We start from the raw sequence: 72,089 nt of genomic DNA, 5'->3' as shown, positions 1-72,089 counted from the left end.
TGTTACATAACTCCACACAACTGAACGATTCCAAAATCACAGCCTGTGCTCAGCAAAGACACTGTTATGTTGTGTTTATTGAGCGACTATATTGTGCTGAGTACTTTTCTATGTTGTTTTAACCCTGCCAACAACCTGGAGGTAGCTTATATTGTCTCCCCACTCCAGTATGTTAGTGTTTTATAGATAAGAAAATTGGGGTTCAGTGTTGTTGAGTATGGTCACAGATGCTACCTGTATTTGAGTTCTTATCTATCTAAATCCAAAGCCTACACTTTCCTTGCCACTGCTCTTCTCTTATTCAACTCCATTTTGCTAAGTCAAGGCATCATAGGATCTGAAGATGTAAATAGATTAGATATGGTCACTGTTATCAAAGATTTCACCATTTAGCAGAAGAAAGAACCAGTTTAAATACCTGTAATGAGGACATTGTTAGAGGCATGGGTAAAATGTCCTGGGACCTCAGAAAAGGGAAGATTAATTCTCCCTGGGTTTGGGTCATGAAGGAAGGCTTGCTGAAGGAGGTGCCTTCTAGACTGGAATTTAAAGATAAATAGGAATCTACTGGGCTGAAGCTCCCTTCACCCTGCTCAGCCTCTGACACCCTACGCTGTGCAGCTGTAGACTTCTATCACCAGCATGAAGTGTAGATGGGCACCTTGCTTGTGTCACCCAATCACTTTTAGACTGAATTGTCCAAAAGGAAATGGAAGGAAGTGATCTGGTAGGAAGGGAGCAGTGGGGAGGGGAAAACAATAGAAGGGCAGCGGTAAAAGATGAAGACAAAGGGAGAGAAGGGGAGAGAAGGGAAGAAGAAGAAGAAAAGAATGAGAAGGGGAAAATTGTGTTTGAGCTTTTTAGTTCTTTCATTTCTAGCTAATGCCTATTTTTCCATTGCATGAAAAGTCCACACTTTATTCATTCTTCTACTGAGGGAGAGTTACGTTGTTTCTACTTTTTGTTCTTAAATATTTGGATCAAATCTTTAATATACATGCAGTTAGGAGAAAACCAGAAAATAAGTGGCATTAGACTTCATTTTGGAACCAGTGGTCTCTTCTGCATATCTTCCATTTGGGAATCTATGCCATTTTTGTCTTCCTTGAGAACAGCCTTGAGTTTTAGAACAAATTCATTGTTATTTAATCTTATAAATCTATATATTAACATTCCTGGGCTATGTCCGTATATTAGACTGGACAGCTTAGATCAGCCTTAAAGTTTTAAAAATAATTTTGGGTGTATAACTTAGCAACTAAAATAAAAAACTTCTAAATTCTAAGTTTCAATTTGCTTGCAGCTCTAATTCTCATTTGAACTTGTGTACTTCATTTAAAACTACACAAGACTCTTGGGGGAACTATTTTTAAGGAATGGCTCAGAGGATTGAATGAGGACTGAGAGTGGAATAGCTAAAATTAAAAATTCCTGGCGGGGGGGGGGGGGGTTGTTCGTATGTCATCTAGAAGTCTCTTTTCTTTTTTGGTGAGGAAGATTTGCCCTGAGCTAATGTCTGTGCCGATCTTTCTCTACTTTTGCTTGAGGAAGATTATCCCTGAGCTAATATCTGTACCAATCTTCCTCCATCTTGTATGTGGGATGCTGCCACAGCATGGCTTGATGAGCAGTGCATAGGTCCATGCCTGGGATCTGAAGCCAATTACCCTGGGATGCTGAAGCGAGCGTGTCAAATGTAACCACTACATCATGGGGTGGCCTGAAGTTTCTTCACTTCTAATGAATACTTTTTTTTTTCAAAATAGGATATTTTGATAGACGCTAAACTTTTAAATAAAAGTACATCATATTACTCTGGAATTAAGCTGTGTCTTCCTCAGTTTCAGCAAAGCTTTTAGAGCTCCCTATGTATCTTTGTTAACTCTTTCCTTTTCTCATCTCACTCTCTCTCAATCACTCAACAAATATTTGTTGATCACCTGCTATGTGCTAAGCATTGTTTTAATTGCTGGAGATAGAGCAGTCAACAAAAGGGATAAAAATCATTGCCCTTGTGGAGATTATGGGCTACTGGGGGAGATAGAGTAAGCAAGAAAACTAGGCAGGAGATACATACATTAAATTGTGATAAGTGCAATGTAGTAAACTGAAGCAGGGAGGGGAGATAGGAAACGCTGGGGTGTGGTGGGCAATTTTAGGTGAGGTGGTGACAGGGGAAGGGCATTCTGGGCCAAGGTAGCGAGTGCAAAGGAACATGAGATGTGAATGTCCCTGGCAAGTTTAAGGAAGAGCAAGGAGGTGAGGGTAGTTCATAGAGTGATGGAAGGAAGAGTAGTAGGAGAAGAGGTGAGAGCAGGAAGTGGGGGGATGCACAACAGTCAGGGCCCTGTAGACCACCACAAGGACTTTGCATTTTGCACTGAGATGGAAAGCCATCATCCTGGCCTCTTAGTACCTTATCTTCTTCACTTCTAATGATCTTTTTCTCTACTTCTTTACTGTTATCTTCAAAATCTCTGTTTTAAGTATCCCACTCTCTGACAATCTCCCTCCTATCTTTCCTCTTTAATTCTAATATCCCAACTCTAATTACTTGTGACCACATCAGGGCCTTTTATCCACTGACTGCAGAAGTTTTCACTACCTGTTTCCTTCCCCTTGTCCTCTCTCCTCTCTCCCCAGCTTAGATTCCAGCGTATGTCACAGCACTCGCTCCTTGCGGGTACCCTCAACTCCTGGGCCTCTCTTTCTCTATTGTACTCACCTAGAAAAGGCCCAGTCCTGTTTGAGCCCAACTCCACCCATTCCGTGTCTGCCCCCTGGGCCGAATACACCTGAAATGAAACACTTAACTACGGTGACTGGCCCTACTTTGAATTTATGACCATAAATCCCGAGTGGGTCCTGAATAGGGCCTAGCAATCCTAATTATTTCCCTCTTCCCTTCAGCACTCTTCTATGATCACAAAAGGCAATTTTTCATCTTAACTCCCCCCCGCCCCCAGCAAACCTTTAACACCTTTACCATTTCTCGCTCCCACTGTTGACTTTGATTCTTGCTTCCACGAGAAAATAATGAACAAAGAACTCGCTCCTCTTTGCAACATCAATTCTTCCAATCTATCTGCATCTGTGCCTTTATGCTCCACCTTTGCTCCTTCTTACAAAGGAAGAGTTGTCTTTGCTCTTTCCTAAGGCCAGCTATACTGTTGCTACTCGTGGATTTTGCTCCTGGAACTGTTCCCTCTCCCTGGCAACAGGAGTTTTTTCTCCTTTCTATGGAATCAGCATAAATGTTAGACTATATTTCATCTTAAGCAAGCAAACAAACCAACCCTTACTTGATCACATACCTTGTTTTATCAATGACCTCGTTTTTCTCTTTCTCTTTGTGATAAAATTCTTCGAAAGATTGTCCATGCTTGCTGTCTCAACTTTTTCCTCTTTTATTCCTGCTTGAACACTTCAATAACAATGTTATCCTTGCTGTGAGAAGAAAACAGGTTTATCAGGATCACCAATGAGTTGCACACCATCAACTCCAATGATCCTTTTTCAATTTTTATTTTACGTGAATCTTAGCGATGGTAAACAGAGTGGATCACTTCCTTCCCGAAATAGCTTCTTCACTTGGATTCTGGAACATCTTCCTTTCCTGATTTTCCTCCAGCTTTATTAGTTTGAAAATTATATATCTCTTGCTGGCTTATTATTCGTTAATATTTAGAATGAATTATTCATCTTATAAAATGTCTTTCAGTACCTAACAAGATTTTATGATTTATCTCCTTTAAACTTACTATGATGAGTATATGAATACGTTTTGATTATTTCGTCATTCTTGGAATGAACTCTTATTTGGTTGTGGCGGATTATTCTTTCATTGTATTATCTAGCTCTATTTGTTTATATTTTAATTGGGATTTTTGTTTAAATATTCATAAGTGAAATTTGCATGCTATTCCATTTTGGTGTGTTTTTCGTCACGTTTTGCTATGTGTTATGCTGGCTTTTAAAAATTAAATGTCATTTCATCCTTTCTGTATGTTCTATGATAATTTATTGTTTTTATAAAAATGATCCCCATTCTTTATAAGTAATTCAAGTTGAAAGGAAAAACAAAACAAAATTGAGGCTTACTCCAAATTCTGTCATTTGAAAAGAACTACCATTAATACTAGATGGATGTGACATCAGATATATCTTGATGTGTGTGTGAACAAAGAACAGTGTGCCTGGAGCACTGTAGGTGCTCAATTAATGATATCTGTTTAACAAATAAATAGAACATTAGATGTAATTAATTTTGCAAACATGGGATCATAGTAAATTCTATTTTTATTTATTAAATTTTATTAATATTTGTCCTAAATAAAAATTAACAAAATTAATTTTACTTGATTTTAACAGAATAAAAACAAATAATTGAAATAATTGAAACTGGAGACATTTCAGAACTCTACATTATTATTATTATTTTTTAAAAGATTGGCACCTGAGCTGACATCTGTTGCCAATCTTCCTTTTGTTTTCCCTTCTTCTCCCCAAATCCCCCCAATACACAGTTGCATATTCCAGTTGTAGGTCCTTCTGGTTGTGCTATGTGGGACACCACCTCAGCATGGCTTGATCAGCGGTGACTTGTCTGTACCCAGGATCAAAACCAGTGAAACCCCAGGCCCCGAAGTGGAGCATGCGAGCCCAACCACTCGGACTCTGGGCTGGCCCCCATAATTTATTTTATCATGAAATATTAATTTCTAAAAGATGCCTCTATGGTTTAAGAAAAACAATTCCATAAAAAAGGATAGTTTATTATATTTACTTTTACTTATTTTTTACTAGTTTTGTATTATTTTAGGTTGTCATATTTATTTCACTTGTCTTGTGTTTCTTCTGCTTTTTTTTTTCGGTGAGGAAGATTGGCCCTGAACTAACATCTGTTACCAATCTTCCTATTTTGCTTGAGGAAGATTGTCGCTCAGCTAACATCTGAGCCAATCTTCCTCTGTTTTGTATGTGGGATGCCACCATAGCATGGCCTGATGAGTGATGTGCAGGTCCATGCCTGGAATCCAGGCCCACGAACCCCAGGCTGCCCAAGTGGGGTTCACGAACGTGAGCACTATGCCATCGGCAGGTCCCCACTCACCCATCTTTTCCCCAAAGCTCTTCCCACTCTATCTGGTGGCAAAAAGGAAACAATAAAGCAGCTCTCTGGTTCTGGTCCTGTTTGAGTAGACAGATATAATCCATGACTCTGAGTTAAATTTGAATTTCTGATAAACACTGAACACTTTTATAAGTGTTTCTAAGTGTAACTGGGCATCCTGTTATTTTATTTGCTAAATCTGGCAGCCTTTGGTATTGAATATAGGTTGGTTTTCTCACCTTTGATGGAGCATGAGTGTGGGTGGGTGATGAAAACTTGACTCGGGCCTCTCAATGTTCCTTATGTCCTCTGGCTTACTGTTTCTCAGAGGACTTCTCGTCATTAATTTTCTCCTTTGTTTTCAAGCCTGCTAAGTCCTTGTTCCTTTGGGGATAATTAGATCTGAGCAGAACTGCTAGATATACCTCCTCGCTGGGCTTTTCTCCTGGTCTGTGAAGACAGACCTCAATGGGAGCCTGTACAAAGTTGGCCAGGGCCTCTGCCCCTTCAGAATTGGTTTGTCTGTCTTTCCAGGGAGCATCTTCTCGGTCACTCAGTCTGCTTCTCTGTGATTTGGGGCTGTGAATGAGAATTCTCAGTGTATTTTACCTCAGCTTTCTCTTGCATCTCTGGTGATATGGGTCAAAAGTCGTGTTACGCTATGGCACACAGTACCAGAATCCTCGCCTGTTTTCTTCTAGGCATTTATGGCAGAAATTTGGACCTCTAGTTCATTTGACTGGTTTGTATGTGCTTATGTTGCATGTTTATTAGTCTTCGCTACTTTTTTCCTTCACTTTTGAGGGGGCTGTGATCTTGCTCCAAGCTACCATTTTTGCTCAGAAGCAGGATAAATAATACAATAATTATCCTAACCTTAAAATTTGAAATATTTTACTCATGAACTTGATCATGAAATAAACGATTTTGTGGGGATTAGTGATTTGAAAACTTTGGAATTTCTTCCGTGTTTTTGTTTTGTTTCAGTTGTCTGTTTTTTGAGGGTTTCAACATTTTTAGAAATAAAATGTGCAAACTATTCCTTTAAAATTATTTTAGCTTATATTAATTCTCACTTCCCTTTTCTCATTCTTAAATTTGTGTTTTTGAGTTTTCTCTTTTCAAAAATCTTTAGTAGCGTGGTGGTTTACCGGGTTTATTTATTTACCCTCCCCTCCACAAGACTGGCTTTTATATTGATCTATCAGTTTTACTTTTCTGTTTTCTAATTCATTAATTACTATTTTTTAATTAAAAATTTTTTCTTAAGTTGTGACATTATTTACCAATGTAACATGCACACATCTGAAATCTAATGAATTTTTACCTTTGTGTACACCCAAATAACCACCCCCTAGGCCAAGTTATAGAACTTTTCATCACCCCTAGAAAGTTCTTTTGGGCCTCTTCCCTATGAACACCACCCAGCCGCCCTCCAAGAGGTAATTATTCTGCTGATTTCTATTGCTGTAAATTAGAATGGACTATTCTTGAACTTTTATTAAGTGGATATTACAGTGGGAGGCTGGCCTCTTTCGCTCAACTTAAATGTTTTCAAAATTCATTCATGTTATTGAATATATCTATTCATTTTACATTTATTTTTCTGCTGTCCTTATGTATATTTTACTATTTTCCCATTCCAGCGTGACAGTTCAGTTTTGTTTATTTTTGTTTGATAACGTGGTTCAGGCCGTAGAGTTTCTTTGTGGTGCAGTGTTCATTCCCCTTGAATTTGGTAAGTGTTGCCTTCACACTTGTTTTAATCTCTCTGCTGCTCCACTTTGATTCACTCTTTGACCCAAGAGTCGTACAGAATAATTTATCCTAAAAGTGTTAAGTATCTGGGTTTTTGATTTTTGCCTCTGCTATGGATTTCTAACTTTATTGCATTGTGGTCAGAAATGTTGCTTTATGCCCTGTGTATTAAAAGCTGTATTGAGGTTTGCTGTAGTACACAACTATATCCTCATTAGAAAACATTCCTTGGGTCCTCTGAGAGGGTACTTTTCATTTTTTAAGAACTCATAGGGAGCCTGCCCCATGGCGTCGTAGTTAAGTTCCCTGTGCCTCTTTGGCGGCCTGGAGTTCACAAGTTCAGATCCCAGGCATGCACCTAGCACTGCTCGTCAAAAACTCATGGGATATTTGTGAAGATAGACCAGAAAAGCTGATAATACAAATAACAAAGATAATAACATAATTTTTCCTTCATTTTGTACATAATAGTCTATTGTCTTCTGGCATTTAATGTTGCTGAAAAGTATGACCTCAGCCTTTTTTTTTTTCTTTTGCAGATTTTCTGTTTCTTCTGCCTAATTACTTATAGACTTTTTTCTTTGAAGTTCAGTAATTTCACTATGTTTTGTTTCAATGACTTGCTAATAATTTTTACTTGTGTGTGTAACTTCTTTCAATCTACAGATTCTTATCTTCTTTTATTTCAGAAGATGGTTTTCTATTATCACTTGGTATTTTCCCATTCTGCTTACTCCGCTTTTTTCTTCAGGACCACAACTCTGATGCTGATGTCCATTATCTTTATTTCATACCTGTCATTTTGTCTCTAATCACTTTCACGTGTTTTGCATTCTGTATTCTTCCTCAAGCCAGACCTCCACATCACTGACTTTGTTTTTACTAATACTCATCTTACTTTCTACTGCTACTAACATGGTTTTCATTATGTGATGTTTTTATTAATCTCAGTTTGCCTTTTCATTTTCTTTATTGCATATCTGTTCATCAATCTTGTGACTCTCTTCTTGGATGTCCATTTTTGTAAAGTCCATGTCCTCCTTGATTTTTCAAAACTTTGAGAAAATCTTATCTAGAAAAATTTTCTTTTCTATAAAGAAGTGTTATTTGAAATAACTGTTCTTTCAACGTCTATTCTTCATCTTCCTTTTGCTTATTGCAGTCCTTTTTTCTTTGTCCTCCTCTTCCTTTTTTTTCTCCTGTTTTTGCTTTTGTTTTGGTGTGAACTCTGCACAGAGTGCCATGTTTGAAACATCACCTTATTCATCCTTCCGAATGGGGCGGCCCTCTTTGGTGTGTTATTTACACAAGAATAGGAGAGTGAGATTGTCTTTCCCTCTAATTCATCCTTCTCCTGCCTTATTTGGGAACTCAAAAACTGTGCCACCAGACTCTGGTGGAGAGTTCAACCCTGTTTGGTCTTTCATCTGCTTCAGGGACAGAGGAACAAATAAGGAGTCTTAATTCAAGTGTATTGTCTTCACATTCTTTGCTATCACATATGATGAATCCTCTGTCCTGGGGCCCATCTCCTCTCAGTTTCTGTCCATTCTACACTTTAGGTCAGCAATTCACTCTCCGAGAGGCTGGGTGAGTGAGGAGCCCAGAGACCCATTGTCAAGACTTCTTGTTTGCTGGTTTAGAGTTTATTTAATTCAGCCAAGCAGATTTATTTGGCCTCTTTTTATTGTCCCTCTTGGTCTCCAGCTATTTTTCATAGGTAGATAGTTGGGTCAGAAAAAAATAAGTATAAAATAGCCCCACCTCTGTGGCATATAGAAATTACTCAGTAAGCGGTCAGCCCGATGGTATAGTGGTTAAGTTTGTGCATTCGGCTTTGGTGGTCTGGGGTTTGTAGGTTTGGATCCCAGGTTAGAACCTACACATCGCTTGTCAAGCTAAGCTGTGGTGGCATCCAATATACAAAATAGAGGAAGATTGGCAACAGATGTTTGCTCAGGGCCAATCTTCCTCACCAAAATAATAAAAATAAATAAATAAGTAAAGCTCATTACAAAAAAAATTAGTAAATATTTGTTGAATTAATGTTTGAAGTTTCTCCTATTGACTACTCACAACTCTTGTCTCCATTTTTACAAGCACAGGATTTGGGGTAGGACACTTTAGGACTCTTACTTATTGAAGGGAAATTTGTATCCTTCTTAAGAGCTGTGGCTGGAGTGTTGGTTTCTATGCATCCTTCTTTGACTTGGTGTGAGTTTCCCTACATGGACATTCATCATGGTGTCTGTTATGATGTTTTCACCATTCCCTGGTTTCACCATAGGTGACGTTTTTCTGGCTCTATTTTTGGTTGTTCTTATTATTCATTTCAGTGAGTTTCTGGTAAGGGAACTAAGTAAGTAGTATGCATTTATTCTGTCACTCTTTAGCAAAAATTCTCAAGTTGTTATTTTAAACAAAATGTAAATAATGAAACAAGTGTTCCTGTGGGACGTGTTTAAGAAACCGTTTGAGACAGATGTCGTCTACATTTCTAAGTCTCCTTGTTGCTGGTACTAGGTCTGCTGTTCTGATGTCCGCCCCTCCAGAATTCATGAGGTCCTCAATTCATGACTAATCATCAGGGTTTTGACTCATTGTCTTATTTTGACTTTTGGGACCTGTGTTTCTGTAGACACGTGACTGTTTTCAGCATTTTTACCCAAGCCTCTTAACACCTTGGGTTTAGCTAGTTTCTGAGTCATTACTTTTCTTGCTTTTAATTTCTCACTCCCAACTTCCTGCATTGTATCCCCAAGTCCACCCTCCCTCATGGTCTCAGTATAGAGCTTACTTGTAAGGACGGCCCATCACCTCTGCATTTGCTTCTTATTTTTTTTTTCACTTTATGTTGTTTATTAAAATCACTGTTTTTCCCGAACAGATGACATATGGTTTCCTCACATAGTTTGATACAACCAGATTCACATAATAATATTTGTTATGAATTGATTAATGTTTTCAGTGTCTGAAATTGTCCATCTAATTTTTTTGTATACATATAATTCCACGTCATCGAGAACAAGATAATGAAGCCTTGAGGGCAAAGTGGCAGGGTCAGAACCTTGGTCCCAAGGATATACTTCGGGACCTGAGGGTGGTGGAGGCTCCCAGAGCCATCTCTGTGGGGCTCTGGCCTTTGTGAGTCGGGGTCTCCAGCTCCAGCCTTGGCTCTCCCTCCCCTGCGGTTTACATCATTCTTGGCCAGATTTTCCTGCTCTGTGCAGTCGCCTTGCCTTTCCTCACCACCTTCATCATGGTGTCCTTTCATCTCAGCTCTTTCTGAGGGCCTGGAAGGGCAATATTCTGTCAGCCTTCATCAGCTTCCTTACAGGCGGGGACCAGGCAGACGGGCCTTGTCCTCAGGCAGTCTCCATCCTCTAGTGGGAGCCTGGGGAGGCATCCAAAAGAAGGGGGTGTCTGTCTGTGATGTCAGGAGAAAGATCATTTTTAAGGCCCCTCTCCTGTTTCCTTCTCTATGAAGTCACCCGCTCTCTCAGAATTTATTATCCCTCTTCTTTGGGGCTTCTTAGCATTCTGCATTTCCAGCGAGAACAGCATTTACCACATTGGCTTGGGTCATTTTACCATGATCTCTATTCCAATGACTGTTATAGAACCTGGTATAGAATTATAATATAATTGAAATACACATTACACATGAAATGTAAAGATCGCTGAATGGAGGAGACCGTCTCTGCCCTTTGGAACCTTTTGACGTTAAGAGGCTGACTAAGGCCCTGCCCTGGGGGCCTTGTATCAGATAGAGGAGGTAGAAAACTTGCAGTGGGAATATCAGATAGGTTTTCATCCAAAGTGTCACACCAGAGAGCCCAGCCAGAAGTCTTCCAAGGACACAGACCAGAGGATACCGAGGAAAGGGATTTCTGATTCCTGGGTCCCTGGAAAGCACATGGGCTTTGAAATAAGATGGGAAGGAGGGTGAGACGGGCATGTGGGTTGGGGGTTATTGGCTCTGGGAGGGCAAGCGGGTGCTGGCTGGAGAAAGGAGCCTCTAAGCAGGAGCCACACAGGCTGTAGGCCATGTGGCTCTGTCTGATTAAGTCTGAGAAAGGCTGGAGAGAAGGCTGTGACCCTGCAGGGGCCTGTGCTTTCTGGGTCTTGCTGCTGCATGCCCTGGACATCCGGAATCTGAAGATGAAGCCCCCTCCCCTACAGTTCTCAGTGTCACGGCCTCACTGTGTCCTGGGCTTCGGATCTTTCTGTTCATAGTGGCAGGTGAGTGTCCTGGGGCTGGTGCCCCTCCCCCACCCTCTGTCTGGATTTAGGATTGAGGCCTTCTCTGTGGACTCGCTGGAGCTGTGCTCTTCAAAATTAGAGTCCTTAGCTACATGTGGCTATTTCACTTTAATTAATTAAAATGAAATAAAGTTAAAAATTCAGTTCCTCAGTACACTGGCCACATTTCAAATGCTCGATAGCCACATTATTGTGTGTTCTAGGGGCTACTGTATTGGGCAGTGCAATCAGAAATTTCTCTCATCATTGCAAAAAGTTCTTCTGGACAGCACTGCTCTGGAGCCTCAACCCTATTCCTTATCCTTGTCCTTCCTATTTTTTCCCCCATCTTTATTGAGATATAATTGACATACAACATTGTAAGTTTAAGGTATACAATGTGATGTTTGGATACACTTATATATTGTGAAATGATTAGCGTTATAAGGTCAATTAATGCTTCCATCACCTCACACAGTTACCATTTCCTTTTTTGTCGTGAGAACATTTAAGGTCTACTCTCTTAGCAACTTTCAAGTATGTAATGCAGAGCTGTTAACTATAATCACCATGCTGTACATTAGATTCCCAGAACTTATTCATCTTCTAACTGGAAGTTGTGCCCTTTGACCAACATCTCCCCATTTCCTTCGCCCCCTTCCTGGTAACCACCACTCTATTCTCTCTTTCTATGAGTTTGGCGTTTTTAGATTTCACACGTAAGTGATATCATAGAGTATTTCTTTTTCTGTCTGACTTATTTCACTTAGCATGAGGCCCACCTGGTCCATCCATGTTGTTGCAAATGGATTTCCCTCTTTCTCATGGCTGCATAATATTCCATTATAGGGGCCAGCCTGGTGGCGCAGCGGTTAAGTGCGCACATTCTGCTTCGGCAGCCCAGTGCTTGCCGGTTCACATCCTGGGTGCGGACAAGGCACCACTTGTCAAGCCATGCTGTGGCAGGCGTCCCACATATAAAGTAGAGGAAGATGGGCACAGATGTTAGCTCAGGGCCAGTCTTCCTCAGCAAAAAGAGAAGAATTGGCAGCAGTTAGCACAGAGCTAATCTTCCTCAAAAAAAAAAATTCCATTATAAATATACAGTCATGTGTTGCTTAACGACAGGGACACATTCTGAGAAATGCGTTGTTAGGCAATTTTATCATTGTGTGAACATCATAGAGTGTGCTTTCACAAACCTAGATGGCATAGCCTACTATAGACATGGGCTATATGGCATTAATCTTATAGGACCTCTGTTGTTTATGTGATCTGTCGATGACTGAAATGTCATTATGCGGGGCATGATTATGTATATATATTACATATGTTATATTCATATATGTCTCTCACATTTTCTTTATACATTCATCTGTAGATCTGAGGTTGTTTCCATATCTTGGCTATTGTAAATAATGCTGCAATGAACATGAAGTGTAGCTATCTTTTCACGTTAGTGTTTTTGTTTGCTTTGCGTATATACCCAGAAGTGGGATGCTGAATCATATGGTAGTTCTATTTTTAATTTTTTGAGAAACATTCATACTGTTTTCTATAGTGGCTGCATCAATTTACATACCCACCAACAGTGCACAAGAGTTCCCTGTTCTCCACATCCTCACCAAAATTTATCATCTCTTGCCTTTTTTTTTTTTTTTTTGGTGAGGAAGATTGGCCTGAGCTAACATCTGTGCCAATCTTCCTCTAGTTTTGCATCTGGGATGCCACCATAGCATGGCTTGATGAGCAGTGTATAGATCTGCGCTTGGGATCTGAAGCCATGAACCTCAGGCCACCAAAGCAGAGTGCATGAACTTAACCACTAAGCCACAGGGCCAGCCCTGTGTCTTTTTTTTTTCAGGAACATTAGCCCTCAGCTAACATCTGCAGCCAATCCTCCTCTTTTTGCTGAGGATGATTGGCTCTGAGCTAACATCTGTGCTCATCTTCCTCTATTTTATATGTGGGACGCCTGCCACAGCATGGCTAGATAAGCGGTGCATAGGTCCACGCCCGGGATCTAAACCAGTGAACCCCGGGCCACCAAAGCAGAATGTATGAACTTAACCACTACACCACTGCACCAGCCCTTCATCACTTGTCTTTTTGATGACAACCATTTTAACAGGTATGAGAGGATACTTCATTGTGGTTTTGATTTGCATTTCTCTGATGATTAGTGATGTTGACCACCTTTTCATGTACCTGTTGGCCATCTGTATGTCTTCTTTGGAAAAAACATCTATTCAGATCCTCTGCTCGTTTTTTGACCAGATTTTTTTTTGATGTTGAGTTGTATGTGTTTTTATATATTAATACATATATATAACCCCTTATCAGATACAAGATTTGCAAAAATTTTCTCCCATTCTGTAGGTTACTTTTTTCTTTGAAGGTCTTTGCTGTGCAGAAGCTCTTTAATTTGACATAGTCCCACTTAATTTAATTTTGCTTTTGTTGCCTCTGCTGTTGGTGTCAAATCCAAAAAATCTTTGCCAAGACAGATGTCAAGGAGCTTACACTCTATGTGTTCTTTTGGGAGTTTATGGTTTCAGGTCCTATATTCAAGTCTTTAATCCAATTTAATTTGATTTTTGTGAATGTTATAAGATAGGGGTCTAGTTTCATTCTTTTGCATATAGCTATCCAACTTTGGATTTATTGAAGAGACTATCCTTTTCCCATTGTATATTCTTGGCTCCTTTGTCGTAAATTAATTGACTATATAAGTCTGTGTTTATTTCTGGGCTCTCTATTCTGTTTCATTGATCTATGCATCTGTTTTTATGTTAATACCATACTGTTTTGATTACTATAGCTTTGTAATATAGTTTGAAATCCATGACTCTAGCTTTGTTCTTTCTCAATATTGCTTTGGCTATTTGGGATTTTTTTGTGGTTCCTATGCATTTTAAGGTTGTTTTTTCTATATCTTTGAAAAATGCCATTGGAGTTTTGATTGGGATTGCACTGAATCTATAGATGGCTTTGGTTAATATGGGCATTTTAACCACATGATCCACGAAACTGGAGTATCTTTCCATTTATTTGTGTCTTCTTCAATTCTTTCATCAATGTCTTAGAGTTTTCATGGTACAGGTCTTTCATTTCCTTGGTTAAATATATTCCTAAATATTTTATTCCTTTTGATGCTATTGTAAATGGGATCTTTTCCTTAATTTCTCTTTCTGATAGTTCATTGTTAGTATATACAAGTGCCGCATATGCTGGCTTCCCTGGTCTCCAGAGAGGATGGCAATCAGCCTTCAGATGTGTGCTAAATTAAAAGTCTGACCCACAGGCAGCAGCTTTTAGTGTATGCAAGTAGAACTCTTTCAGGGAAACACTGAGAGCTGGGCATGTTTTGTTTGTTCCCTCTGTGCTGGCCTGAGGGATAGCCACAGAGAATCCTTGGACCCCGTTAAGAACTGTGTCTTTGTTGGCTATAATCTCGTGGGTCTTGTGAACGCAACCACATTGGATTTCAGAGCTAGGTGTTTTAGAGCCCCATCCCTTAGTTGGGAGTTTTAAAAGTTGGCCCAATAGATGTTGGGTCCCACCTCTTCACTCCTCAGGGAGAAGTTGAGAGTTTGGAGTTCCCCCAGAGTTGTATGGCACTGTGCTGGGAATGGGGTTAATGATGAGAAGTTGTCTCAGCCTTTCCTACATGCATTGTTCTGTATTCTTTTGGCAATTCACATATTCAAGTGATAAATTCATGCTTACTATCTGCTGGGCACTGGGGATATAAAGATGAGAAATGCTGGGCCAGCCTGGTTGCTGAATGGTTAAGTTCATGCACTCAGCTTTGGTAGCCCAGGGTTTGCAGATTTGGATCCCAAGCCTGGACCTACACACCACTCATCAAGCCATGCCGTGGTGGCATCTCACATATAAAATGGAGGATGATTTGCACAGATGTTAGCTCAGTGACAATCTTCCTTACCAGAAAAAAATTAGATAAATTAGTTAAAAAAAAAGAAAAATGCTGAGAAATGCAGTTTTTACCCTTGAGGCTTTGAGGAGCTCACATATTATTGGGGAAGATAGACTTATAAACACATAATTCAATGAGTTAAAAAAGTGTCATCAGACATATATATTATTTCTTGAAAAATGCTTGGGAATTTTCCAGGAAGGTAAGACTAGGAAGAATGTTCTCAAGCATGTGCCCAGTGGCCGTTTAGGCCCCAGGTTCTACCCAACTCCAAATCATTCCCCATACTGATGCCTACCCTGTACAAGTACTTCTGAATAATGAGGATGCTGCTTAGCAGTGCCTGGCATATGGTTCACACTTAAAAAATATTCAGTGAATAAATGAATAACTTTGCCCTTTGGGTAACAAAGATCCACCAAAAGTTTCCTAGTGGGGTATATGTGAGTAGTGTTTTTTTTGAAAGAAGCTCACACTGACATCAGGGTGGAAAGACCTAAAGTTGGGGAGAGCCTGGTGGCTGTGGAGCCTACTGGGGTCATCCAGGAAAGAGTCAATAAGTCTAGCTCTCCCTGGAGCATCTGAGCAAGTGCCTTGGCAGCCCATATGCAAAGCAGGGGTGGGGTGTTGGATTCAGGAATAAAACCATGGAGATGTTTAGAGGAAGGGCAAGGGCCGTTCTCTTCATGGACAATTGAGCACTGTAGATAATCTTTCTAAATGACCCAGAAGTGTTCAGAAGCAAATACCCTTTGAATTTGAGTCATTGGATTGTTATTGTTACTCTGAAGTTACAATTTCCAAGAGGAAATCTTTTACTGTTTTCCCCGAAGACGTGATGTTTGTCAGCCTCATCTCCTGCTTTAGGGCAATTTGGCTTTTTAATTGTTTTCTCCTAAGAAAGAAAAGCACTGCCAGTCCTCTTTCAACAAGAACTTGGCTGTTGGAAAAGTCTCTCCCCTAGAATTTCTCCCACGTTGACAGAGATTGAACTCAGGGCAGAATCCGTTTGTCAGGGTAAGTTTGGAGAAACGACTCCTGCTCTTCTGGCTGCCGCTCAAGTCCCTCTCAATGTAAGATTCTGTGGCAGTGCCGACAGGTGGTGTAGTGGCGCTTCCTGAATCTCAGTCAGGTAAAACGTCTCATACATATGTACTACCTGTACGAGTATCCATTTTTTTTTTTTAAAGGTTGGCACCTGAGCTAAGAACTGTTGCCAATTTTTTTTTTCCTGCTTTTTCTCCCCAAATCCCCCCAGTGTATAGTTGTATATTTTAGTTGTGGGTTCTTCTAGTTGTGGCATGTGAGATGCGGCCTCAGCATGGCCTGATGAGTGGTGCCATGTGCCCAGGATCCGAACTGGCGAGACCCTGGACGGCCAAAGCAGAGCCCTCAAACTTAACCGCTTAGCCACGGGGCCAGCTCCCTATCGATGTTTTTCATTAAATAAACTTTAAATTAAGCAAAGCATGTTAAAGAAATTAGGCTGATTCTGATAAGTAACAATCAGGGAATCACAGATTTTGTGTGCTGCTTTTTTTTCCCCCTAATGCACATTAAGATAAATTCATAGCCCATAAAATGTGTTTATTCTTGTATCAAATAAAATTATCTTGTATTTTCCTAATAGTACAAGACTTCCACATTGGGAGACTCTGGGAAAGTGTTTCTATGCTTGCTGTGACACACCCTTGGGAGCAGCAGCTCTGGCTAAAATCTGTTAAGAATAGTGGGGGTCCCAGTCCTTCAATCCACTGACTGCTGTCTCAGTCTGCTGGTCTATTGAAGGGAAGCATCAGGGCTTGGTGAATGAGGAGCCAAGAGTACATGTTTTTCCTCCAAGAAAGAGTAAGTCAAGCCCCAACTTTGGTGTGGCCAAAGAAGAAATGATACCAGAGGCTGGGAGATCCACAGTGTCTCTCTTGCACAGACAGAGAATGGCACAGGAGGCGGGGCTACAATGCTGCAGGTGGTACAAGAATCTGGGAGGAACGTCTGATGGATGAGAGAGTTGTGTTTTCTCTGGAACCTTGACCCCCAATCTGATCTTGGCTGCTGGGAGTGACCAGATCTCCAGATAACTGTGGATTACTTGCTCACATTGGCCAAAATACAGGGACATGTAGGTTTGTAGCTCATGTTCAAAGGAAGAATCAGGATTCTCATTGACCAAGACATCACTCTGTTATAAATGTTTGGTAACTGAAGAGCTAAGTGAAGAAAGACTACTGCTTTTAGCAGCAGCTACAGGGAGAATTCAGAATGACAGAAATGTAGTTACGGTGGCACGTCAATTAATAAAACCCACAGGAAACGTGCCCTTTTACAAGGAGATCATCATGTTTGAGAAATACAAAGCAAAAACGACTGTAAATCACAAAGTGGCTGAACATGCTTTTATTTGACTGGAAAAAAAAACACACCAACAAATAAAAAATCCAAGCAATCAACCAAAACCTCTGCTTCACAGCTTGTGTTGTCTCCTCACAGTTTGAAGTGAGTAAAGAATTATTTGAGTAAAAATTCTCTGGGGCCTCCAGTCTCTTCTTTCTGCACCTTCCCCAGCATACTGCCAGCATACTCCAGGATACCCTGCTCCTGAATTCAGTGGCCACACTCTCCACTACCCTCAAGGTTTAAGACCTTCTTTCATTTCTTCTTTTTCCCCATCAAAATTAAGAAGCATCTAGAAGCCCAAACCACTTATCCTTACTGATTATTAACTGATTGTATTTTAACTCATCACATCTGTGAGTATGTTCTATGGGCCACAGTTTTTCAGACCTCAGTTGGTGTTGTGTAACCTAAAGGGAAAGCTTAGATGTCAACTGTGTTTGGAAATTCAGGGATGAACAACTTGAATGGGTTTCATAACTGCAGGACTTCTGAGAAAGTTTAATGTGTATATGTGTATGATAAATTATAAGAAGGGTATATAGCATTCAGTGTTTCCCAAACTTAGTTGACCATGGTGAACACTGTTTTTGAGCATCTCCAGGAACTATGTCTGTTTGACACACTCTGGGGAAGGCTGTTTTAGCTGAAACTCATCTTAAGTGTCCCTAAGCAAAGTGCTTCTAAGCAGTTTGTTTACATTTTATACCTGTGGTAGCTTGAATAGTGGCCCCCAAAAGATGTGTACAAGCCCTAACCCATGGTCCTTGCGAATGTGACATTATTTGGAAGTAGGGTCTTTCCAGATGTAATTAAGTTACGGATCTGAAGATGAGATCATCCTGGGTTTGGGGCGGGCCCTGAATCCAATGACAGTATCTTTATAAGAGACAGAAAAGGAGATGACACAGAGACACTCAGGGAGAGAAGGCCATGTGAAGAGGGCAGCAGAGACTGGAGTTATGCTACCCTAGCTGAGGAACGCCAGGAACGAAGAGGACCTGGAAGAGGCAAGGAAGGGTTCTTCCCAGGAACCTGTGGAGAGGGCACGGCCCTGCGGCCACTCATTTCAGCCTTCAGCCTCCAGAGCTGTGAGAGAGTAAGTTTCTCTTGTTTTAAGCCACTTGGTATCCGGCAATTTGTTGTGGCAGCCCCAGGAAACTAACACAGTGTCCTTTACTTCTAATTGCGGACTGTGCTGACTTAGGCTTTGACTTTTCATTTTTTAAAAATGATCAGATGTCAGTGAGCAGCATGCAGATATGTTTGAGGGCAGAGCCTGACTCTGCTTTTTGATCACTGAAAGTAAAGTTGATTCAATCTTTTTTGAGGTGGTTGGTTGGGGGTGGGGGAGTTAAATACATTAGAAGAAATAGCCATGATTTCTATCCAAAAGACAGTTCCCTTCCTTTGGATCTTTTCCCATGTCTTCCTGTCTTGGTGAGGGGCTCCTGCATTCATCCTGTCTTCTTTACCTTCCACACTGGATCAATCACAAATCCTGATAGATGTTAACTTCCAAATATTGTTCCAATCCATCGTCTTATTTTTCTATTTACTGTAGCACCTGAGTCCAGGCTTCATCACTTCTTGCCTGGGCTACAGGAACCTCCCAACTGTCCTCGTGTGCTTACTCCTGCTCCTCTCCAAAACATTTTTCACCCAGAGCACGTTATGTACCCCCTCTCTCCCATCACTTTAAATACTACTCACTTCTCTTAGGTAAAGACCAACATCCTTAATATGTGCTACAAGGCCTGCTGTGGTTTGATCTCTACTATCTCCCCAAACCCATTTCACACCCTGCTTCTCTCTGCTCTCTTCTCCCTGTCCCAGAGGATAGAGGAAGTCCATATTGTTGAACCCATGCACAACTTCCATTCCTGCCTCTGTGGCCACCTGGTTCATGAACCCAGTGAGCAAGCATGAGTTGGCAGAGGGAAGAGGCTAACAACTGTTTACAGGAAGGCTTCTTCCCTGTGGACCCTCTTTGGTCGTCAGTCATATGGGACCAAAATATCTTTGCACTGTGGGTCCATTCTGATAGGTCCATGTACATAGCTGTTTCCTGAATCCCCCAGGGAACTTGATCCTTCTAGGTTCCTGACAATCTGGATGACCCATTAACCACTGCCCCTGACTTGATATAAATTCTTACCTTTGGTCTTCTCTGCTTCTTGGCAAAGAGGCCCCTGGGAAGAACCAATCAAAGGCCGACTCACTGCAGCAGTCCACTCTGGGGCCAGCAGATTGGACGGAAGTATCTGTAAGTCAGGCTTAAAATGTCCTCTTGGTCAAGTCATCATAGAGAACTTCTAGAGAGAATTTTTAAAATAGGTTGACAGAGAGGTAGTTACACAGCCTTTAGGAATGAGACTTTAGGAGCAGCCATACCAGGAGGATGAGCCACCTGCTCATGCCTTCAGGATGTGCTCAAGCCAGATCTCATAAATACCACGTCCACTTGATAATGAGGTGCTGCTGGGCACACTTATATTTATGGATTGTTAAAATCAAATAGCACCTAGTTTCCATATCTCCTGGTTTTCCATTATAAGGCATTCAGTCTCTACTAGGGCTCAAGAGCAAACCAAGAGTGGTTTTTCAAAATGAGAATAGTGATGTGACAGAGTGCATGATTGTACTACAAAATCCTTGAGGTTACTTTCCCCATTGGGGATAGCCATAGGCTCCTTACAATGTGTTATTCTGCCGAAGACAACTTCAGCATCATTGGATCCTCTGGGTCAGAACTCCAGGGGGGCCCTGGGTCCCACTCGCTGCAGAGTTGGGGAGCTCCCGGTTAACGGCACAGAGAGAATCCTGGTCTGGGTCTTTTTTCTTCCCTCCTTCTTTCCCTGGTTCCTTGCTTCCCCTTTGCCTTTCCACTTTCCTTGACATATTTATTGAGCTCTCTCTACCCTAGTCTGCCCTGCCTGACCGCGAAAAGACCCTGTCTCCTTCTCATATCTCAAACTTAATGCAATCCCTGCCCTTTTCTCCCCATACCCAAAGACTCCCAGATATAACTTTTATAATTCTGTCACTTTGACATTATAATAGTTATCACTTAATTCATTTTTTAGTACTGTAACTCTTCCTTACTCTGGAGTCTTGGAACACGTCACTAACTCTCCTATATCATTTGACCTTTGTCAGAAACTTTCTAAGTAGAAGAAATGTGTTGAAGCCACATGTTGTCTTTGCTAATGGAAGTATCACATATTAAGTTGAATTTACTTTAGGATTTGGGTCGCTCCTGAAACTGGGTCTTGGGATGCATAATAATTGTAGGGAGCCCGGATTTCTGCTTCATTCTTATTTGAGAGATGTTCTCTCTGAGAGCAGGACATATGTTTTTTCCTAACATAAACCATTCCTTGTGAAGAGCCTGATAAGTCATTTGGTCTGCTGCAGCAAGGCCTTATCCCAGGAGGAAGGACACTCTGTAGCATCTGTTCACAGCTGGTTTAAAGGCTGGAGACATGGACTTGCCCTTGCTCCCTGGGCAGCAGTAGATTCGTGGCTGCACTCTTCGTGGATTTACTAGGTTATTACACTTCATTTCTCTTTCTAAAATCTCTCCTCTTTCTTAATTTTTGTTCAGACAAAATGCCATCCTCCATTACACATTGTTTTCACATATTTATGGACTAATTTAATATGCTTCCCATTTTTTATGAACCACTCAGCTGCCCTCATTTCTCTCCCAGGGAACCATCATTTCCTTGTTATAGAACTTTTATTCCTTGTCATTAATTCCTTTCATTTTAGACATAACTTTTTGAACTTCTGAATCCCCAAACTTGGTGTGTTATCCTCAGAGCAATCTCATTAGATTCCAGCCATTTTTTTCTCAGTAGAATAAGAGAATTTCATACATGTACTCAAACAGTGGTGTTCATGCTTCTTCCTGGCCAAGCCTTTTTTTTATTAAAGATTTTTTTATTTTTTCCTTTTTCTCCCCAAAGCCCCCCAGTACATAGTTGTATATTCTTCATTGTGGGTCCTTCTAGTTGTGGCATGTGGGACGCTGCCTCAGCATGAGGCAGTGCCATGTCCACGCCCAGGATTCGAACCAAGGAAACACTGGGCTGCCTGCAGCGGAGTGCACGAACTTAACCACTCGGCCACGGGGCCAGCCCCCTGCCCAAGTTTATAATATAAACTTCTTTCTACCTTTCTATTCTTGCCTGCCCCTTGGTGTCTTTTTTCATTACTAGCTCCCTATTTCCTCTAGTCCCTGGGGCATGGCAAGCTTCTCAGTTGAATGAATTAGCATTTTTCAAGTTGAGTTTTATACAGCTCTATTGCCTGTATTTCCAAGCTTATTTTATGTTTTTGTATTATTTTATCTTTGCTCGCTGATATTTGCAACCTCTCAGATTAGTCACATCAGGAAAATCTCATTAACTTGCTGATCACTTTCTCTCAGGTCTTTATTAAGATACAAAGATTTAACACCAATTCCTCAGCACCCCACTAGTCATTTTGGTTTCACACAAATCTTTGAGGCAAAATGACAAAGGACCCTGTAGATGTGTCTGTCAGCTCTATTAATACTTTACCTTGCGTGTCATCTGGATCTGCTAATTTATGCATGCACCTTAGGTTTTCTAACTCTTCCTTCACTTCTACTTTTCTGTAAGAAATTCTTTTTTTTTCTGCCTGCTGTTGGAAACAGATTACCTATGATTTTTAAAATTTGAGTTCATAATAGTTTACATCACTGTGAAATTTCAGTTGTACATTATTTATTGTCTGACACCACATAAGTGCTCCCTTTCACCCCCTGTGCCCACCTCCCACCCCCTTTTCCTGGTAACCACTGATCTATTTTCTTTGTCCATGTGTTTGTTATATTCCACATGAGTGAAATCATATGGTGTTTGTCTTTCTCAGTCTGGTTTATTTCGCTTAGTATAATCCCATCCAGGTCCATCCATGTTGTTGCAAATGGGATGATTTTGTCTTTTTTTATGACCAAGTAGCATTCCATTGTATATATATGCCACATCTTCTTTATCCAATCATCAGTCGATGGGCACTTGGATTGTTTCCCTGTCTTGGCTATTGTGAATAGTGCTACAATGAACATAGGGGTGCATATGTTACTTCGGATTGTTGATTTCAAGTTGTTTGGGTAGATACCCAGTAGTGGGATAGCTGGGTCGTATGGTAGTTCCATTTTTAGTTTATTGAGGAATCTCCATACTGTTTTCCATAGTGGCTACACCAGTTTGCAGTCCCACCAGCAGTGAATGAGGGTTCCCTTTTCCCCACACCCTCTCCAACATTTGTTATTTTTAGTCTTAGTGATTATAGCCATTTTAACAGGCGTAAGGTAGTATCTTAGTGTACTTTTGATTTGCATTTCCTTGATTATTAGTGTTGTTGAACATATTTTCATGTATTTGTTGACTATCTGTATATTTTCTTTGGAAAAATGTCTGTTCATATCCTTTGCTCATTTTTTGATCGGGCTGTTTTTTTGTTGTTCAGTTGTGTGAATTCCTTATATATTATGGAGATTAACCCCTTATCGGATATATGATTTGCAAAAATTTTCTCCCAATTGGTGGGTTGTCTTTTGGTTTTGATCCTAGTTCCTTTTGCCTTGCAGAAGCTCTTTAGTCTGATGAACTCCCATTTGTTTCTTTTTTCTTTTGTTTCCCTTGTCTGAGAAGACATGGTATTTGAAAAGATCCTTTTAAGTTCTATGTCAAAGAGTGTACTACCTATATTATCTTCCAGGAGTTTTATGGTTTCAGGACTTATCTTTAAGTCTTTGATCCATTTTGAGTTTATTTTTGTGTATGGCAAAAGATAATGGTCCACTTTCTTTCTTTTGCATGTGGCTGTCTAGTTTTCTCAACACCATGTATTGAAGAGACTGTCGTTACTCCATGTATGTTCTTGGCACTTTTGTCAAAGATTAGCTGTCCGTATATATGTGGTTTTATTTCTGGACTTTCAATTCTATTCCATTGATCTATGTTTCTGTTTTGGTACCAGTACCATGCTGTTTTGATCACTATGGCTTTGTAGTACATTTTGAAGTCATGGATTGTGATGCCTCCAGCTTTGTTCTTTTTTTCTCACTATTGCTTTAGCAATTTGGGGTCTTTGGTTGCCCCATATGAATTTTAGGATTCTTTGCTCCATTTCTGTGAAGAACGTCATTGGGATTCTGATTGGGATTGCATTGAATCTGTAGATTGCTTTGGGTAGTGTGGACATTTTAACTATGTTTATTCTTCAGATCCATGTGCCTGGAACCTCTTTCCATCTCTTTATGTCATTATCTATTTCTTTCAATAATGTCTTATAGTTTTTGTTGTATAAGTCCTTTACCTTCTTAGTTAAATTTATTCCTAGGTAAGTTATTCTTTTTCTTGCAATTGTAAATGGAATTGTATTCTTGAGTTCTCTTTCTGTTAGTTCTTTATTTGAGTACAGAAATGCCACTGATTTTTGTAAGTTGATTTTGTACCCTGCTACTTTACTGTAGTTGTTAATTATCTCTAATAGTTTTCTGATGGATTCTTCAGGGTTTTCTATATATAAGATCATGTCGTCTGCTAACAGTGAGAGTTTCACTTCTTCACTCCCTGTTTGGGTTCCTTTTATTCCTTTCTCTTGCCTAATTGCTCTGGGCAAAACCTCCAGTACTATGTTGAATAAAAGTAGTGAGAGTGGGCATCCTTGTCTTATTCTTGTTCTCTGAGGGTTGGCGTTCAGTTTTTCCCCATTGAGTATGATGTTGCCTGTGGATTTGTCATATATGGCCTTTATTATGTAGAGGTAATTTCCTTCTATCCCTATTTTGCTAAGAGTTTTTATCGTAAATGGCTGTTGGTCTTGTCAAATACTGTCTCTGCATCTAGTGAGATGATCATGTGGTTTTTATTACTCAATTTGTTGATGTGGTGTATCACATTGATGATTTACAGATGTTGAACCATCCCTGTGTCCCCGGTATAAATCCCACTTGATCATGATGTATGATCTTTTTTGATATATTGCTATTTTCAGTTGCCAATATTTTGTTGAGGATTTTTGCATCTATGTTCATCAGAGATATTGGCCTGTAATTTTCCTTTTTTGTGTTGTCTTCGTCAGGCTTTGGTATTAGAGTGATGTTGGCCTCATAGAATGTATTAGGAAGCATTCCATCTTCCCTAATGTTTTGGAATAGCTTGAGAAGGATAGGTATTAAATCCTCTCTGAAACTTTGGTAGAATTCCCTAGCAAAGCCGTCTGGTCCTGGGCTTTTATTCTTTGGGACACTTTTGATTACTGTTTCAGTCTCTTTACTTGTGATTAGCCTATTCATATTCTCTATTTCTTCTTGACTCAGCTTTGGGAGACTATGAGTCTAAGAATTTATCCATTTCCTCTAGATTGTCCATTTTGTTGGCATATAGTTTTTCATAGTATTCTCTTATAATCCATTGTATTTCTGTGGTATCCATTGTAATTTCTCCTCTTTCATTTCTAATTTTATTTATCTGAGCTTTCTCTCTTTTTTTCTTTGTAAATCTGGCTAGGGGTTTGTCAATTTTATTTATCGTCTCAAAGAACCAGCTCTTTGTTTCTTCAGTCGTTTCTACTGTATTTTTTGTTTCAATAGCATTAATTTCTGCTCTGATTTTTATTATTTCTCTCCTTCTGCTGAATTTGGGTTTTGTTCTTCTTTTTCTTTTTTTTTGTATTTATTTTTTAATTGCACTAACATTGGATTATAACATTGTATAGCTTTTGGCTGTACATCATCATATATTTCGAATTCTGTGTAGATTACATCATGTTCATCACCCAAAAACTAATTATAGTGCATCCCCTCACATGTGAGCCTAATCACCCCTTTTGCCCTCCTCCCTCCCCCATGGTAACCACCAATCCAATCTCCATTTCTATGTGTTTTTTTTTTTGTTTTGTTTTTATCTTCTACTTATGAGTGAGATCATATGGTATTTGACTTTCTCCCTCTGACTAATTTCACTCAGCATAATACCCTCAAGGACCATCCATGTTGTCACAAATGGCCTGATTTCATCATTTCTTATGGCTGAGTAGTATTCCATTGTGTATATATACCACATCTTCTTTATCCATTTGACCCTTGGTGGGCACCTACTTTGCTTCCAAGTCTTGGCTATTGTGTATAATACTGCAATGAACATAGAGGTGCAAGTATCTTTATGCCTTTGCATTTTCAAGTTCTTTGGATAAATACCCAGCAGTGGGATGGCTGGATCATATGGTAGATCTATTCTTAATTTTCTGAAGATACTCCATACTGCTTTCCATAGTGGCTGCACCAGTTTGCACTCCCACCAGCAGGGAACAAGGGTTCCCTTCTCTCCACATCTGCTCCAACATTTGTTGTTTCCTGTCTTGTTAATTATAGCCATTCTGACCAGAGTGAGGTGATACCTCATTGTAGTTTTGATTTGCATTTCCCTGATAGCTAATGATGTTGAGCATCTTTTCATATGCCGTTGGCCATCTGTATATCTTCTTTGGAGAAATCTCTGTTCAGATCTTTTGCCCATTTTGTAATTGGGTTGTTGGTTTTTGTGTTATTGACCTGTATGAGTTCTTCGTATATTTTGGATATTAACCCCTTATCTGATATATGGTTTGCAAATCTCTTCTCCCAATTGCTAGGCTGTCGTTCTGTTTTGTTGATGGTTTCCTTTGCTGTTCAGAAGCTTTTTAGTTTGATGTAGTCCCATTTGTTCATTTTTCCTTTTGTTTCCCTTGCCTGGTCAGACATGGTACTTGAAAATATGCTGCTAAGACTGATATCAAAGAGCCTGCTGCCTGTTTTCTTCTAGAAGTTTCATGGTTTCGGGTCTGACATTCAAGTCGTTAATCCATTTTGAGTTGATTTTTGTGCATGGTGTAAGGGAATGGTCTACTTTCATTCTTTTGCATGTGGCTGTCCAGTTTTCCAACACCATTTATTGAAGATACTCTCCTTTCTCCATCGTATGCTCTTGGCTCCCTTGTCAAATATTAGCTGTCCATAAATGTGTGGGTTTGATCCGTATGTCTGTTTTTGTGTCAGTACCATGCTGTTTTGGTTACTATGGCGTAGCAGTATATTTTGAAATCAGGGAGTGTGATACCTCCAGCTTTCTTCTTTTTTCTCAGGAATCCTTTGGCTATTCAGGGTCTTTTGTTGTTCCATATAAATTTTAGGATTCTTTGTTCTATTTCTGTTAAAAATGTTATTGGAACTTTGATAGGGATTGCGTTGAATCTATAGATTGCTTTAGGAAGTATGAATGTTTTAACGATGTTAATTCTTCCAATCCAAGAGCATGGAATATCTTGTCATTTCTTTGTGTCGTCTTCGATTTCTTTCAACAATGTTTTATAGTTTTCGGTATACAGATCTTTCACCTCTTTGGTTAAGTTTATTCCTAGGTATTTTATTCTTTTTGTTGCAATTGTAAATGGGATTGTATTCTTAATTTCTCTTTCTGCTACTTTGTTGTTAGTGTATAGAAATGCAAGCAATTTTTGTACGTTGATTTTGTATCCCACGACTTGACTGTATTCCTTTATTGTTTCTAAAGGTTTTTTAGTGGATTCTTTAGGGTTTTCTAGATATAAAATCATGTCGTCTGCAAAGAGTGACAGTTATACTTCTTCTTTTCCAATGTGGATCCTTTTTATTTCTTTTCCTTGCCTGATTGCTCTGGCTAGGACTTCCAATACTAAGTTAAATAAGAGTGATAACAGTGGGCATCCTTGTCTAGTTCCTGTTCTTAGAGGGATAGCTTTCAGTTTTTCTCCATTTAGAATGATATTTGCTGTGGGTTTGTCATATATAGCCTTTATTATGTTGAGGTATTTTCTTTCTATACCCATTGTATTTAGAGTTTTTATCATAAATGGATGCTGTATCTTGTCAAATGCTTTCTCTGCATCTATTGAGATGATCATGTGATTTTTATTCTTCATTTTGTTGACGTGGTGTATCACATTGATAGGTTTGCGGATGTTGAACCATCCCTGCGTCCCTAGAATGAAACTCACTTGATCATGATGTATGATCTTTTTAATGTATTGTTGTATTCAATTTGCTAGTATTTTGTTGAGGATTTTTGCATCGATGTTCATCAGTGATATTGGCCTGTAATTTCTTTTTTTGTGTTGTCCTTGTCTGGTTTTGGTATCAGGATAATGTTGGCTTCGTAGAATGAGTGAGGAAGCCTCCCCTCCTATTCAATTTTTTGGAAGAGTTTGAGAAGGATAGGTATTAAGTCTTCTTTGAATTTCTGGTAGAATTCACTAGTACTCCTGGACTTTTATTTTTTGGGAGGTTTTTGATTGCTGTTTCAATCTCCTTACTGGTGTTTGGTCTATTCAAATTCTCTACTTCTTCTTGGTCCAGTTTTGGAAGGTTGTATGTTTCTAAGAATTTATCCATTTCTTCTAGATTATCCAATTTGTTGGCGTATAGCTTTTCATAGTATTCTCTTATTATCCTTTGTATTTCTGAGGTGTCCATTGTAATCACTCCTCTTCCATTTCTGATTTTGTTTATTTGAGCCTTCTCTCTTTTTTTCTTGGTGAGTCTAGCTAAGGGTTGTCAATTTTGTTTATCTTTTCAAACAACCAGCTCTTGGTTTCATTAATTTTTTCTATTTTTTTAGTCACTATTTCCTTTATATCTGCTCTGATTTTTATTATTTTCTTAATTCCAGTGATTTTGGGCTTTGTTTGTTGTTCTTTTTCCAGTACCTTTAGATGCACTTTTAGATTGTCTATTTTGGATTTTTTTTTCCTTTTTTGAAGTAGGCCTGAATTGCTATAAACTTCCCTCTTAGAACCACTTTTGCTGTATCCTACATATTTTGGCATGTGGTGTTTTAATTTTCATTTGTCTCCAGGAATTTTTTTTATTTCTCCTTTGATTTCTTCATTGACCCAATCGTTGTTAAGTAGCATTTTGTTTAATCTCGACATTTTTGTGGCTTTCTGGTTTTCTTCCTGTAGTTGATTTCTAGTTTCATACCTTTGTGGTCAGAAAAGATGCATCGTATTATTTTGATCTTCTTAAATTTATTGAGACTTGTTTTGTGGCCTAATATGTGATCCATCCTGGAGAATGTTCCATGTGCATTTGAAAAGAATGTGTATTCTGTGGTTTTTGGATGGAATGTTCTCTATAAATCTGCTTAGTCCATCTGTTCTAATGTGACATTTAAGGCCAGTGTTTCCTTATTGATCTTCTGTTTGGATGATCTATCCATTGGTGTAAGTGGAGTGTTAAAGTCCCCTACTATTATGGTGTTACTGTCTATTTCTCCTTTTATGTCTGTTAATAATTGCTTCATATATTTAGGTGCTCCTGTGTTGGGTGCATAGATATTTACAAGTGTTATATTTTCTTGTTGGATTGTTCCCTTTATCATTATGTAGTACACACCTTTGTCTTTTGTTACAGTTTTTGTTTTAAAGTCTATTTTGTCTGATATAAGTATTGCTACCTCCACTTTCTTTTCTTTGCCATTTGCATGGAATATCTTTTTCCATCCTTTCACTTTCAGTTTGTAAGTGTCCTTAGGTCTGAAGTGTGTCTCTTGTATGCAGCATATACATGGGTCTTGTTTTTTTATCCAATTGGCCACCCTATGCCATTTGATTGGAGCATTTAGTCCATTGATGTTTAAAGTAGCTATTGATAAATATGTATTTATTGCCATTTTGTTACCTTTCTTTGGGTGTTTTAGTCATTCTTCTCTCTTGCTTTCTTTTTCTCTTGCTGTCTTCCCTTGTGGTTTGATGGCTATCTTTAGTAATATGTTTGAATTTTTTTGCTTTATTTTTTTGCTTACTTAGTATAGGTTTCTGATTTGTGATTACCATGAGGATCCTATTTAATATTCTATGTATATAGCAGTCTATCTCGAGTTGATAGTCTCTTTAGCTTGACCTCTTCCTAAAAGCTCTACTTTTTCATTCCCCTTCTCCCACATTTTATGTTTTTGAAATCATATATAGTCTCTTGTTTAGTGTGTGTCTATCCATTACCCTCTTATCATTGAAATAGGCGATTTTAGTACATTTGTCTTTTAACCTTCATGTTATCTTCACAGGTAGTCGATCTGCTACCTTTACTATATTTTTACCTTTACACGTGATTTTATGGACTATTTTTGTTTGTTTGTTTGATAATTTTTTTTTATCTCTATTTGTGGTCATTGCTTTCCCACTTAAATAAGTCCCTTCAGCATTTCTTGTAGTCCCTTGTGCATTTTCTTGGTGATAAACTCCTTTAATTTTTGCTTATCTGGGAAGCTCTTTATCTCTCCTTCAATTCTGAATGACAACCTTGATGGATAGAGTATTCTTGACTAGGTTTTTTCCTTTTAGCTCTTTAAATATGTTGTGCCATTCTCTTCTCCCCTGTAGTGTCTCGGCTGAGAAGTCCACTGATAGCCTTATGGGCTTTCCTTTGTATGTCACTTGTGGCCTTTCTCTTGCTGCTTTTAGGATTATCTCTTTATCTTTAATTTTGGACACTTTAATTATAATATGTCTTGGTATGGGCCTCTTTGGGCTTATATTGTTTGGAGCTCTCTGTGCTTCCTGTACTTGGATGTCTGTTTGCTTCCTTAAATTAGGAAAATTTTCATCTATTATTTCTTCAAATAAATTTTCTGCCACTTTGTCTCTCTCTTCTACTTCTGGGACACCTATAACATGAATGTTACCACATTTGATATTGTCCCAGAGTTCCCTTAGACTGTTCTCATTCTGTGTAATTCTTTTTTCTTTTTCTGTTCAGCTTGGGTGATTTCCTCTAGTCTTTCATCTAGCTCACTGATCCATTCTTCTGCATCTTCAACTCTGCCATTGAGCCTCTCTAGTGAACTTTTCATTTCCAGTATTGTATTCTTCATTTCTGATTGGTTCTTTTTTATATCTTCCAGTTCTTTGCTGATGAGCTCACTGCATTCATTCAGTCTTCTCTCAATATCTGTGAGCATCCTCATCATATTTTGTTTGAACTCTTTGTCGAGTATGTCCCTTGTTTCTGTTTCATTTAGTCCTTTGTCTGGGGTTTTGTTCTGTTCCCTTGCTTGGAAAGTATTACTTTGTCTCCTCATTAAACCTCTTTCTCTGTGCTTATTTCTATGTATTAGGCAAGTTGGCTATGTCTCCTGATCTTGCAAAAGTGGCCTTATGTATGAGATGCTTTATGAGGCCCAGCAGTTTGCTTCCCTCTCGTCACCAGTCCAAATGATCCATGAGTGACCCCTTTGTGGGCTACTTGTGTCTTTCTGCTGTGGCAGGGTTGCTCTTACTACAGGTACCCAAGGAGTCTAGTCTTTCCTTCCCTGGCCAGCTGTTTGTAAATCTGGTTTGGGGAGCCTCAGCACCGTTGGCTACAAACTCTATCAGCACACTCGTATTGCAGTTTTCCTCTTAATTGGGTTGGTACCCAGTGTAGCTGGTTGCTAGGCTCAGGGGCTTACAGTTGCTATAGGCCTCAGGCCTACAAGGCTGTTGTCAGTTCTCTTAGGAGTTCAGCTGAGTGGGGCCAGCCCTAGGCACAGGAGCACTCAATTGTTTCAGGCTTTGGAAGGTGAGGCTGATGCTTTTTATGGCTATTTGTGAAGCACAGGTCTTCTGCTGCTGATAAGCCTCACCCCCCACAGGACCACACCCACCATCAACACAGTCCTGGTGCATACACACTTAACCCCCTGGAGAGTACCCAACTCCTCACTTCAGAGGCCTCCACCTCTCCACCAATGCCCCCCACAGTTCACCTGGTCCTCACACAGGCCCTGCCCCACAGAGGCAGACACACTTACCTATCTGTAGAGGATCAAACAGCCAGTCAGTGCAGGCTAAAAAGTAGCCTGAGGGCTTGCTGTTAAGTAGGGCTGGTCCCTATGGTGGGCTGCCTGCCCTGATTGAACTGGATTAAATCTGTGCTCTAGTGGGCAGGGCAGACCCCTGGGCTAATAGGCCAAGGGAAGAACCTCAATGACGCCCCTCTGGGTCTGTGTCAGCGTGCCTGGACCAGGTGAGAACAATGGCCCCCACCGTCTCAGTCTCCAGAGAGGTCCCTACTCCCACCAAGATGGCCCCAGATTCCACCAGGTGAGTCTCCTTTCACCAAAGGACTGTCAGCCTTCTCTCTGGTGATTTTAGGTTGCTGCAATGAGTGAGTTTTTGCATGGGCCCTTAAGACCCAGGTCTTTTCAGCTTTTGGCCGATAGCTTTTCTGGGGGTGTCCTCGCTGCAGTTAATGGCCATTGAAGCCAGTCAGTAAGACCCTCATCTCAGTTGGGCTGAGTCTGAAGGATGCTTATAGCACTGTTGCCCCCGCTCAGGACCTCACTCCTCCAGGGAGGGCTGCGTCTCCTTCCTGGCCAGCTGAGAAGCTCTGCTGCTCCCAAAGGTGGTTTTTTCCTCTCCAGCAGGAATTTCTGCCTCTTCCTCCTTAGTCAGGACTATCCCTTGTTGTGGGGGTTCTATTTATCCAGTTTTCAGTTTTCTATCCAGGGTAATTTTTCCAAAAATAGTTATAACCTGGTTGTGTTCATGGGAAGAGATGAGTTCAGAGTCTGCTTATGCAGCCATCTTGACGAGATCTCTCTGTTCTTTTTCTAATTCAGTTAGGTGTAGTTTGAGATTGCTTTTTGGGCTTTTTCTTGTTTTTTAAGATGAGCCTGTATTGTGATGAATTTCTTTCTTAATACGGTTTTTGCTGCATCTCATATAAGTTGGTATGATATGTTCTCATTTTCATTTGTCTCCAGATATTTTTTATTTCTCCTTTAATTTCTTCAATGATCCATTGCTTGTTCAATAGCATATTGTTTAGTCTCCACATCTTTATTCTTTTCTCAGCTTTTCTCTTGTAATTAATTTCTAGCTTTATAGCATTGTGATCGGCAAAGATGCTTGTTATTGTTTCAGTCTTCTCAAATTTATTGAGGCTTGCCTTGTTTCCCAGCTTATGGTATATCCTTAAGAATGTTCCATGCACACTTGAGAAGAATGTGGATTCTGCTGTTTTTGAATGGAGTGTTCTATATATGTCTATTAAGTCCAACTGGTCTAGTTTTTCATTTAATTCCACTGTTTCCTTGATGATCTATCCATTGATGTGAGTGGAGTGTTGAGGTCCCCTACTGTTATTGTGTTATTATTAATATCTTCTTTTAGGTTTGTTAATAGTTGCTTTATGTACTTTGATGCTCCTGTGTTGGGTGTATAGATATTTATGTGTTACTTCTTCTTGATGGAATGTCCCTTTGATATTATATACTGCCCCTCTTTGTCTTTCTTTACCTGTCTTATCTTGAAGTCTACTTTGTCTGATATAAGTATTGTAACACTTGATTTCTTTTGTTTGCCATTAGCTTGGAGTATCATCTTCCATCCCTTCACTCTGAGCCTGTGTTTGTCATTGGAGATTAGATACGCTTCCTGGAGGCACCATATTTTCGGGTCTCGTTCTTTAATCCATCTAACCACTCTGTGTTTTTTTATTGGAGAATTCAATCCATTTGCATTTAGGGTGATTATTGATATATGAGGGCTTAATGCTGCCATTTTATCACTTGTTTTCTGGTTCTCCTGCATTTCCTTTGTTTCTCGCCCTGTGTATTTTGGTCCAGCAGTTGAGTTATATAGTTTTTATGTTGTGTTTCTTTGTTTTATCCTTATTTGTTATTCACGTCTCTGTTCACCTTTTTTGTTTAGTAGTTACCCTGAGGTTTGTGTTCAAAATCTTGTGGATAAAATAGCCCCTTTTCTGATGGCCTCTTATTGCCTTAGACTAAATCAATTCAGTCCATTTCCTCTTCCCCTCCAAAGTTGTTTTTCTCACATCTTATTCCATCTTGTGTTATGAGTTTGTGGTTAAAATGACAAGATTATCTTTGTTTTTGGTGTTTTCTTTCTCTTTGTCTTTAATGCTATACTTGAGTATTTGCTGTCCTGCTCTGCTCCTGTCTACCTATTTATATCCTTACTCCATGCTTTGTAAGCCCTTTCTCCCTTTTTTTTTCAGTTATGACGGCCTTCTTGAGGATTTCTTGTGGGGGGGCGGTCTCATGGCTGTGAACTCCCTTAGCTTTTGTTTGTCTGGGAAAGTTTTTATTTCTCCATGATATCTGAAGGATATTTTCACTGGATAGAGTACTCTTGGCAGAAAGTTTTTGTCTTTCAAAGATTTGAATATGTCATTCCAGTCTCTCCTAGCCTGTAAGGTTTCTGCAGTGAAATCTGCTGAAAGCCTTATGGGAGTTCCTTTGCAGGTTATTTTCTTCTGCCTTGCTGCCCTTGGTATTCTTTCTTTTGTCATTCAGTTTTGCTAGTTTCACTACTATATGCCTTGTAGTAGGTCTTTTTACACTGACATATTTAGGAGGTCTGATAGTCTCTTTCACATAGATTTCCATCTCCTTCTCTAGTTTTGGGAAGTTCTCTGCTATTATTTCTTTGAACAGGCTTTCTACTCCATTCTCCTTCTCTTCTCCTTCTTTAATACCTATAATTCTTATGTTACATTTCCTAATTGAATCGGATAATTTTTGGAGACTTTCTTCATTTATTTTTAGTCTTAGTTCTCTCTCCTCCTCTATCTGGAGCATTTCAACATGTCTATCTTTGATTATGCTGATATGCTCCTCTATGAGGTCTGCTCAAGCATTCAAGGAATCCATATTTTGTTTTATTTCTTCCGTTGTGTCTTTCATCCCTAATATTTCTGATTGATTCTTCTTTATACTTTCAATCTCTTTTGTGAAGTAGCTCCTGAACTCATTGAATTGTTTCTCTACATTCTCTTTTAACTCATTGAGTTTTTTGATGATAGCTATTTTGAATTCTTTGTCATTTAGATTACATATTTCTCTGTCCTTGGGACTGATTTCTGGGTACTTGTCATTTTCTCTCTGATCTGGAGATCTAATATAATGTTTGATGTTGCTATAGGAAGTGGCTGTGTTTTTTTTGAATCCTGGTGTTATTTGGTCACAGTGACCACTTATCACCACTGGGTGGGGGTGGGGGGTCAAGAGCCATGTATTCAGAGCCCTCTGCTTTCAGCTGAAATCCCTGGCACTGGAGCCGTTGCTGGGCAGTTGGGGGGAGGGGTGCTTTCTCCTGCATGCTCTCGGGGTTTTCTCCCTCTGCTCTCATTATCTGCTGTCCTGGAGTGTTGGCTTGATAAGGTCACCCTCTGCAGAAGCTTTTGCCCTGGTAGAGGGCTTCCCTCTAGGCTGCAAGGGCCCTTGAGGATCCTTGCTGTTCCTATGAATGAATGGCCCCTTCCCCATCCCTTCCCTCTTGAATGTCTTCCATGGTCCTGGATCTCAGTCTTTATGAAGAGGAGTGAAGTTTTCTCTTACCTCATTCCACTTACTCTGTGGGGGGCTCCAGCCTCTCTGCCCTCGGTCATATGGCTGTGTGGGTCTCTCTGACTTTTTTTGTGTTGCGTTTGGATGTCCTCTGTTGGAATATGAATGACCTTTTCATTGTATGTTGGAGGGGAGAGATTACTGGGAAATGTTACTCTGCCATGATGCTCAAGAAATTCTTTTTATGAGATTATCATCATTTAATAATTATCCACATTGAGTCTTTCAAAATTAAAGATGGACTTCCCTGTCTCCTTAAATTATTTTAGAAGTTGGAGGCTAACCAACATTTGCTGAGTTCTTATTATGTTTTAATATGTCAGTATTATTTCATTCAACGGGCAGTACCCCCAGGTAAGGAGGTTTTATAATCTTCTTTTTGTAGATTTTGAAGCTGAGGTGAAGAGAGGTTAAGTAAATTTATTCTTGGCACATAATGAAGAAGTAGCTGAGCTGGGATTTGAATGCAGGTCTTTCTGGCTTCATGGTCCAGGCAGCATCTAGTAGTAATCAACTGTGAAGGATCATTCTGGCAGCAACACTGCTGTGTAGCCAATTGACCCTTTGCCAAGGGTCTTGGTATACCCAGTGAAAGATGAGAGAAAGCATACAATGAGGAAGGCAGTCAGGGCACGACTTAGGATGCCTGGGAAGGATTTCAGGAATCTCATGGGAAACATGATGTCTAAAAAGCTGTTCTAAAAAGAACCCATGTGGCTACCTCCTCCCTTCATGACCTCCCTTCGTGACCTCTTACTATTCCTCCACAACTTATCACAGACCTTCTGAGTGTGCTTGGCTCCCTGTGTCTGTGTAGGAAACTTTAAGCCTGTTTTGCACAGTACCGCCTTGGGAATATTGTACTATTCCTTTAAGGATCATGGATATCTTTTGCCATCACTGTCTCTGGTGCGGCATGAATTTGGAAAGACACAGCTATTCAACTTTTTTTCAGGAGAAAGTTAACATAGAACAGCGTAATGAAAGGCACAGAGAAAAGTGATGGTAAGTGTATAAAAGATGAATTTTAGTGAACTCAAGGGAGGGATTTTGTCTAAATGTGCTCAATGCCTTGGACACTGCCTCCCTGGTGACAGTTTGGCTACAGCTGCTCTATGAGATTCTCTCAGTCACACACACCTCCTACCACAGAGCTTTCCTTTCTGATCTATACTTGACCCCTGGGTGACACCCCTTGGAGCCTGCCTTGCCTGGGGCCTGGAACTTGTTCCCCTGGGACTCAGCACTGGAACCAATCCTTCCAACTTTCATGCCCCACTCCAACTGCTTGAAACGAACTCAACCGAGATCAGATTCCTGCTTATCCCCCTAACCTAGAGGAGATGTCAGCTGGATCAAGAGTTGGTCCCTTGGAACGGGGAGGAACCAAAGGCCAAGTGCTGGAGATGTTGTGTTCTGCAATAACCATTCTCAAGTTTGTATAGAATAAATTACAGGAGCTCAACTAATCGGCATATAATGTTGAGCACTTGCTAACCTGGAGTCTTGCACTGGGCATTTCAAGTGATAAAGATATCCCAAGCAGGTTTGCCTGATTTAGTAAATAAAATTACAGGACAACTAGTTAATTTGAATTTCAGACAAACAATATTTTTAAAGTGTTCCAAATATACACTGCATAGAAGCTTTTTCTAGATTGTATAGAAATTGTGTGGTTGTTAAGTGGCATAATTGTAATTGATATCCTCTCCCCTGGATGAACTTGAAATATTGCATGGGTCATACTTATACTAAAAAATTATTTGTTGCTTATCTGAAATTCAAATTTAGCTGGGGATCCTGTATTTTATCTGGCAACCGTAGTTCCAAAGGAAGATGCCATAACTCAAGTAGTAAACACCTCGTTGAGCAGATAGTCACCTGCAGCAATACTAGGCAGCTCGTAATAAGGGCCAGATGAATGCCATGAACAATAAGCTCAGAAATATAAGACTTCTGTTAGATTCAAGAGTCCACAGGACTTCAGTAGGCAGAGATGAAGTGTGCATGGGGAGGAGAGTGGATGTCAGATGGGAGAAAGGACTCAAGCAACGGTATGGAGGTGGGGAAGCTCAAGACATTGCCAGAGGACAGTGAGTAGGGCTGGGTAAGAGAGTAAACGGGATGGATTGAAGGGGAAACTCTTTCTGAACTCTATTCTCTTGTTAGTGTTGAGCCATTAAAGTTTTTAACTGTGAGGGAGAAACCCAGCGTGTCCTGTTTTAGAAAGATCCTGGTTTCCCATAAGAGGAACCTGAGGCAGGGAGAAGTTATGTACTTTGCCCAATGCCAGACTCCTAGTGGAGAGAGGAGAAAGGCCATGTGGATACGCCCAACTTTAAGCAGCTAAGAATTATATATGAAAACCTGGCTTTAGGGCTTATTCTTTTGCTCTGTGCTTTGTTCCTATATTGCACAGAAACTGTGTAAGTAGCAGAGTTGTAAGCTGACAGCCTCTACCCTAGACCAACTTGGCCTCTTTCAATATTTGGAGCTTAGGAAACATAAAATTTAGTAACCAAGGAGAGTATTCTGTGCATGTGCTGGGATGGCAGCAAAAAAGTACATACTCACCTGCTTTCTGCGGGCCGAACCTGTGGGGTTATCCAGTAGGGCCCTCGCCACCTTCACGACTTCAAAAGAGTTAGGCTTAGTTTAATCTACCAAATGGTTGTCATGGCCAGGGTAGACCCTCCTCCGGCCCATCTGTCTCTCTTCTTCAAAGGGAGGTGTAGTGCAATAAGAATGTGGCCTCTTATCTCAGTGCTGCCAACTTTAGAGCTGTTTGCAATCTATGAATTTTATGGTAATTATGCTATTTCAGTATAAGTATGAGGGCACTATTTTCAAGGAACCCCCATCCTGTGTGGATAGTTGAGTGCTTTGATCCTGTTTTTTTTTGTTCAGGCCAACCCAAAATTCACGTGTCAAATTAATGTCAGGAAGACAGGAACAATCTCCAGCCTTGTAATTTTCTGGGTGACTGAGATTACTTTCACATAAGTGTTTATAATTTTGTTTTTCATCCTCAGGTTTGTATTTTCTTCTTTTTGCGTTAACTAATAAATTCCTGTTTTATGGATGTGCCAGGCTAGAAAATCATCTGCCAGAGGTGCTTTAATAGAGATTTAGGCATCAGAAGGGATGTTGGAATAAATGACTTTTAAGGTCCCTTCCATTTATGAGATTCTGTTATTCTACTTCTTTGGTGACTCAACATTATATGCTGATTTCTCCTGAGTACTCAAAAATTGTAGTTGACAGCAAAAGGGCTTACAAATATTGGTTGATCACACAGCCTGTCTTTTGTGTGGGTTTAATCAAGTGATGTATTACTGAAATTTGTCTTTTGGTCATAATGGTTTAATTCCTTAGTAACTGTTTATATAATGTTGGCCGGTGAAAGAGTCAGATGATTCCCCATGCTTTAGGCTGTCAGAGCAAAGAATTGGTCTGAAAGATAATAGCACTAGGACTAGAAAAGAATGCGATGTATATTAGAGGAGTCACTTAAAGTAAGAAGGGATAGAAAAGTCATTCTCAAACAGTGGGCAATGGTCCTGAAGACTCAGACTCAGCTAGGAAGTTTTGAAAAAAGTACAGATTGCTAAACCTCACCTTGGAAGTTCTGATTCAGTCGATCTGGGGTATGATGTTGGAATCCTCTCCTCCCCAGAGAAAGTTGAGCTCTAACCTTCTATCTGCTTAACAAAAATTGAGCACCCTCCACACTAGCCAGTGTCTGTGAGCTTGCAGGTGGGCTGGGGTCATCCTGAGAAGCAACCTTTTCTCAGAGTCCCAAATGTGATTTGGGACAACCCCTCACTGGCACTGTCTTCCAGTTCCCTTTAGTTTCTCTAGCACTCCTCCCTCACTCTGCCGGACTCCATGCATCTCACACCCTGCTCCTCCTGATGCACTCTCCTTTCTCCCCAAGCATCAGTAAAATCAAGAAATCCAGCCATTAAAAAAAAAGAAATTTCCTCCATGCCATACCTTCCTTCCTGAAGCCATCTTCATAAGTAAGCCTTAAGATGGTAAATGGGATCCTGAAGAGAGATTGATTTACTGTTTTAGTTCATTTGGGATGCTAGAACAAAATATCACAGACTGAGTGGCTTATAAACAGCAGAAATTTCTTGCTTACAGTTCTGGAGGCTGTAAAGTCCAAGATCAGGGTTCCAGCATGGTCAGGTGTGGGCTGTCTCCTGGGTCGTAGCCTTCCATTGTATCCTCATGCTGGAAAGGGCAAGAGAGCTCTTTGAGATCTTTTATAAACATTAATCCTATTCATGAGGCCACCCTCACTACCTAATCACTTTCCAAAGGCCCCACCTCATAATATCATCATCTTTGGAGGTTAGGATTTCAACAAATGAGTTTTGGAGAGACACAAATATTCAGACCGTAGTACTCACCAATGGATGATGCCAAATTGGGAGGTGTTTCTATAATATTATATGTATTTCAATAGCTTTATAAATCAGTGGAATAGTTTATCTTTTCATTTTATAGTTTGGCCAATAGGTTGTTCACATTGCTAGCAGACTGAAATAGGCGAGTAAAGATTTTTTGCTTTTAGCATAGACCTTCCCCCAGTGATGGAACACACTGCCCCCATTATGCATTCTGTTTCCAAAGGCAGAGAGCTTTCCTTGCCCAGTCTAACTTTAACTTATGGAGGTGTTTGAAGGCTTATGTGACTTGTTTCTTTTCCTTTTGGTTTAGGTTTCCCTTCTTCCTTAGTAATTGCTTTTGGAAAAGACACTTAGAAGAGCAAACTGTTGCAACTAAAGATTGATTTTACCTTTCCTTCCATTTCTCTGTCCTTATCAATTTTATGTGACATATGAGAAAGTCAATATAATGTTCATTTTTCATGACTACATGAAGAAAATGCTCAGTTATAGGAACCTTTAGAAAAAAAATCAGAGACTCTCCTCCTATCCCCTTAAATCACTATTGAACATAATGGTTACCATTAAAATTTTCTAGCATGTACATGCATATTTTGAAAATCTTTTTTCTTTTACTTGGAATATTACGTATGGTTATTTTAGGAAATGTAGAAAAATGATTATTAAAAAATAAAAACCATTTGTACACTCAATATCCAGAGAAAATCGTTATTAATATATACTTTTCCAATCACTGAAAAATTATATGCTGGTATGTGCATAGAATCTATATTCTCTCTTTTTTTTTGACACAAGTGGTTGCATTTTCACACAATTCTGCATTTATTTTAATTTGCCAGTTCATCTTGCAGTGACGATGTCACTGCACATAGAGCTACTTCATTCTTTTTAGAGGCTGTACATTATCCTATCGTATTGAAATTCCTTGCTTTATTAACTAGTCTCCTATTGATGCCTATTTAAGTGGTCCCAAATGTTTAGTTATAAAAAATGTGGCACTGAATATCCCTGACTTGTATAATTTTGTCCAAATGTGAGTGTATCTGCTGGATAAGGTTCTAGCAGGGTCAAAAGTTTGATGGTATAGCCGAATTGCTCTCCAGAGAGGTTGTGCAATGACTACTTCCATCAGCAGTGTTTGACCGCGCCCACTTTCGCACACACTCACGCTACGACATGCTGTGGACCCTGCCATTCTGATGGGTGATACTGTGATCTCATTTAATTTGCATTTCTCACTATGAAAGAGTTTGAGGATCTTTTCCTGTGTTTAAAAACTATTTTAATTTCCTTTTCTCTGTATTCACTCTTTATGTCACTTAGCCGTTTTTCTGTCTTTTTTATTATGTTTTTAAAATCTATTTTTACCTTTGAAGAGTAAAGAAAGTTAGCCTTTTGACTTTAAAGTGTTTGCTTGCTTTTTTTTTTTTCATTTTGCCATGGTCATGGGTGTTTTTAGTTTTGTTAATATTTCCTCCCTCTCCCCCTAGGTATTTTTAAAGCTTTTATGACATCAAATTTATTTGCATTTTCTCGTGTGGATTCTATATTTTGTATTTTCTGTGGAAATAACTTCTTCAAGATTGTATATAAAAACTACTATTTGTCTTTTTTTGTGTTTCATTTTAACTCTACTTTGATTAAGATTGGAGGCATTGACTAAAGCAGTTTTTTCCCCCAGATGGCTACATGGTTGACTGCATATTTAATAATTGACCTTCTCTTTCTTGTTTTGAATATCATTTTTATCACATATCAAATTTCTGTATATATTTGTATCTATCTCTGGATGACTATTTTGATCCATTTATCCATCTATTCATGTGCCAATACCTTGCTGTTTTAGTTATTGTATATAACTTTATAATATATATATATATTTGGGTTCTAGTTTTTTAATATTTGTAATTGTTGTACATATTTGTTCTTCTCTGCCTTTTCTTTAGTTGTGGTAACATTGGTTTATAACATTGCATAAATTTCAGGTGTACATCATTGTGTTTTGATTTCTGTGTAGATTGCATCATGTTCGCCATCCAAAGTCTAATTATCACCCATCACAAAACACATGTGCTTAATCACCCCTTTCAGCCTCCTCCCTCCTTGCTTCCCCTCTGGTAACCGCCAATCCTATCTCTGTCTGTATACATGATCGTTTGTTGTTGTTTTTAGTTTCTACTTATGACAGATCATATGGTATTTGACTTTCTCCGTCTGACTTATTTCCCTTAGCATAATACCCTCAGGTTCCATTGATGTTGTCACAAATGGCAAGATTTCATCTTTTAATGGCTGCATAGTATTCCGTTGTGTATAATATGTTTTAATATGGAGTCAGACTAGTGTTACCTCATTATTTTCCTTTTCCAGAATTGTCTCCTTAAAAATATCTTGGTATTTTTTATGCATGTCCATATTTTGGGGCATTCAGTTTATTTACAAATTTTAGCCATTATAGGTAATGGTTTTAAGATTTACTATCAAAAATAATGCTTAAAGGGGCCAGCCTGGTTGCATAGTGGTTATGTTTGCACGTTCTGCTTTGGTGGCCTGGGGTTCACTGGTTCAGATCCTGGGTGTGGACCTATGCACCGTTTGTCAAGCCATGCTGTGACAGGCGTCCCACATATAAAGTAGAGGAAGATGGGCACGGATGTTAGCTCAGGGCCAGTCTTCCTCAGCAAAAAGAGGGTTGGCAGCAGATGTTAACTCAGGGCTAATCTTCCTAAAAAAAAAAAAAAAAAAGCTTATTTTTTTTGTAAATAATCTTTTACTGCATTCCAATTCACTTTTTTATAAAGAGTACTACATGTGCAATGATTGGGTATATAGATGAATAAATTTTTACTAGACTCTTGATGCATATTGTCACACTAACTTTCCAGAATCTTAAAGTGTATGAAAGGATGTACCAGTTGTCTATTGTTGCATAAAAAAAATTACCCCCAAATTTAGCAGCTGAAAACAACAAGCATTTATTATCTCCCAGTTTCTGAGGGTCAGGTATCTTAGCAGGGCTTTTCAGGGTTCCACTGGGTTAAGTTCTCTCACAGGGCTGCAGTCCAGGTGTTGGCCAGTGGAGTATTCATCTCAAGGCTCAGATGAGGGAGAATTTGCTTTCAAATGCTGTAGCTGTAGGCAGATGCTTGCCGTAGCTGTAGGCAGATCCTTGCCAGCTCTTGACCAGAGGTATCATTTCCTTGCCACATTGGCCTCCCCATAGGGCAGCTCACAACATGACAGCTGGGTTCTCTCAGAGCGAGCAAGGGAGGGAGTGAGAGAGCAAGTAATGTGAAAGTCACAGTGTCTCTGGAAGTTAACTTTGGAAATGGTATTTAACACTTATGCTTTACTTTATTTGTTAGAAGCGAGTTTCGAAGTCCATTGCACACTTGAGGGAAGGGGATTACCTAGGACATGAATATAAGGAGGTGGGAATCATGGCTGCTATCTCTGAGGCTGCCTACCACAGAGCCCTGGTTTCATTGCATCAACATCAGCACTGAGTGTTTTTATGTTTTTAAACCTTTTCTGTTTGATGAGTAAAAATACTCATATTTCACTATAATTTTTAAAATTTATTTTATTAGTAATGAAGAAAAAGTTTCATTTATTTTTTATTGGTTTTTCTAATTTTATTCTTTAAATTGTCTATTTCCCCCCATTTTTTCTCTTTGTGGGTCTTAGTTCCCCCCATAGATATATGATGCTAATTTAATTTGAAATTATGACTCCTCTGTGGAAGAAAGAGTTCCCTGTAAACTTGAGAGAGTTGAGGGAAATTTATATCTCATTTGGCTTTGTGGCTCAATGCAAGCACTTATTTCTTATCGAAAAGATTCAGCTATTAACTGTGGCTACTATTGTTGTTACTATTGAAACTCTGAAGAAAAACAATGAAAAATTTGACATTTATTCCCCCAACTGCCACTACATTTGTAATCAATTTACACATCAATTTGTAAATGTTGACATTTAGTGGTTTTAATGTTTGTTACAGATGGTCTAGTAATTTGCAGGCTAATCATTAGCAGCTAACTTTTTTTATTTAAAATTGGTTAAAACCTATTAAAGTGCCATGCTTAAGAATTTGCAGAACTATAAAAGCCTTACTTGTTAAAAGGTTCCAAAAAGGCCAATTATTAGATATAAAAATCCAAGTTTTGCTTAGAAGATGAAGAATTAAATAGCAGTAAGTAACATCACCTGCAGTTGCAGGAAGCTTATTATTTTTTAAGATAAAAAATAAATGTTACATAAGAAAGAGAACATCAGACTTTGTCAGTCAATATGTGACCTTGGGAAAATCATTTAAACCTGTAGATTTCTTCATCTACAAAATAGAGACCTATGGCTTTGTTATATATTTCAAAATGCCATGAACCTTAATGAAGTAATATCTGTAAGACGTGAAATTTATGAGAATATTTCTTTTTATGACTCTTGCTAAATTGTCTGCTTTGGAATTCATCCCCTGCCATTACTGGACAGTTTTAAGTGTAAGACAATTCTTCCATATTTTAAGCTAAAATCTGTCTTCTGCTAAGTCTATGTATTTATTGTAGTTTTATCCTCTGAAACTCTACTAATTTTAATTGCTCTTATTGCATGTTAGCACTTTAAATATTTGAAATAAACTCCTTAGTTCCTCTCTAAGATTTTTAAAAATCCATAGTAAGCAGTATTCAGTCTAAAATAAAATTTGTTTTTTTATTTAGGAAAAATTTAAAGAACCTAAAGGAACTGTCATTTTCTTATGTCAAACCATAATCACTAAAACTATTCAATAAAAACTTAGCTACATACAGTGCTTTACAACGAAATGACACTCACACACAAATATTTGGTCATTATTCTATGGTTGTTTATAATACAGAGGAGGCAAATAATGGAGCTGACAGAAAGCAAAATCATTCTGACAGCTGAGCACATACCGCATTTGTAAGATGAATTCCGCTCACAGAGAATGCCTTGTTCTCACAGAGAGACGACTGCATGTGGGTTGGAGAGTAACAGGGAGTTGTGCAAGGTCTGCTCTGCATTTGGTGATGGGTAGTGAGTTGGATGAGAATGTAGGGAAATTTCTTTTCCAGTGCTCTGGCCATAGGTAAGGGCTTGATATATTTATTTGATCTTTTAGTACGATGATGTTTTAGTCTTTTATTTGGAGTTGATGAAAGTACAGAACCTATAGTACTATTTTGTTATTGGTCATCTTTAATCTTTCTTCATGAAATTCAGTTAATTTTATCAATTCATATTTTTGAAGTGTGTATTACGGACCAGACATTGTACTTGGCGCTGAGGGTATTAGTGAATTAGACAAGGTCCCTTTATTGAAGGAGCTTGTATTATAGTCAAGCAACAAAGATGGAAACAAGGAAGTGCCATGCAGAGGTCCAGGCCTTCCTGTGGAGACGGATCACAAAGTCAAGAGGGGCTCCTCAAGACTTCTCAGAGGGAGACTGAGGCTGGATCTTGAAGGCTGAAGAGAACGTTCTGGCATAGGGATGAGTGTATGCAAAGGCACTGAGGAAAGAATCCACAAGGCCTATTTAGGCAACACTAGTGGTTATAAATAACTTGAGTTAAGGAGCTAGAGAGGAACAGTGGTGGGAGATAAATCTGGAAAAGGAACAAAGGGCCATGTCACATCAGCCACCTGCCATGTCTGTCTTTAAAAGGAATTGTATGTGCCCTTCTTCTTGCTTCCTACTGTCTCTACCTTAGACTAATGTTCTCATCTTCGTCCACGAGACTTGTTCCACTGTGACTACTGGTTTGTTTTCCTCCAGGCACTACTTCTAAGCTCTTTTTCCTATGCCTCCATCCCTGTCCTCATCCCCCAACTCTAGGCCTTTCATTTAGGCTCTGACTCCTGGCTACAGGCTCAGCGAGCCCGGGCTATTTAACTATACTGCCACTTGTCAGGAGTTTAAGGAACTCTTGATTAGGAGTTTATGTAAATCAGTATAGGTTAAATTTCTAAAACAATTTTAGAAATGTTTTTATTTGTTTATCTAAGACTGAGTCACTAGTTAAAACTTTTAACAGTCTCAATCAGTATGCTTCCATTGCAAGGGACAGAAACACAATTCAAACTAGCTTAGAAAAGGAATATATTATTTCCTATTACTGAAAAGTTCAAGCATAGATCAGCATCACTCATTGCTAGATCCGGAACTCCCAAATGGCAGCAGGACTTTAGCTGTGACCCTCCTTTTATTTTGGCTCTTCTTTATTCAGTATTGGCTGCGTTCTCAGGCAGCCTCTCTCCATTCGGTGGCTCTGGTAACTCCAGATTAGTGGCATCTGTAGAGTTAGCATTCTCAGGGTAAAGAGTGCTTCTCCTTCCAATAGTTCCATCCATCCTAGATTTGAGTTTCATTGGCTTGGACTGTGTTTTGTGCCCATTACTGAATAAGTTTCTATGGCCAGAAGGATGAGACACAGCTAAGTGACCATGCCATTTCACATGCCTATATCAGGAGCTGACGGTTTTGAGATGGCTCAAGCCCAAACCACATGCACAAAAGTGTGCAAGAGGTGGTTTCCTATGATCACTAGAATGCCGTTACCTGGAGAAACGGGTGTTTCACAGCAAAACCAGAAAGTATCTAACAAAGATTTTACTAGTGAATATTCATTCATTCTTTCATTCTACAAAATTTATTGAGTGTCTGGGATTTCAAAGTATCATAATAAATAATAAAAAACATGGTAATTGTCCTCAAAATGGTCATAATCCTCAAGGGGAAAAAGATATCTGAGGAATCATATTAATCAACAAGCAATAATTACCTTTGAATCCCCTTTGTTTAATTTTGTCTTCAATGTTACTGTGAGAGACTGTCAAGGATTTGTTGAAATCGTTATATATTGCAGATACTGTGCATGTCAGGCCTGACATGAAATTTAATTTTTATTGCCTTAAAAACATTCATAAAAATGTTTTGAACACTATAAATGAAGACTGTGACATATTCATTAGAGGAGAGTCAATGGGTGAACACTAGCTATTTTCCCATCACTTGAGTGGAAAGTTGGAAAAGTTGGGACTTCAGAACCTTTTGAAAGGGGAAAAGAACATGAGTTTGGCGATCTTGGTTGTAGAAATTGTCCATAGAGAGGATGGTTGAGAGTGATCATAATCTCAAGGAGGAGACGATCATAATGAAAATCACACAGATAAGATATAAAGTAAGAAAGAACAAAGTGTTTTAGGAGAGGACAGCTTTAAAAAAATGAGCACTCAATTGAAATTGAAATTCTTATTGGAAGGCCAATTCACTCATATAAAATATACTACACACTTGAAGATGTAATATATGTCTTTATAGCTAATAATCCAGAACAACATGGCATCTTACATTTACCTAAGCCCATCGATCCCCAGATCCAGTCAGACCTTCTAGACCTAATGTGCCAAACGTAAGTGGCTCGCTCAAGGTCATGCCTCTTACCTTCTCGTCCTCCTCATAGTTTAAATACAATTCTAACCTTATTTTATATAACTATGTTGTTACAGCTTGCATTTAAACTTTTTTGTTGTTCTTGGTTTTGAGGATCTGCCAGGGAAAGATTATGAAGAAAAATGCAAACACGTAACATTCTGGAAGAGCATAGGTGTCCTGGTCAAGAATCTCAATATAGGAAGCATAATTTGCCTTCTCTAGCTTAGATTGTTCATAAGAAACACAAGTCCTTCTTTCCTTTTCTCTCTTATTATTAGTTAAGTAGATAGAAGAGCATTTAAAAATATGTGGATGGTATAACAAATACAGTGAAAACAATGTATCCACCACCAAATTTGACGTATGGAAAATTACTGGTAATTGAAGGCTCCTTGCTTTTCTTCCCCAGTTCTATATCCTTCCTTTCCTTCTTCTTACACAATAAATTGCTTAGTTTTCCATGTTTTTTTGAACTTTATATAAAAGGAATTAAACTGAGTTTTTACTTCTTTTCTATGTGCTTTCAATTTTCTCTTAACATTACATTCTTGAGATTTACCATGTTATTTCATCTAACTGTAGTGTGTTCATTTTAGCTTGTAGTTATTCCATAGTGTATATGTATAGTAGTCTATTAGTGAATATAGCCAATTTATCCATTCTACTGTTGATGGGTAGTGTTTTATGTTTCTAGTTTTTATTGTTCAAAACAGTGGTAACAATATCCTTGTTCATGTTTCTTAGATTGAGTGGAATTGGAAGGTCATAGACATGTACCTCAGCAAATAAATGCCACTCACCAAATAAATGCCACATTATTTTCTGCAGTGACATTAACAACTAATAGCAGTGTATGAGAGTTCCAGTTGATCCACATTCTTGCAACTCTTGATATTCAGACATAAATTTTTGTCAGTCTGGAAAGTTTAGAATGGTATTTTATTATGTTTTATCTTTGATCACTAATCAAGTTGACCGTCTTTATATCTTATTAGCCCTTCAAGATTTCTCTGGAGAATTGTCTTTTCAAATCTTTAGACCATTTTCTATTGGATTTTTGTCTCTTTCTCATTGATTTTGAGTGTTCCTGTATATATTGAATTAATCTTCGCTTTTTCATGACTTGCCTTTTCACTTTCTTCTGTCAAAGTCTTTTTGATGAACAGAAAATCATAACTATAATGTACTTAAATGTATCTATCTTTTCCTTTATAGTTTGAACTTTTTGCCTTGTGTAAGAAATCCTTTCCTACTCCAATAGCCAAATAGGCATTCTTCTATTCTTTTTATAAAAGCTTATAGTTTTGCTTTTTCTCCCCACATTTAAGTATTCAACCTCCTGCAATTGACTTTTTATAATGTGAGTGTCCAATTCCCCCTCCCCCATATGGATACCAGTTATTTCAGAGCCATTTCATGAAAAGGCATCCTTCCCATACTCACTGGCTATGTCATTTTTGTCAAACATCTATATATATTTATGTGAGGGTCTTTTTGGGGATCCCTGTATTTTGTACCATTGGTCTGTTTTTCTGTTCCACCACTAGCATGGTGTCTTAACTGCAGTAGATTCAGAATAATTATTATCTGCTGTGCCTTTCCCCGAGGTCGTAGCCGTGTCATTCCTTACTTAATTTTCTTCTTCAACATATGTATTCTATTTGGGGTCATTTGAGAGTAAGTTACAGATATTATCACCTTTTACCTCTGAATATGTCAGTGTATATAGTTATCACAGTCATAAAGTTGTGCTTTTTTTCTTTTAACTTATTTGAGACTTTTTGGAAAGGTGTCAAAAGAGGTCCAAGAAGGTGTTCATGACTCTAACGTCCCCCACCCTGTTTCCCCAATGCTAAAATCTGACCTCACCATAGTGCCATGATCAACAAGAGGAAAGTCACTTTGGGATGATATGATCCACTCAGTTGCAGACTGTATGGTGAATTCATCACTGATCCGCTTCCAGTTTAGCTGTCTGTTTTGGTCTTCCAGCACTTCATCTGGCTTTCACTCTTTTGATTGGGAAGTAGTTCTCTGGGGGATGGGGGAGACAGTGGGCTGTCTTCGAGGTGAGGGGTACTCCTTGGAAGGCACTCTCTGTCTGTTTTTTCTTTCTTTTCACCCTGTCTGCAAGCTTCTCAGACCTGGGGTAGCACTCAGCACATTTCCTCTTGATGTCCCAGATGGGACATTTTATTTATTTATTTAATTGAAGTCATATTGGCTTTTAACATTGTGTAAATTCCAGGTGTACATTGTTATATTTCAGTTTTTGCATAGATTGCATCGTGTTCATCTGTAGGCTAGTTTTTATTCGTCACTATACACATGTGCCCCTTTCCCCCTTTCACTCTCCCCCCTCACCCACCTCTGGTAACCACTAAGTTGTTCTTCTTATCTACGTGTTTATTTTCCACATATGAGTGAAATCATATGGTATTTGTCTTTCTCTATCTTATTTCACTCAGCATAGTACCCTCAAGGTCCATCCATGTTATTGCAAATGACATGGTTTTGTCTTTTTTATGGCAGAGTAGTATTCCATTATGTATATATTCCATTGTGTGTGTGTGTACACACACACACACACACACACACATACTGCATCTTCTTTAGCCATTCATCTGTTGATGGGCCCTTGTGTTGCTTCCATGTCTTGGCTGTTGTGAATAATGATGTGACGAATGTAGGGGTGCATAAATCTTCTTGAATTGTTGGTTTCACATTCTTTGGATAAATACCCACTAGTTGAATGGCTGGATCATATAGTATTTCTATTTTTAGTTTTTTGAGAAATCTCCATGCTGTTTTCAATAGTTGGTGTTCCAGTTTGCATTCCTACCAGCAGTGTATGAGGGTTCTCTTTTCTCCACATCCTCTGCAAATGAACTTTATATTGATGTAATATTGTTATTTACTATACAGTCCATATTCAAATTTCAATAATTGTCTCAATAATGCCTTTTATAACAATATTATTTCCCTGATTCCAGATTCAATTTGGGTCATACACCACATTTAATTGTTATATCCCTTTAGTTTCTTTTAATCTGGAGCACTTCCTCAGTTTTGCTTTGTCTTTAATGATGGTGACATTTTTGAAGAGTGCAAGTCAGTTGTTTTGTGGGATATCCCTCAGTTTGGGTTCAGTTGCATTTTTAATAGGAATGCTGTAGAAGTTATATTGTTCCCTTTTCAGTGCATGATATCAGAATGGCAATTTCTCTTATTATTGAGATCATTAATTTTGATCACCTATTTAAGGTGGTGTCAGCCAGTTTTTTCCACTATAAAGTTTTCATTTTTCCCTAGGCAATTAATGAACAATCAATGAAGAGAAACTTTTAGATTAGGTAAATATTCTGTGCTTTATCAAACTTTTCCTCAATAGTTCTAGCATCCATTGATTATTCTGGACTGAATCAATTATTTTTCACATGATTTCTGATCAACTATGTTTTAATCATCTCATTCCTTCCACATTTAATCTTACTATTTTTTAAAAATAGAGACAAGTTCAGTTTTGTTCTTCAAATCTTCTTGACCATTTAAAAATAATTTTTGCTTTTTACTTATACTCATCTCTTTTATTTCTTTATATATGATAACACTAGCTTATATTTTATATTTATATGTATTTGATAATTCCAACAGCTGATCTCTTTGGGTTTGATTTTTCTATTTGTCATTTCTTTGTATGTTTTATAGTTTTTGACTGTGAAAATTTTCTTGGTACTTTATCTGAGGCAATTTTTTGCACTTTCCTGGGCATTTCCGGGGACAGCCAACACTCCAGCTTCCAACTGTCAACTTCCAGGCACTTTGCATTAAATTCTGTGCTGAGGGTTTTCAGACCATTCAGGTAGTGTGAATTTCGGCTGTAAAACTCATGAAGTCTGACTTGTAGTTAAGCACTTTTAGGAGAGAAGTTTTCTCTAGCCACTTAGCACTGAAATTCAACAGGCGATGTTTTCTTGCTGTCTTTGGGGTGAGGAGAATGTGGGTCTAGTCCAAGTTCATCCTTTCTCTGAGGCCACAGCTCTGAGACAGCCAGCTTCATGGATGGAGGCTTCTATGGAATTCCCTGACTTGCAAGAGCTCTGGCTTTATCTTCTGTCCTCAGTGGCCCAGAAGGTCATAACAAACAAAGCTCAAGTTCACCAGTTTTGACGTATTTCGTGACAAAATCTGGCTTTAGTGACGTGCTCACTTTTCTGAATTCCTGTTTCTACTTAATTTTTCACTTCTGAATATTTCTCATCATTTTTGTTATCCATTTGAAAGATCTTCAAAGAAGCTTTTAATAATTTATCTAGCCATTTTAGTTGTTTTTAGAGGCAGAGTTTTTTGGGTTCTTACCACATACTGTTGGAAATGGAGTCCTCCAAAGTCTCTTTATCTTCATATTGAGACCCATGAACCACTTTGCCTTTAATAAAGTCACACAAACATGAAGATATTAAAATATACCAGTGGGGTAGATTTTAATGTGCCTGTTTATTCTTCTCATAGAATAATGCATAAAAACCCATTAGGTATAATAAGGCTTAATAAGGTTATTTCATGCAATTGTAGTCTAAAATGCAGTTTTATAGCTGGTTTATTTGAGCACAGATGATGTTTCAACTTTTTTGGCTGTGTTGATGAAACAGTAAGTAAAATGTTTTGGCAGAGAATTAAATTAGGTCTTATGATCCAAACAAATTTCAATGATTCTTTTACCTTTTCTTCTAAATATTTGTTTGAAGTGACTGTCGTATAATAAACAGGCATTTCATAAATATTAATTAAGTAGGCAAGCAATGAATGAATGAACAAATAAATAAGTGTCGTTCAATAGCTCAATCCCGGTTTAATGTAAACAGGATAGCCTTCAATTGGCCATCAATGAATGAGTGAGGTTTATACCTGCCTCATCCATCTTTAGTACCTTCCACAAACCTGACAATGGGGGAGGGCTGGGGAAAGAGGTTTTCAGTGAAATATTGTAAATACTTGCCTCACTTCAGCCACTAAATTGAATTTCTAGCATAAATCCTATCTTAGGCATCAACAGTGCAGTATTATTTGGAAAGGCACAATTGATGTAAATATAAGTGCTGGCTATTTATCAAGCTGTATCATTCTTTTTCCTCCAAGAACTAAACAGGTTGTAGCATTTGCTGTCGTTGAAATACATTGAATTTTCAAGGAGTGCTTCCTAAAGTCTGGTTATTTCACTTGGAAACATTTTTGCCAGAAATTCTGGCTGCTGCTGCTGCTCTGAAGAGAGTGGACTGTCAAGGTAGTCAGGAAATGTAACAGAATTATAAGGACCCTAAAATCTCAGAGGGGAGCCTCAACTTACCCTGGATAGTGGCCCAAAGCAAGACAGGAAGTTTTCTGAGCAGGGTAGAGAGACTTAGTGTCAAGGCCAGAAAAGGATCATCTCAGTAACTGGCCATTAGGTAGGAACTAATCAAAGGAACAGAGAAGGACTGGGTTTCCTGCATAGCTGCATGCAGTATCTGAATATTATTTGAGAAACAGAGTAGGTAGATCAGCTCCATCTAAGTTACTTTCTAAAGGGATTGTTCCTTCTACCCCATCTCCTATGACAAAACCATTTTTAATTCTTCATATTCTGAATTTTTGTATATCTTTCATGGTAATAAAGACTACTAGTATACTCATTCAAATGTATTTGCACAGTGGCCTTTTCTAAGGAATTCTCCCATGCAATATGCTAGAGAGGTACCGGAGCTCTGCAAGACCAGGCATCCTACATTCCAGAAACCCAGGTTTTAAAGGTCATAAAAATCTCCTCATTGATTGATTATTCACTCCTTCATTTCAGTTATAAATAAAAATATTATTACTACCTTCCTCCCATACATTAGTTAGAGCCAGTGGCTAAGTGGAAAGGTATCTTTTTGCAGGGTGCCTAATTTATACCATCTCTAAGTAAGTCGTTCAACTACATAGCTCATATTAAGTTTGCTCAAATAATTGATGAAGGCTAGATTATTGCAAAGCTGTTTAATTTATTCTTTATCTTTTCTATGCTATGACTGAGCGTTGGAGGAGTAACCATGTAAATTTAAAATAGCTATTTATGTTCAAATATTTTTGCTTCATGTCTGTAACTGCAGTGTAGAATACTCTACCAGATGTTGCTTTTTGGTATCTAGCTACTGAACATGAAGGTGGTGTGTTCAGACAGCTGCAGTAGACACAGTGGTGTAAAGATCCTCAGGTTTTGTAATAATCTGGGTCTCTATCGCCATCCACTGATCTGAGAAATAAGCAATTGTAGGTGACAACAAATTTAGCGAAGAGTTCTGAGCATGAGAACGTTTAAATTGCTATAACAGCACCCCTATAGATAATGGTTTGGCATAATTTAAATTCAAGAGACAGTTTAACATGATTTTGGGTTTCCTAAGAGGTTGTTGAATTGTTCTCATTGACTGAAAAACATGTCGCAGCAGTATTAGAGTGGCCAGGTGGCATCCATTTCATTTGTTCTATTTTATTTCCTTGATATGAACAGATATTTGATACAGGGCAAGACCGTCTTCAGCATTTGCAGCATCTAGTTTAATTTGGTTTGGTTGTTTAACTATACTCTATAACCCCAGGTTTTATGTGTTTCCTGGGAAGGGAAAGGCATAACTCTAAAATTTGGAAGATAGATGATACATATATTTGGCAGAACGGCTAATCTAGAAAATTTTAAAATAAATCCTGAGACGGAGGAGAAATCTTAAGATGAGATCATACCCATGGAGAACATCGTATGTGATGTAAAGAGAGGTAACAGAGTCAAGAATTCACCTAGTAATTCTCAAGTGTATGGAGCAAACTTGATACTGGGAACATGGTTTGGTGGATTGCGGGCAAGAAGCTAACAGAGCCAAGATTTTAACAACAAAAAATGGTAGCATGATTTTACAGTATTTCCAATGTTATAATTTGTGAGAGTTGGCTTTTCTGAAGACAGTGTTGAGTGGTAGTAAAAACTAGAATATTAATAGTTACAGTGAACTTTTATTCAGAACTTAAGTTCCACTTATTGCCGTATTTTTTTATTCCTTGCAACAACCCCCCAATGTAGGTACTATTATTATCATCTCTATTTTACAGATGAAGAAATTGAAGTTCAGAGATGACTTATTCAGATAGGAGTAAGGAGCTGAGATTTAAAAACTGATGATTTATGAATTCCTAGATTATGGAATCAGTGGACTTAGAGAAGCATATTCCAGAACCAAAGCACAGAGTAAAACTAGGGGTAATGGCTGTTTGCTTAGATGGCATGTTGAGAAGGATGTAGCGGAGTCTGGAAAATAATTAATATGGACATTATTATCAGGCACCAGATAAGTGGGTGAGCAGGAGCAGGGTACCAAAGGCCATCTATGGGCCATGAACTTGCGACAGCCTGCTCTTAACTGCTGGGCCTCATTTCTTTTGTGTTGGGGTGGACCATCTTTAAAGTGGCATCTTCTGGTTGCCCCAGAACACTGGTGGGATGGGGCAGGATTCATGTCTAGAATAAGACAATGGAAAAATACAAGATATGCTTTTATGAGCTGGCCTCTTACGAGCTGTCACATCTTATCTCCCAGGGGTTCCTCCCCATCTACTCTTCCTTCACCTCCACCTGTATTTCTAACACATCTCCGACCTTCTTGCTTTCATACATTCTGTTTCTTTTGTTTGGAAACAGATCACCTGCTTTTCAAACTCCTCCTTTCTTTGAAGTCAGTTAAAATGTGACTTCAGTTGCAAAGCTTTTCCTGACTCCCCATTAGGGCTTTGGTGCTGAAACTGAAGTTTACACAGTCTTCCATCAAAGCAATCATGTAAGAATATTGGGATTGTTGGCTTGTTTCTTTGACTTCTCACCAGACTGTATACTCTAGGGCAGGAAGTGTTTTTTTTTTTTTTGTATCTTTGTGCCTTGCACATGATACTCTCTAATAAAAAATGTATTAAAGTTCATTGACTGAATAAATGAATGAATCGATAATAGTTGGGGGAAAATAGTAAAGTGGCATGAAGGAAGTGAGTAAAGAAGGTACTCAGGTGGCTATTCAAATATCTAAAAGTGGAGCTCACTAGAGAGAGATGAATGAGGATGAAAGATGAGCAAAGCAGTGGGATATTGTTGCAAGACAGTCAACAGGCTGCACAGCCAGGTTAAAGTTATGAATTGCACATATATTGCTCAGATTATAAAACAGTCAAAACAACAAAATGCACCAGTGATAACACAAGTCAACTCTCTGGCTAGCTGCTCGGATTTTTATTGTGCTAAGAGCGGAACATCTGATTAATATTTTACAATTTCAGCTCTCAAAAGGCAGAGGGAGTAACATAGGTGTCAGGCTGTTGAGGACCTGGCGTTAACACAGTGTAACAGGTGTGGTGTGGAAGGGAAAGGAGCTTTGTGGAAAGGACATGCCTCCTTGCAAGAAATGACTGCTTCTATTTTTCTGACCGTTAAAATTACACACACATTTATAAAAACTGGAATGTAAGGAAATGTAGAAAGAGGAAAGAAAAATAACCCCAAATCTCCTTTGATCCTAATTATTGCTAACATTTGTGGTATTTCTTCAGGTCTCTTTTAAAAATGAATCTTCATATAATATATGCAATTTTTATACATTTTGTAACAAAAAAATTAAGACTAATTTGGAATAATTTTTCTATATTATTTCAGATTTCTTTATGATAGTACTTTATTAGATACATGATATTCTATCTATGGATATATCATGTCAGGAAAACTTAATTTCTTATTATTGGATGCTTAAGTTGTTTTCAATTTTTACTGTAATAAGTAATGATGCAATGAATATATTTATCAGAACTTAATTCATATCATTACATATACGTTGTCTGGATGGATGTCTAGAAGTGAAATCACAGGCAGAGTGTGACTGTGAAGGTTCTTCATGCATTCATTAAAATTTCTTCCCAGGATTACACTCCTGCTAGTGAAATATTGAAGTGATGTTTTTGCTTTATCATGGCTTATATACAAATACATATAAACACTGTATGTAGGTATACATACACACATATAAAATATTAAATATAGTACACAGTATATATGTTTTGATTTACATTTTCTTGATTACTAAAGCATTTCTTTGATTAATAAAGAAATTAAAGATTACGAAGAGTTCAGTACACTTGTCAGTCAATGAATTGCCTCTTCAAGGCTTTCATCCATCTTTTTTCCTTTTTTTTGACTTATTTGCTTTTCTTATAAATCAATTTATACTCTCTGAATTCTTTAGATTTATTTTCTTTGCCCCTTACTTTGCTCAGCCTATAACAGGAAGAAACAGGAGATGACTCAGCAAGGAAGAATCCTCACTCCTTACAGGAGCAGGGACAGGGTGCTGGCTATTGTTAATCTTTTATTTCTATCATGGTAAATTTCTCTGACATTTCTGGTGGGTGGAGAAAGAGAAACTAACAAAGGAGAGATAAATAGAGGATTCAAGGGCATAGGTGGGAAACCAGGAGAGAGCAACGGAGGGTGGCAGAATGTGCCTCCCCAAAGCATGCCATATAAGGATTATTTTTGAGCTAAAGGCCCTTGAAAAACAGCACATCCAAGAAGAATACTCTGACCTCTTCTTTTATTCCTGAAAGCAGGAGACACATCTGCCATGTGAAAGATGCTCTCCCTGTACCAGGAGGAAAGAAAGATTCTTATCACCAGAGATGGGGAGTCAAGGCTGAGAGAGTTTTGTATACACAGATCTTGTTAAAATAACTCTTATCTTCCTTAGTCTACTGTATACTTTAGTTACTTTACGACAGTTGTGTCTTTTTGTTCAACCTAATATACAATCACTTAGGTTTGGCACTTCTTTGGCTCTTCATTCCTTATGAGGCTCCACGTCATGTACAACTTACATTAAACAAATTTGTATGCTTTCCTCTTGCTAGTCTGTCTTTCGTTACATAGCCCTAGCTGAGAACCTAAGACAGGTAGAGGAAAAAGTTTTCTTCTCTCACCACAGAGTAGTGGAAAACAAGACAGGAGAGAGTTTCAAGAAGAAATGTGTGGTGAATGGAGATAAAGCCCCAGGGCAGTCATGTAATAGTGTAAGAACAACAACAAACAGGGGCTGTCCTGGTGGTATAGTGGTTAAGTTCACACTCTGCTTCAGTGGCCTGGGGTTTGCAGCTTTGGATCCCAGGTGCAGACCTACACACTGCTCATCAGGCCATGCTGAAGTGGTGTCCCACATATGAAACAGAGGAAGATTGGCAACAGACGTTAGCTCAGGGCCAGTCTTCGTCACCAAAACAACAACAACAACAAACAAACACTAGGATTGTTATCACTAAGAGTATCTATTAAGCATTTATTAAGTTTCATTGTTTGGTGCTTTATATATTCTCCCCACTTAATTCTCACAGCAACTCTATAAAATGGTATTACTATCCCCATTTACAGATTGGGAAACTGAGACTTATAGAGGCTAAGAATTATGCCTAAAATCACACCACTAGTACAAAATTCAGATGCGGGTTTTTCTGGCTCTAAATTCCAGATATTTCACCATCATGATTTACTTCGATGTGAGGAAGAGCAATGACAGATTTTGGGATCCAGGTTACACAAAAGGCTACTTTTGAAGTGCTGAGCTCTCCACCACGATTTATTTGATTTATTTAAGCAGATCTTAGATAGCCATCTACTAGGGATGTTGTAGAAGGGATTCTTAAATCAAATGGGAAGGAACATATAAGGTTCTCCTGGAAAATTGTAATTGTTGTGTTTGGTGGTCTTCCAAAGAAAAGGTAAACATTCCTGTTATAAGAAGTTACCATGTTGTCATTTTAGACACCTCATATCATTTTCAGTGATATAATGCATATCTCTGGCCAACATATCTGGAGGCATTTTGTATTTTTATATCAATTATATCCACACATGGATTTTTAAATAAGAGGTACAGCTCGTTAATGTTCAGTTACTGGTTTATAGGACAATGTTTGACATTAATGTGCTATTAACTCTGGGACCATAAAATTCTGAATGGGGGAGAAACAATCCATACTTATATTCCTGGATACATTTATTAGATTGACCTCTGTTTTACTGTATTTGCAGTGGACCAAGTGTTTCAGCCATCCTTGTACATTTCCCTGTCCATAACCTTCATAATTTAGGTAATGGTGAATGATTGGTGGCCACACATTTACTGATATTTGTAGCTGCAAAGACCTCTGCTTTCCTGTAAGGGGCAATTACATTTCTTTAATCAATTTGAGGCACATTCTGGATTCACTGCTAATCTATTGATGGTTGGGCTGTATTCAGTGTAGGTCAGGAAAGACAAAAATGTAACAGACATAATTATGGTACCATAGAATCCAACCAAATCAAAGCAAAAGCTAATTTCCATTTGTAAGTTCAAGTGATACTGTCTATGTGGCCTGTCAAATACCTTTAAAAGCTCTAAGCTATCCGAGAACAGTCATTCATAATGTATGGACAGCAAATTCTTGCGAGCACAGACTGTGTCTTCTTCATCTCTGTGTCTGCAGCATTTCCCACAAACCCTGGCATACATTGAGCGCTCAATAAAAGTTATAGACACACACGCACACACACAGTTGTGATTGGGAGTAATAACTAATCTAAGCTATGCCTTTCAAAAATTGTGTTTTGCTCTGTGATGTAAAATGAACCTACTAAGAAGATTTTTCCATCGAATTTAATTTGCTCATGTGTTTGAGGATGACTTAGGGAGATTTGGTTAAATGAGTATCAATGTGTGATTTTAGAGGGGATATTAAATATTAAATTTGAATTTTTAGTAATATTACCAAATTATGGTGTAAAAACATTATGTATGAAAAAACAGTTTTTGGGAGTAGAACAAAGTTTTAAGTTCGAAAGAAGTTGAAAAGAGTAAAGATTGTCCCCATTTCCTGGGGGGCCAACCACGTAGATTGAACTGGAAGTTGTACATGTTTTTAGTGGCATCCTGGGGGCTTCCTAGTAGGGGGTGGGGAAGAAGGAGAAGGGTAGAGGTGGGGACCAGGGGAGGGGCAGCGGACCAGGAGGAACTCAATGTTATCTGTTATCCTTCTCTGCCCCTCTTCATTCTCTCTCTCCCTCTCTCTCTTCCTCCCTCCTTCCCTCCCTCCCTTTCCCCCCCCCCCCCCCCCCCGTGGGAAGAGATTTCAGTCCCATGGAAACAATACCCCACACCCAGAGATAAGCAAATGTCAAGCGAGTTTGGTACCTCTGCCATTCGATTTGGAGGGGAAGGCCTGGGAGGGAGGACTGGAGATTCTGAGGTTCCAGAGGAGAAGCACAGGGGCCTTGCTGGTCAGCGCAGCTCAGCTACTGTGCAAATGCGGCCTGGAGAGGCTGAGACCCCAGGTGAGCTCTGCTCCTGAGCCAGGTGTCCCGGCTGCTTCTGACCCAGGGAGGGTGAGCTAATTTCTTTGGGCAAAGGTGCCACTTGCTTGCCCAGGTCAGGTCCATCTGGATTGCTCTGGCCCAGAGGGGAGGCCCTTTACTGCTGTGCACGGGACACTGGATGGAGAGAGGGTACTGGGCACAGGGGCGCATGGAGAACGTCTCCTGAAGCCCCATTGGGTGCCCAGGGTCCCTGGGACTAGGACAATGACGTTTTCTTTAAGGCAGCCCCAAGCCCAACAGTGAAGTGGGTGCCTCAGTTGGACACGCTCTCCCCTGAGGGAATGCATTGCTACAATTCCAGACCTCAGTCCTCCATGTCGAGTCCCTGTGACTTTCAGGTTTTTCACCTGAATTGCAGCATCACTGCTTCCCCAGTTCTGTATGCCCAGGGTCACGCTCTTCCAGAAGATGGCAGAGTTAGTGATACATGAGTATTTTACCATAAAATACTTCAAACATCCAGAATATTATAGAGAAACACGTTACCAAATCCATTTACCTATCGGGTCAGGTCTATTTGTTTTACCATATTTGCTTTACCTTATTTTTTTTTCAGAATTAAAACATAAAAAAACAAAGATACAGTTAAACCATCATGAATGTCTCTCATTGATTCTAGTTTCCTTCTTTCTGCCCCAGAAGTAACCATTATCTTGAGTTACTGATTCTTATTCCCATGTGTGCTGTTAATCAATTATCATTACTATACGTAAATAATGTAAAGCACTGTTTTTCATGTTTCACAATTTATATAAATTGGGTCATATATATCAATTTCCAGTGTGCTTTTTCAGCACAACGTTTTGAGATTGACCCATGTTGATACTTGTAGCTCTAGTTTGCTCCTTTTGATGCTATTCTATAGTATCCCATTATATGAATCATTAGAAGGGTTGTAATATTTATTCCAAGGAGGATCAGTTTTCCCTTCTGTTTTGTACATTTTTAACCCTAAAATGCTCCCATGTTACTTAGCATGGCCATAGAGGTTATTTAATGATTGACACATGTATGAATGCATTTGTTCAAGCAATATTTATAAAGTGCCTTCCAGCTTGTCAAGCCCCATGTTCAGTGCTGGGACACAGAAATAGACAGGACATGGCTGTGGTGTAAAGTGGATGTCAGATATACAAACAAGCCATGATTCTGCAGCCTGAGCCTTGCGATGTGCGGGTGTGTGTGGCGGTGTGCTCTGGGATCCCAGAGGACGAATAGGGGAATGAAGGTGGGAGGCTAGCAATGAGGGAAGCCTCCACAGAGGAAGTGACATTTGAGCTGCTTTTCAAAGGATGTGTTTCCCGGGAACCAAGTAGGGGAGGATTACCCTTATAAAGGGATTAGCACCTGTAAAGGAAGGCAGGAGAATTTTGAAAGGGAATATATAATGGGTAAATTGCAAGTAGATTAGTTAGCAAAGTAACGGAGGGGGAGAATCACCTGGCTATCATAATTTCCCTTCCCCCAGAATTGAATGGAGAAATAGTGCCCAGTACTTATAGCACTTGTAGCAGCTTTTTATAACCACTGAGAAATATGGGTGTATGAGTACACTCTTCTCATTGAGATGGTTTTCTAAAACTCTCTCCTGTATTCCCTTTTTCTGGGGTTAAAAGCATAGTCTCTGGGGTCCAACAGACCTGGATGTAAAACACAGCTCTGCCACGAGCTAGGTATGTGACCTTGACTCTTCTGAACCTCAGTTTCTCATCTGTGAATTGGAATAATGGTAGGTTCCCTGCAGTCACAGGAGTTTAGAAAGAGAAGCCAGCACAGTCAGTGGCTCCCAAGGCATTTCCGTGGTCTTGGGCTGGCAGGACTCCTGCTCTGCAGGGCTCTGTAGACATAGCGGGTGAGACTGCAGAGTCCCTGGCGTTCCTCAGCCCGGTTCAATCAGGAAACGCAGTGGGCTACTTGTTACAGTAGTTTCACAAATTTGAGTGCAGAATGTTTATAGGGATCCCATGAAACAGCCCTTCTTGCTCAAAAAAGCTTCTGAAAAGCTAGGCTAGGCAAAGTGAAGCAACTTTCTTGACTGCAGAATTTCTCAAAGACTTTCACATGTTAATGAATGTTTTGAATCTCAAAGACTGAGGTCATTGTATATAGCATTTTCCAAACATATTTGACCATGGTATCCCCTATTCAGGGTACCTCTATTACTGTCTTCCTGAACCATAGTGCTCCACAGAACAAAGCTGGGGAATTGACTTAGTGCCTAGCTAAGACTATGTTCAGTGTCAGGACATGAAGCAAATTCTGTTTCATCTTCAGAACTTTTAAAAGATAAACTGAGGCATATTAAAAATGTTAAGAATTTATTTGAGCAAAAATCAATTTGAATCAGGCAGCATCCAATCTCGCAGATAGAAAGGAGCTCTGAGGAGCTGTACAAAATGAAAGACTTTTATAGGCGGAAGGGAGAAGGAACAGGAAGTTATACTAAGCAAATAAGTAGGATGGTTATTGCAGCATTACTTACTGTCCTTTAGGGGATGGGAGGGGCCTAACAGGCAGATTATCTAACTAGTTCTGATCAGATGACTCCTGATTAACTGGTTTAAGATTCCATTTCTGGGAGACTGAAACTGTAATTAAGTTAAGTCTCAGTTTGGTGATGTGGGGCTTAGCATAAGTGACTCCATTTTGGGCCTGTTGTCTTGTTTTTAACAGATCTTACAACTCAATATTTTCCTTCTGGAAGTGACTCAGAGAATGCATTATAGGAATCCTGTTTGTCCTCTGATTTGTTAATTTCCTAGTGCTTGTGATGCCTCCAAAAATCTCTCTGGTTTTCCTCATTAGTGTATTAAAATTCTATTATCCCATCCTGAAATTTCTCTAAATCTTTCTTGGATCTATTGGATTTTTTTTTTTATTATGAATCATATCTTAGAGGTAATATAACTGAAGAAATGTACTCTCTGTTTTGTAAATGGAGTACTCCTTCTTATTTGTCCTCAAATTTGGTGTCTCAGACTTTAGATTGTGCCTCATTTGAGCATTCTAGGATTCTCCACTGTTGCAGGGTGTCAGATATGGATTTCTTATTATATCAATAAATCAAGGGATTAAAAAAACCCCTGAATATTCTAAATTTCTCTGTTTTGGCATATCAATAATAGCAAAACTTCTCATTTCTCAATGTGAAATTCGGAAGCTAATATACATTAAATATCAATGAGGAGTGACAGAGTATGATCTTTTCCTATTTATAATTTATCACGTTCGTTATTTGCTTTCATAAAGGATTTGAGAAGTTTACAAGTAAAATACACATTTACATTAAGACTTTTAAGCAGAAAGTATACAATTAACAACAGCAACAATAAACTATACAGGTGGGGAGAAGTATATGTGCCCAAAAAGCAGGTTGATGTTGTTACAGCAATTGAAAATTAAATTTGGCTCAGGTCTTCCTGGCAGTCAAGGGGAACAAATGGGGGTGGGGGAGGAACAAGCGATTGCAAGGTTATAACATTAAAGCTTTAATCAGCAAAGTTATTTCTTTGAAGGCTTAGCTAATGAGATCAGAATGCATTGCTCTCTGGTGGACTAACTGAGTCCAGAGGTAGAATTAAGAATTCCCAGAAGAATGAAAGGCTCATATGTCCCTTGGGCTTTGATCATTTTCACTGGGCAGAAAAAACACCCAGTTGAAGATGCTTTTCTTTAAAATTATCTGGTTAGATTGCTTAATCTGTTTACCATGAGCAATCTCACTGAGCCCCTGGACCAAACAGCCAGGAAATATCATGGACTGGATTGAGCGCAAGTCGCTTAACCTCTGCTCACTGGTAGAAGGACGCTTTCAGCCTTTTCAGATGCATGGGCCAGAAGGTAGCCCCATTTGGGGTGTCTCTCTGTTCACTGTATCCCAGATCACAGCATGAAAACAATTTAGAAACAAAGCTTCTGAGGTTGCCAAGCTTTTTCCCTCTCCAGAACCCATTGCTGCCTCACTTCTGGCCCCTTGAATAACATAATTCCTGGGAGTGTGAACCTGCAGCTGGGAAGCTCTTATCACTTCTCCAGTCCCTGAAGGATACTGTCCCCTGGCCCACCATTCTACAAATTGCTAAGACTTTGAGGCTTAGCGTCATCTGCCATGAGTGTTCCCCTGATCAGGACACAGGAGTCCCACAGGAAGGTCAATAATTTGATGTCCCTTGGAAATGATATTCTTCAAGAATTCATTCATTAGTTATTTCGAGGGAAGGCAGAGAATGTATGAGGGAAGTGGGAGAAGGAGATTCTCTGACAGGGGCACTCAGCATCTCCTCTGTGGTCAGCTCTGGTCCCATTCACATCATGCTCAGCACAGCAAAATCATGCAGCTGTCTGGATACAGCAGAACCCAGTGGTAATCCTGATTCCTTAGGTTTCTGTGGTGTGCCGCCTGGAGATCTCAAGTCCCTTCTCAAGTAGCTTATCAGAAATTGTTTCCAACTACTTATAGTCTCCTGAGAGGACTTCTGGTAAATGCAACTTCTCCATTTAATTACATTTGCAGTGATGTTTTAATGCCTCTTATTGATCGGCGCCCCGGTCAGCTGCCTGGCTGGCCTGCCTGTTAATCTAGCTCTGGTAGACCTCCATGGAAATTTCCTTGGGGTCTTTTACATAGACCTTTGGGATCCTTTAGTTGTACTGAAAGTTACAGAAATCAATCAAATTCCAACAAAGGCCAATAGTGAAGCCACATTTCAGCAAACGAAACATTAAAAAATCTTGCCTAAGGAAAGTGTGGAAGAAACTTGGCCCTTTTTTTGCCCTTGATTGCTTTTTCTTGGATGCTCTTTTGACTAGTGTAAAGAAAACAGAAATTTTGGAAATTTAAAAACCAACCAACATGTACATAGGAGCAGAACACACAGGATAATCTACCACAGGACTATTTCTCTCCTTTAAACCATTTAAGTGAACATGTCATTTTTGATGAATAGTACTGGAAAATGGTGTTGGAAAAGTAGTCATACTTGGGAAAATTGAAGTCGGTGAACATTAGAAAGAAGAAAAGAAAGGCTATTGGAAAGAAAATCTAACTACGTGAAACTTGATGTTTAGATGGAAAATGCCTTGTTATCATGAGGTCTGTCATCCATCACTGCCATCCAACCCTCTTTACCATTGGAAAATTCAAATTGTATGGTGTAGATATCAGAACCAAAAGGTATATATACTCTTTGGTAAATTTGGGGAAGTGAAGAAACTAGGCTGTGTATCTTTACCTGCTTAAGAGAGACTTGGGTACTCCATTTTTCTGAATGTTTTGCCTAAATGTACAACTAGAATTTTAGGAGACAGAAAAGGGCCTTTCGTTCAATATAATGGATCAAACTGACTGATAATTGAGTCTCCTACTCATGAGAGACCTGAAGGTATTCACTCATCTGCTCGTTTACACTCTCACCCATCCATTCCTTCCATTAGTCCTCATTCCCATGCACTGTGGGACACTTTGGGACAGATACCAAGATTATTATGACACAGACCTTGCTCTTAAAGGACCCTCTTCTGAGTGTGTACCATACTCATTAATGACAGAGCATATGCTTTAAGGGATGTGAGTGTAAAGTACTAGGAGAGCACTAGAAGAGAGGAACTTTCCCCGAGAGATAAAACAGTATTAGGAGTGTAGTGGAGGCTGGGAGGGGCGGATGCAACAAGACTTCTTGGAGGGGAAATATGTATCTTGAAGGATTGTGGAAATGGATAAAGGAAACCTGATGCAAAATAGAGTTGGGAAGCCATGAAGGGAAAGCTCTCACACATGTACCACTCCTCTCAACTTGCATAACCAGCAGGAAGAAGAAAGATTTCCCCATGCCTCAGTAGCAGCAAACTGTCCATCACTTGCAGCCAATAAGAAACCACCATGACCCCAAATTCTACTTTTCCTCCAATGAATGTTTGTTAAAGCCACTCTCCCTAGTTTCCTCCCAGAACCTAATAAAAGCTGTCCTCTCCTTTGTCATTTCGGACTTGCCTATGGTTTGCCATTGTTTGCTTGTCCCGAATTGCAATTCCTCAATAAACTCATTTTTGCTTAAATAAAATTGCTGTTTGTGCTGCTTAAGGTTGACAGGATAGACTACAGTTAGTCAAACTGAATTTGAATAATGTCTCTCTATATAATGTTTTTGATGTGTATATGTGATTATAAAAATAATATCTAATGAAGAAAATGTGGGAAATGTGGGCAAATATTTTTTAAAAAGCTGAATGAAAGCATGATTCCCCAACTTGGGAAGTCCATGCTCTCCTCTGACCATGGTTACTGCAGTAATCACAGGGGCTGACTAGAGTTGGTGAGACAAGACCTGCCTGACATGTCTGGTAATCTGACCCCTTCATTTGATAGAAGGAGAAACTGAGGCCCTCCATTGGTGGTTGGATGCCATGAAAAGACGTGTCTACTGACACATCCTGAATTAATAGCTCAGCTGGGACCAAATCCTTTGCCTCCTAACTCCTAATCTGAAGTCCTTTCTGCTCTATCACACAAACTGCTTCAAATTAACTTCCAACCAGAAAAGAACACTGTGTGGAGCATCTTCTGGAGACTTGATACCTGAGCATTGTAGTTTCCATGATAGTACCATGTTTTCGGGGGTCTTTATGATGAACTGGTATCAGAAAGTAAAGGTATGAAGCTATGTCCCTAACTCAAAGGTGACTTCAGAGTGTGGTTAATCTCCTGTGCACAATGAGTTTTCTAAAAGATTCATTTTATTGAAACCTGAGGCAATGCAGAGCAGAGAGTCTATTTGAATGCAACAGTGCTTTTTAGGGAACAGGTCCAGCCAATTTCTGATTCCCTGAGGCTAAATTCGATTAAGCATTAAAACTGAAATTTCAGGCACCTTGCACTGATGAACACAGGGAACATCTGTAGCAAGATTCTAGCATTATAACCGCTGAATACTGATTACTGTAGGAAGAGCTAGGCCTACACTGCTAACAGGCTAAAACAAAGAAGCATTTGTTTCTAAAAATACGCAAGTATCTTTCTTCTACTTTTCAAGTAGAAGACTGGGAGGTTGGTGGATGATGTTGATAAACACAACAGGTAAGTTTTCAGTTTAATATTTTTTTACTCCAGAGCATTTATAGGCCTTATCAATAGGCATGCTAATAATAAGTACCATTAATTGGGCATCCACCACTTTAGAGACATTAGACATATACACATACAGATGTGTTACATGTAGATCTAGTGCATTATTCTAATCTTTACAGTAATCCTGAGAGTCAATAGTATTATCTTTATTTTACAGAAGAGAACACCATGGCTGATAGAGGGTAAGCACCTTGCCCAGGGTAAGGCAGGTAGAAGATAGGTGGGGCTCATCAAACGAGGCTGGAGTGACTCTATGCCCTTTACACAATTCCAGAGATTGTCCGATTTGTTTTTGTATCCTCCGCTCCCAGCCAGTCCCTCATTTAGGAAGTATGCAATCAGTTTTTTGAATTGGCTCTAGTTAAACAGTGAGGATTTTGGTGTTTACTAAGTTTACACATCGAAAAAGGTCAGCTAAGGAAAAGTCCATGAGTGCAGCACGCACAGCCTTGACCAGGAGGCTGCTTGTTCTCTGCCCTGTACTTATCTTAGCTCCAGGCTGGAGGCAACATGAGGCCCACAAGTTTCCATTCCAGCTAGAAGAGGTCAGAGCCCTGCTGAGGAATCTCCTCTCTGATTGAGGTGGAGTAGAGCAGCTATCATCGTGCTCTCTCATTTGGCCTCTGAAGCCACCCTGCTCTCTTTCTTTCTGCATTTGCCTCTCCTGTCACTTACCTGCTCAGACTTGGTCCTTTCCTCTTCCCTTTGCCTTGCCATGGTGGCCCGGATTAGGAGCTCAGCCTCTCCAGCTGGACTGAAGGTACCCACATGTTCTGACCTGCTTTGTGACTGACATATATTTGCTGAGAGACGATTGTTCTCCAATAGCTTCCTCCAACTCGCTAGATTCGTGGGTCAGCCATTTCTAATTTGTTCCGCCCAGCAGTTCCCCGTGACCTGATGTCAGGGGGATCAGAAGGAAGGATTGATGCGCAGAATAACAGGAGTAGAAGTTAGAGGGCAGGTATCTGTCCTTGAGGGGTAGGAGGTCAGGAATCGATCTAACATGACAGGAGACTTTAGGAGGATATCTGGGGATTGACTTAGGGGAAAGACTTATATTCCCATTAGAGACTGAAGAACAGAATGAAAACTGGGTATGGGGACTTTTTTGGTTGCAAATTACATAATCAAACTTTGGCTAAACTAAGTAAAAGAGGACGATACTTGGATGTCTCACAATATCCAAAGCCAGGGATGCAGTTGCCTCTCTGCAATAACCTAGAACTAGGGACCTGAGTGTGATTGCCATTCTCCACATCTCTATTCTGTGTTCCTTTCTGCCTCTCTCCCTTATTTTCCTCCCTCTCCAGCATCTAGTCCACAGGGCAGGAAGCATAGGCACCAAGGTGGTCTTAGTCTTATATGTTACAGGTACAGTAACTGAGAAGGAGACTAGCCTTTTTATTCTTTACTCTTGCATTTTCCCTCTCTCTGTCCTGCTTTCTTCTTTTTTCCCCTCTCTCTCCTTTCAAGTTCCATAATTTCCAGGAATAAATAATCAAACCAGCTTGAGTCAGATGTTAACCACTGGATCAATTAACTGTGGCAAAGGGCACAGACACATTATAGAAATATCGCAGGTTTTGCTGCTGTCTTGTGGATGGGTTGGGGAGTGGCAATATTCTAGAAAAGTGGTGCAGGGAAGACATTCATAAATACTACCCTCAAAATCTAGAATCTGATAGGAATAGATCCATAGTCCAATAGGTGAATCAATTAATATGGTGATTATGTATACTAGTGAGAACAGCAACTTTTATTGGTCCCAGCCAGTAATGTGCCAAGTGTTTTACAAATATAAGCTCATTTAATCATCACAATTTTAAGAAGTAGTTAGCATTATTCTCATTTTATAGGTCAAGAACCAAGCTCAGTATAGCCCACACTGTTAACTACCATACTATACTGCCTATCTGACAATGGGCTAATCGGTACAGAAGTATAACTTGAGATATTTGATAAGGTTTATTAATGCTAGTGCAGATTAACTCTTTACAATGCTCTTTTGAGATGGGCAAACCAACTATTTGCTAGTTGAAGAAAGCAACAATGCAACAAGCTAGGCAAGGTACATTAACAGTGCTTTGCCATCACACAATGTCTTTTGAGTGTTTTAAAATTGCCAACTGTCTTTATTTCTGCCCCAATTGGATAAAATGAGACAAATATACAAAGTGACCTAGTAAAGTCCAACATAAATCCAATGCCAAAGTGAAGAATACAATTTAGGTTTCTGATTGCCCAGATTTTCTGATGCCCCTACTGCTTTTCAGTTGAGTAGCTCGAGAGTTTTTGTTTCTAGAGAAAAAAAAATTGATTCTGTGGTTCGAAATAAAACTGATACCTTCTATATTGATTTTATGATGCTGGAGAGGAACTGCTAATGTATAAAGTTTCAGAAAACCAGGAAGAAAGACCTTTCCTAACCTTGGACATTGCAGCAACACCTCAATAAGTATTTTTTTTGGTTTCAGTTTTATTTAACACAATTTGATTTAACACAAGGGCAAGAAAAGGATAAATTGGGATGGTTGTACCCTTGACTGATCAGACTACAGTCTCACTGACCAAATATTATCGTATGGAAGGACTGTGGTGATTCGGCCCCCAAGGAGCTCAGCTCTGGTCCTGCTTCTCCTCTATTTACTATTCTTAGCTTATTTATTGAGCCTTGGTTTATTTATAAAAAGAAAATATTAATAACAGTTACTTTCACTATTTCACAGGTTCATTCTACGTATGAAGTGAAATAGTTTATGTGAAAGGACCTGATAGACACTAAAAGCATTACACATTTTTTACCTTTATAATTAATACTTAATTCAGGAATTCAAAAAGTATACAGAATTGTAAAATGAACATTCCTGTATCTACCACACAATTTAAGAAAGAAAAGATTACCAATAATTTGAAGTCCCCTCCTATCCCACCCTGATGTACTTGTCCCTGACCCAATTATTCTTGTTTTGTCTCCAGAATTAATTACTTTGAATTTATTTAGCATTCCAAAGTGTTTTAAAATAATTTTGTAACATATGTGTGTCACTCTAAACAATATATATTCAACCCTTTATACCATGCTGTGTGCATTCTTCTGCCTTCTGCTTTTCTCCACTCAAATTATTTTGGCAAATTTTGTTTTGTTCATTTTTGTTTAATGATTAATCATTAAATTTTTATTTAATTTTAATTTAATTCAAAAACTTATGCATTCTCTCATTGCTGGAAAATTAACTTGTTTCTTGTTTTCTTTTTACATGTATTGTTTTGTATCATTCTGTCCATGTTCTTTTAAAATCAGCTTGTACACAGGAAACTGCCCTTTCACAAGCTGGGGTTGCCTTATTCTCCCTCACCCCTCACAGCCCTGCCCATGCAGGGGGGACATGTATTCCTCTCAGTTTTTTGCTGTTGCCATGAGACCCTTCCTCCTTCCTCCTATTTAAATTCCCTAAGCATTGACTGTTCTGTCAGACTGTGAGGCCCACTATCCCCACCTTGTTGCTGTTGTCTGCTGTCCCCCACTTCACTCTTCTGTCCTTTGGTTCACTCTCCTTTAACTGTCAGTGATTTTTGGTCTTGATCTCTCCAGTCTTTTCAACAATATTCCCGTCTTGATTCTTGATGATTTTAACATCTACATAAATGATTCTTCTACCTCTATGGCCTTGAATTACTTCAATTTCTCTCCTTTGCATTATCTTAGCCACTCACTTGCATGATCCTAGTAAAGACTTTTTATCACTTTTCCATAATCTTGGTTTCCAACATCCCCCTCCCTGTTCACCCTGTTCCATCTGTTCAGCTTGCTCATTGTAGTTCTCCGACTCTAACGGTCCTTCAATCCCCAGACCAACAGTCCACCAATTGATGTGACTTTTCACTAGCCCTAATCACCACTTTTTGACTCTCCTCCAACAGTTTAAATTCCATCAGCAATCATTACAGACATTTTCTTGCATATATCTTCAACTCCCATGCCCTTTTCTTGGTAGAACTTTGACCCGGGTCAAGTCCAACTTTCCTTCTACTTTGCATCATCATAGCGGAAGAAAAACACAGCCATGCTTACTGGTATCACTTTGAGTTTATAGATATTAATATCAATGCATCCCAAATGCTGCCGGCAATTTTATTTCCCTTGTCTGTTTACCTTCCTACTCCGCTACATGACTCTTTTGTACTTTCTCCTCTCTTCTCAGAACTCCAACACCTCACTCTCATCTGATGATCTGTTTCCTATTTTACTGAGGAGATAGAAGCAAGCCGAAGAGAACTTCCACAAACTCCTGTCACATCCCCTACCTATCAGCACCTATACCCATAAACCCTGTCTTCCCTCCTGGTTACCGTAGATGACTGGCTGTGCTTCTGTACACATCCAAGCCATGTACTTGTGCACTAAATGCCATGCCCTCTCATTTACTCAGTCAGAAAAACATGCAGGCACTTCTCCCATTTCTCTTCTTAAAACAAAATAAAAATATCCTCTCCGTCTCACAGAGCCTTTTAGCTACTACCCCCTTTCTTGACTTCCACCTGGTTCAAGCCTCCATCACCTCTCCTGGACTATTACGAGACTTCTAACTGGTCTTCCTGTCTCCGCACTTGCACCTCTACAGGCTAGATTCTTTACAGCAACCAGAGAGACCCTATTAAAGATTAAATCAGATCCCTCCTCTGCTCAAAACTCTTCAATGGTTTCCTGTCGCACTCAGAATCGGAGCCAAAGTCCTTCGAAGTCCTACATGGTTTTAATGCTCTGGCTGCTTGTAATTTCTCTGATCTAATCTCCTACTGTTTACCCCCTTAATCACTCTGTTCTTGCTACACCTAAGCATGCCAGGCATACTCGGACCCTCAGGTATTTTGTACTTGCATTTCCTTTTGCCTAGAATTCTCTTCCTTCGTATATCCACATGACTTTCTACCTCACTGCCTTCAAGCTTTTGTTTAAATATCACGTTTTCAATGAGTCCTTCCCTGAACACCCAAATAAAATTGCAATTCCTGCCCAGACCTCTCCCTTTGCCACTTTCCTGCTTTATTTTTCTCCGTTGCATTTATCATCTCCTAGTATATCATACATCTTACTAATTTTATTTATTGTCTGTCTCCCCAACTACAATATAAGATCTGTAAGAGCTGGAGTTTCTGTCTCTTTTGTTTCCTGGAGTATCTGCAGTAGGCGCTCCATAAATATTTATTAAATACAAAGGTTGCACACCATTTCTTAGAATTATTCCTTGGAATCTGTCATTATCTTATGCTATTAAATAAACTCTTTTTTTAAATTGCATTTTCTAACTGTATGTTGTTGGTGTATAGGAAAGCGGTTGGATTTTGTACATAAAACTTTAGTAACCCGAGTAAATTATTAATTGTTCTACAAATTCTCCTGTGAATTCTATGGTTTTCCATGTAAAAATGTCATTGAAATAGGAATAATTTTGTTCACTTCTTTCTTATCTTTGCCTTTTGCTCCGTGCTCGTGTGTGTGCAGCACATTCATGTTGGAAAGCAGAAATGATGTTGAGAAACTTGTCTTGCTTCTGATTTTAAAGGGCGTGCTTCTAAGGTTTAATCATTAACTGTTTTAAAATATCAATTTATAGTAAATATCCTTGATTAGATTAAGGGAGTTGCCTTCTCTTGCTGGTTTGTAAATTTGCTTGTTTTTTCCCCCCTTTATTTATTTATTCCTTGTTTGTATATATTTTTTCAGATGTACATTGTAATATATTTTGAATTCTGTGTAGATTACATCATGTTCACCACCCAAAAA

The sequence above is a fragment of the Equus asinus genome, chromosome 6 (genome assembly GCF_041296235.1).
Source record: "Equus asinus isolate D_3611 breed Donkey chromosome 6, EquAss-T2T_v2, whole genome shotgun sequence".
In the NCBI taxonomy this organism is placed as follows: Eukaryota; Metazoa; Chordata; class Mammalia; order Perissodactyla; family Equidae; genus Equus; species Equus asinus.
Note: the sequence above shows the minus strand (reverse complement) of the source record.